General features: G+C 40.8%; 2 protein-coding genes and 1 pseudogene across 4 annotated transcripts in view; 1 reads left to right on the top strand and 2 right to left on the bottom strand.

Annotated features, from left to right (window-relative positions):
* The window catches only part of LOC139463544 (thialysine N-epsilon-acetyltransferase-like), a 5,855-nt gene extending 5,543 nt beyond the window's left edge, over positions 1-312 (bottom strand). The window contains exon 1 of the mRNA XM_071244815.1: positions 229-312. Coding sequence (XP_071100916.1) covers positions 229-312 — 84 coding nt within the window. The remainder of the gene's footprint in view (positions 1-228) is intronic.
* Positions 313-15,217: 14,905 nt separating this feature from the next.
* LOC139463543 (thialysine N-epsilon-acetyltransferase-like) lies at positions 15,218-32,536 on the bottom strand (annotated as a pseudogene).
* A 1,297-nt stretch (positions 32,537-33,833) lies between these two features.
* LOC139463541 (serine-rich adhesin for platelets-like) lies at positions 33,834-57,595 on the top strand. Of its 3 annotated transcripts, none has more exons than XM_071244812.1 (9): positions 33,834-33,931; positions 39,170-39,876; positions 41,020-41,128; positions 45,287-45,404; positions 49,310-49,387; positions 50,776-50,909; positions 53,183-53,229; positions 53,648-53,765; positions 57,060-57,595. In XM_071244812.1, exons 2-9 carry the CDS (start codon positions 39,293-39,295, stop codon positions 57,174-57,176), a joined length of 1,305 nt encoding a protein of 434 aa, XP_071100913.1. In that variant the 5' UTR covers positions 33,834-33,931; positions 39,170-39,292; the 3' UTR covers positions 57,177-57,595. The 3 variants fall into 3 exon arrangements, with proteins under 3 accessions (XP_071100913.1, XP_071100915.1, XP_071100914.1); XM_071244813.1 differs by having other exon boundaries at positions 33,837-33,878; XM_071244814.1 differs by lacking the exon at positions 53,183-53,229 and having other exon boundaries at positions 57,060-57,167.
* Positions 57,596-69,137: the final 11,542 nt, after the last annotated feature.

Raw genomic sequence — 69,137 nt, 5'->3', positions numbered from 1 at the left:
TAGGATAGTCCATATGTCGAGTGAAATATCATGTTTCTCTCATCCCGTGAGATCCCAAGCCGCATTGAGTTACCTTGTGTATGTTGTCAGGTAGGTAGATAACAAGGTGATCCGCACTGACAATTTAATGTCTCGATGCAAACGAGGTACAATCACAGTTGTCACCACTTGTTCTATTCAATTCAATTCCGAAACCCGCCATTCGGTCAATCACCTTAAAAATCTCACCTTTAACATTAGGAATATCTCGCCACAATCTTCAAGTCGGGCATCTCTGATAATATAGTCCGCCATTATACTGACCCGGGACATCTGGGTCATCACAGGGTTATGTGACCTACCAGGTCGCGTGGAGTGACAGTCTATGTACACACAGTTAGACGTCGCAAAAAGAAAACAATTCCGTGGCTTTTGGTGAGCAAGTAGAGTAATGTACAGACCTACAGCTGTGCCAATGTATATCTTACAGTTGTGTCAATGTATATCCTACAGTTCTGTCTATGTATATCCTACAGTTGTGTCCATGTATATCCTACAGCTGTGTCCATGTATATCCTACAGCTGTGTAGTATTCTTATATCATTAATGATAATGACTTCAGCGATATAGCAGGCAAAATGAGTGCGAGGAACTAAGCACACATGGTAAAATCAGCCGCTGTGATCCAGAGTTATCTAAATGCTAGGATGCAAAATGTCCTTTCTTGAACATTCCCTAAACCTGGCAGCTAAAACTGCTTCATTTAACCCCAAATCGAATGACATGGACTAGCCAAACAATCAAAATAACTTCTCGGCATATTGAGCAAAAAGATCGAGGTGATGACGTCACATCCTAAACGAATACCAGACCGGGCTGGAGACATAATACCCCGGATAACCAAGGATGAGGTGAACGTCACATTGGTGCACTTCAAACCCCGCCCCTAGCAACATGCATTTGTCCCCAGTAACCTATATGTGTCTCCATGCAGTAACATACACGTGTTTCAATGCAGTAACAAACACGTGTCCCCACTAACCTACACGTGATCCCAGTAACGTGCACGTGTCCCCAGTAGCCTACTAGTGTCTCCAGTAACTTCCACGTGTCAACTGTAACCTACACGTGTCCCCAGTAACCTACACGGGTCCTTGTACCCTAGACGTGTCCTCTACAACCTACACGTGTCCCCAGTAACCTTTATGTGTCCCCAGTAACCTACATGTGTCTCCATGCAGTAACATACACGTGTCCCCACTAACCTACACCTGCACCTTGTACCCTAGACGTGTCCTCTACAACCTACACGTGACCCTAATAACCTGTATGTGTCCCCTGTAATATTCACCTGTTCCTAGTCACATACACGTGTCCCCAGTAATCTACATCTGTCCCCTTTAACCTACACGTGTCCCCAGTAACCTTTATGTGCCCCCTGTAATATTCACGTGTTTCCAGTAACCTATACTTGTCCCCAGTAACCTACACGTGCCCCTAGTAACCTACACCTGTCCTCTACAACCTACACGTGTCCCCAGTAACCTTTATGTGTCCCCTGTAATATTCACGTGTCCCTAGTAACCTACACGTGCCCCTAGTAAACTACACGTGTCCTCTACAACCTACACGTGTCCCCAGCATTCTTCGCGTGTCCCCAGTAACCTATATGTGCCCCCTGTAATATTCACGTGTCCCCAGTAACCTACAGGTGTCCCCTGTTGTATTCACGTGTCCCAGTTAATCTACACGTGTCCCCTGCAACCTACATGTGCCCCATGTAATATCCACGTGTCCCTAGTAACCTACATGTGTCCCATGTAATATCCACGTGTCCCTAGTAACCTACATCTGTCCCCTGTAGTATTCACGTGTCCCAGTTAATCTACACGTGTCCCCTGCAACCTACATGTGCCCCATGTAATATCCACGTGTCCCTAGTAACCTACACTTGTCAACTGTTCACCTGAAAAACAAGGGTAAATGAAAGTAAATGAAAATGAAAGTAGATACGGTGTTGCAAAAACGTTTCAGTGAACGGTCCTTGACGCATGTCATAATTGGATCTTACATGACGTCCTGTATACATGGGTGTGGATATAAAGCTAAGGTGGAACACGCTTTGTCCGTTAATATATAGAGAATCTCACCCGAGTGTCTTTTGATATCAAATATATGAACACGAGTTGATAAAAGTGGAAAAATCCGAGGCTCGCCGAGGATTTTTGCCACTTTTATCAACGAGTGTTGATATATTTGATATCAAAAGACACGAGGGTGAGATTTTATTTATCATCCAACATCATTCTTTCAACTTTTTCAATTTGTAGACAGTAATTAGCAGTGTCTTCAGTGTAAAAAGTACTGCAAACAGCTTCAGTAGCAGAGCCATTAGTGATGTCATTTGATTGTGACGTCATGGTAACCAGTGATGTCACAATGGTCTGCAAAGCATTGTGATGTAATTTCATTGCAGCGATATCTACAGTGTAGATATCGCTTGATCTCATCCAAGCGATATCTCCTGTGGGAGCCAGTTTTGGATGATAAATGCATCTATTGTATGACCGAGATGCCTTGAAGCAGCACTGCTCAACAACTTCCTCAGATGATATTAGTGAGTTAAAATATATTTTCACATCGGCAGTATTTCAGCCATTTCGTGACTTCAACTTTTTAGTGAGTGACTGAGTTGGGCGTAACGCCGCTTTAAACAGTATTCCAGTTATATCGCGGCGTGTCAGCTTAATGTGAGAGGAAAGCCCGAAGTGATGCAGGTCTAAGACGTTTACCACTTCGGTGAAACCTACGAGCACGGGTATGGTGCTGACAAACCTAGAAACATAATTGGGGCGAACCGGGATTCGAACCCACAATCATAGGTTTCTGGGCCACCCGTGCCTCCTACAACTTTTTAGACATCAATACGACATATGTTTAGACTTTCTAAAGCTGTCAGCAAAGGACAGCAAAATATAACTAGAGTACCACAGATGTATTTAAAACTAGTATGGAATTATAGAACGTCGCACATAATTAGCCTTGCAATTTGTGACAAAAAAATGCTCTAATCAATTTGATCCTGCATATTACTGTTTTTTCACCCTTCGTATGAGGACTTGTACAATTAAAAATAATCCCTTAATCCATCTCTGTCATTAAAACCTACCATTTCTGATGCTTATATTAACCTTACAATTATATCTCCGACTCCGAATTTGTCTTCTCCACCATGGCAGTTCGTAAAGCCAGAGTAAACCTAACATCAAATAAACTAAAAACTAAACTAAAGAAATCAGAAACAAACCAATTAAGTTATCAACAACAACATAATGAATTAAGAAACGCATATGATACTTACAAATCTGTATTTACAAATGGATGCAAGGATGGTGAGTCTGTTGCCAGCGCCACTGTCATTGGGTCAAGGACTATCTCATCCAGATTATCTTAGAACTGTTATATTTTTATACAACAGAATCAAATGCCATTTTGCCAGCACTAATGTATATGAGTAAACAGTCAAAATATATGAAGTCTATAACATTCTCAGATTCACTTTCGTGCCTACATGCTATTCCTAACATGTCATATAAGCATTCACTTTTGATCGGACCCGTGAAGATCCGGAATCGAATAGGTCTTCAGCAACCCATTCTTGCCGTAAAAGGTGACTATGCTTGTCGTAAGAGGCGAGTAACGGGATCGGGTGGTCAGGCTCGCTGACTTTGTTGATGCATGTCATCGATCCCAATTGCATGGATCGATGATCACTGGATTGTCTGGTCCAGACTCGATTATTTACAAACCGCCGTCATATGGCTGGACTATTGCTGAGTGCTTCGTTAAACAACAAACCAACCAACCAAATCATAACATGTCATATGAACATCTACTTTTGATCGACATATTTTGATCAGTTCCACCTGCTTGTGTTGTCAGTCCAGATTTGAAGAGGTCATAATACGACGATATTGGCAGATAAACACATGGATATTTGTTGAAAGGTGAGGATTCTCCATTTTGTATCACTTGTGATCAGAGAATCACAGTCAAGCATGTCCTGCTTGACTGTGTCGACTTTGCGATCACAAGAGATATATATTTCAAATCATCATCTGTCATGGATCTTTTTAATATCATTAGTTCTCATTTAAGTACTGTTTTTAAAGGAGATTGAATTGTTTGAAAAAAATGATTAATATGCATTGTGAGAAATCTAAATGTCGTTTTAAAATTGGTAGATTAAATTTGCAAATGAGATTGTTAGTGGCTGTATTCTTGAAGGGGGTTAAAGTACTGAAATAATATGTAAAAGTACACTTAGGCTTTCCCCCTTTTTAATCGTAGTATATTTATAAGTTTTAATTGATAGTTAATTGACTACAATCACCGGCGGATGATGGGATGGTGTAAATCCTGCTGGGGAACCGTGCTGGAAGCGAAGTATCGTCCCCACGGTCCCTAGTATGGTGGCTTAGCTTTGGGTGCTGGCGATCTCCAACTTGTTTTTATCATGTTTTGTTATGTATAGTGATATCGTTTTATAATTCCATACTAGTTTTAAATACATCTGTGGTACTCTAGTTATATTTTGCTGTCCTTTGCTGACAGCTTTGAAAAGTCTAAACATATGTCGTATTGATGTCTAAAAAGTTGTAGGAGGCACGGGTGGCCCAGAAACCTATGATTGTGGGTTCGAATCCCTGTTCGCCCCAATTATGTTTCTAGGTTTGTCAGCACCATACCCGTGCTCGTAGGTTTCACCGAAGTGGTAAACGTCTTAGACCTGCATCACTTCGGGCTTTCCTCCCACATTAAGCTGACACGCCACGATATAACTGGAATACTGTTGAAAGCGGCCTTACGCCCAACTCAGTCACTCACTAAAAAGTTGAAGTCACGAAATGGCTGAAATACTGCCGATGTGAAAATATATTTTAACTCACTAATATCATCTGAGGAAGTTGTTGAGCAGTGCTGCTTCAAGGCATCTCGGTCATACATTAGATGCATTTATTAAACGGACAAATTAAAGCGTGTTTCACCTTAGCTTTATATCCACACCCATGTATACAGGACGTCATGTAAGATCCAATTATGACATGCGTCAAGGACCGTTCACTGAAACGTTTTTGCAACACCGTATCTACTTTCATTTTCATTTACTTTCATTTACCCTTGTTTTTCAGGTGAACAGTTGACAAGTGTAGGTTACTAGGGACACGTGGATATTACATGGGGCACATGTAGGTTGCAGGGGACACGTGTAGATTAACTGGGACACGTGAATACTACAGGGGACAGATGTAGGCTACTGGGGACACGGGCAGGTTCCTGGGGACAAGTGAAGGTTACTAGGGACACGTGAATATTACAGGGGGCACATGTAGGTTACTGGGGACACATGCATATTACTGGGGACACGTGTAGGTTGCAGAGGACAGGTGTAGGTTACTGTGGACACGTGTATGTTACTAGGAACACGTGAATATTACAGGGGACACATAAAGGTTACTAGGGACACGTGTAGGTTGTAGAGGACACGTGTAGTTTACTAGGGGCACGTGTAGGCTACTGGGGACACGTGTATTTTACTAGGGACACGTGAATATTACAGGGGCCACATGTAGGTTACTGGGGGCATGTGAATATCATAGGCGGCAGATGTAGGTTACAAGGAACACGTGAATATTATGGCGGCACATGTAGGGTACGGGGGACACGTTTTGGTTGCAGGGGACAGATGTAGGTTACAAGGGACACGTGAATATTATGGCGGCAAATGTAGGGTACGGGGGACACGTGTTGGTTTCAGGCGACACGTGTAGATTGCAGGGGACACGTGTAGGTTACTGGGAACACGTGTATGTTACTGGGGACACGTGAATATTATAGCGGGCACATGTAGGTTACTGGGGACACGTGTAGGTTACAGGCGACTCGTGTAGGTTACTAGGGGCACGTGAATATTACAGGGGGCACATGTAGGTAACTAGGGATACGTGTAGGTTACAGGGGATATGTGTAGGTTACTGGGGACACGTGTAGATTACCAGGGATACGTGAATACTACAGGGGGTATATGTAGGTTACTGGGGACACGTGAATATTACAGGGGGCACATGTAGGTTACTGGGGACACGTGTAGGTTGCAGGGGACACGTGTAGATTACTAGGGACACGTGAATATTACAGGGGGCACATGTAGGCTACTGGGGACACATGTAGGTTACTAGGGGCACGTGAATATTACAGGGGACACATGTAGGCTACTGGGGGCACATGTAGGTTACTAGGGACACGTGAATATTACAGGGGTCACATGTAGGCTACTGGGGACACGTGTGGGTTGCAGGGGACAGATGTAGGTTACTGGGGACACGAGTAGGTTGTAGAGGACACGTGTAGGTTACTAACGGCACGTGTAGGTTACTGGGGACAAGTATAGGTTACTGGAAACACGTGAATATTACAGGGGGCACATAAAGGTTACTGGGGACACGTGTAGGTTAAAGGGGACAGATGTAGATTACTGGGGACACGTGTATGTGACTAGGAACAGGTGAATATTACAGGGGACACATAAAGGTTACTAGGGACACGTGTAGGTTGTAGTGGACACGTCTAGGGTAAAAGGTGCACGTGTAGGTTACTGGGGACACGTGTAGGTTACAGTTGACACGTGGAAGTTACTGGAGACACGTGTAGGCTACTGGGGACACGTGCACGTTACTGGGATCACGTGTATGTTACTGCATTGAAACACGTGTATGTTACTGCATGGAGACACATGTAGGTTACCGGGGACACATATAGGTTACTGGGGACAAATGCATGTTGCTAGGGGCGGGGTTTGAAGTGCACCAATGTGACTTTCACCTCATCCTTGGTTATCCGGGGTATTATGTCTCCAGCCCGGTCTGGTATTCGTTTAGGATGTGACGTCATCATCTCGATCTTTTTTCGCTCAATATGCCGAGAAGTTATTTTGATTGTTTGGCTAGTCCATGTCATTCTATTTGGGGTTAAATGAAGCAGTTTTAGCTGCCAGGTTTAGGGAATGTTCAAGACAGGACATTTTGCATCCTAGCATTGAGATAACTCTGGATCACAGAGGCTGATTTTACCATGTGTGTTTAGTTCCTCGCACTCAATTTGCCTGCAATATCGCTGAAGTCACATTAATGATATAAGAACACTACACAACTGTAGGATATACATGGACACAACTGTAGGATATACATGGACACAACTGTAGGATATACATTGACACAACTGTAAGATATACATTGGCACAGCTGCAGGTCTGTACATTACTCTACTTGCTCACCATCTGTGTGTACATAGTCCATCTGTGTGCACATAGACTGTCACTCCACGCGACCTGGTAGGTCACATATCCCTGTGATGACCCAGATGTTTAGACTCAGTATAATGGCGGACTATATTATCAGAGATGCCCGACTTGAAGATTGTGGCGAGATATTCCTAATGTTAAAGGTGAGATTTTTAAGGTGATTGACCGAATGGCGGGTTTCGGAATTGAATTGAATAGAACAAGTGGTGACAACTGTGATTGTACCTCGTTTGCATCGAGACATTAAATTGTCAGTGCGGATCACCTTGTTATCTACCTACCTGACAACGCACACAAGGTAACTCAATGCGGCTTGGGATCTCGCCTGCCATGAATCTCTGCGCTCTGTATCACCTACATCATGGGGTAGACACATATCCACGACAGGTGCACTAAATTCTATTTGCACTCCCCGAAATGTTAATTATTTGTGCGCCTCAAAGGGAGTGAGTGAGTGAGTGAGTGAGTGAGTGAGTGAGTGAGTGAGTTGAGTTTAACGCCGCTTTGAACAGTATTTCAGTTATATCACGGTGTGCCACCTTGCTGTGAGAGGAAAGTGATGCAGGTCGCAGACGTTTACCACTTTGGTGCAACCCACGAGCACGGGTATGGTGCTGACAAACCTATAAACATTATCGGGGCGAACAGGGATTCGAACCCAAGGTCGTAGGTTGCCGGCGTGTCCAAGGGACGCACGGAGAATTGCGGTGCCTTACACGAATGGGCCACCCGTGCCCCTACTCAACGGAAAACACATTACCAGAGGTTGCGCATGGGAAGTTACCACACAATTACAGCACATCGGAACACTTGACGAACGACGGCATCCTAAAAACAGGATAACAGTGGACACGTCCTCAATATGACGATTTTATAATGAATATGGTTTAATGTCAAGGACAAAAAATTCTCCTGTGTCTGCCATTAGCGTCAAGAACTACCCTTGGATGAACTGAGAATCACAAGTGGCCTATATTTAATGTGAAGCTGTTGCAGTGGGTGTGGTTCAGGATGACCCTGTCGCACCAATGATCAAACTCGTTCCACGGGTGCCCTGTCGGTTAAAATAATCCAGCAATACAGAGACGGGGTGAGCTGCTATTGTAACATGCTGTGTGGGGGCTGGCATTGTGTTGAAAGATGACGCTAACATGTTTCATAACTGGAATGTGCACTGCAAACACGAATATGGTCATTGAACGAAAAAACGACGTTTTTGGACGCTTTCTCACTTTCGCTTTCTCGTTTTCCCTACAAATAATGTCGTTATTTGACATCGGAATTTACTGCGAGACAATGATGTTATCAAACTCGTCATCCCCTTTCTTGACATTGTCAATCAAGCAACAGCGTCTACCGGCGTGTCTATTTCTCTGATTTCATTGGTCAGTTCTCGTGCGTTAGACAAGCCTAAGCGCTGAGCGGAAGTGCAGAATTCAACCGCTCTACGCATGCGGATTGTTTAATACCTTGTCCATGCCTTGCTGTGCATGCGCGAGTTCGCGGATCGTTTACTAGACTGAGTGTCATCACCACTAGATAGTGAGTCATAAACACATGCTCATGATCTGGTTGGAATCGTACATTGAATTTGCTTTTGGAATTTTTTTATCACTTTTATTTACAGCACTTACGTGATCTAACCCGTAGCAACTGCTGTAAACTATCACGCGCATTTCTCATTAACTGACAGTTTGATAACAATGAGAATATTTGTCAATATGATTAGGAAAGCCCAATGCCCAGGAACGCCTAAAGTGTAGAAAATAGATTATCACTAATATCAAACTGGAAATGAAAAAATTGCAAGCTTTCACAACTCATCTTTGTAAAAGGTGACCTTGGTATATATTGCCAGATAATATATACAGACATGGGTTTCTCATATTGTTTGGAATTGAGGTATGTCTAATCATAATTTTCAGGTTCTTTCACCCTCTAATTGTCATGTCACCTGAGTACATTCATCCAGGATTCCCCTTTTTTCATTGGAACATGACACTTACCGTCAACTCTATGTTGCGATCTGCGTAATATTATAATATAGTAGACAATGTTTTGGTATTGGAAACACATTACTTGTCACATTCCGAACTGATGGCGTCTACTCCATGGATATCTAGGCTGCCACCTAAACCCATACAGACATGGAGCCCAAGGATTATTCTATGCTAGATAGTCATCTGGTAGTCTACCAGAATTCTACATTGTATTCCGAACAACTGTATTTTTTTTATTTACTTTCAATGAAAAAAGACTTAAAAGCAGAACAGTTGGATTTATTTATTAAATGTTTCCCTTACATATTAACAACTGATATGTACTGCTAAGTCCTATTTATGTCACGTAATAAGTGTCAGATATACATTAACACCTGTTACCGTTCTAAAGCCATCCTCTCATATTACCTGCATATTTTCTGTTGTATCAAATTTTAATCAACAATATCAAGAGCAGCAATTTAAACTGATGAAACACAAGGCTGTTGTCATGCAACTTGTGACGGATCGTAAAAACAAATACATATACAAAATACAAGTATGTGTATATCGTCTCTGGTAAAATCGATGACTTCAGAAACACGTTTTCATGCAGATATATTTAGTATAAATATAGAGAATATTTCATCTGTTGAGTGAAATATCATGTTTCTCTCATCGAGTGACGTCACGGGATTATATTATTTCATTAAAACTGTAAAACCTTGAAACGTAGGTTCTAACTACCTAACACACAGGGACGGTTCACCACCCTTGTGTTTGCGACTTAAAAAGTAGTTTCGTGTCTGCAAAATTTTACACAATATAAACAAAAGTATAAAACGAAAATACGAAAATTCTTTATCATACCTTTAGATATGATTATATACAAAATCAACTTTAACAAAAAAAATTCTTGAAACGAGGACACCGGTGTTGAAAGCGAAAGAATACACACTGCTTAAATAACAGAAATGGCGAAACGAACAGTCTCGATTGACGAGTTAAATGAGAAATTTACAAATTTATGTTTTATAAAGAGACATTTTCTAGAAAATAACAAATAGCAAGAAGTGATATTAACTCCGTAAATGACCATTATTTTGCTTTGTCAATGTGGAACAAAGGAGGGCAACAGTTTGGTGTACGGGCTTGACACTTACGATAAAGGGAGACAGTTTAAGGGGGGTAACTTTTGTGTGACGATTATATTATATTCACTGCAGTTAAATATCACTGTTCTCAACTTCAGAAAACTCCGTCTTTCACACTGAAGTATATAAAATAACGTATAGTCTGTGGTAGATAATATCAATCATACAAATGTCATGCATTTGATTGTTTATACTGAGGACAAGAACATATGTTCAATATCAATTTACTTTTGCTTTTAAGAAATAACATTTATGCACAATTATTAGTAACATTCATCAGTTATGCTCTTATTTTTATAACCTCGTTTTCACATATACATATAGCATGGGTTAAGTCGAGTAGACCTCCAGACGGTTGAGGAAACGGCGTACATACAACTTTGTTGGAACGGTTCGCCAGAAAGGAGGCAGAAGAGATAGCGTTCATAAGATACACACTCATTATATGAATTGTTCTGAGTTCTGTCAGAAGCTGTTCGTAAGATTTGTTGTATATGTACTACATTTTATCAATAGATTTAGTAGATACGTTAACTTTCAACACATCTACAATCTATCTGTTTTTAACTGGATTAATCAGAAAGAATAAGCATGAGTATATTAAAAATAATATTTTCATCATACCATGATAGCTACGACTCATAAAGGCTTAGTTATTACGTGTTCACCAATAACAATCACGATGAACATTCAATTCCCCATACAAGTAAATGAATGAGTGTGTTCTAAGCTATAATCAGTCAAAGACCAATGCTTTGATCACACACAATCTACCAAGTCGCCCATTGAGAACACCCGATCCTCATTGAATCTCCTCTGTGGATATTCCTGGTGACCAAAAGGCCCCATGCGTTATATATTTGCTAGCTTAAGAGAATCACAGTTGATATGCTTATTCACCTCCAATTACCGTCCCGCTCGACTAATTGATGTTTCTTTATGATATATCCATCAATCTCACCCTCTCTGGCTGTCTCTCTCTGTGTCTCTCGCTCTCTCTCTCTCTCTCTCTCTCTCTCTCTCTCTCGCTCTCTTACTCTCTCTCTCTGTCACACACACACACACACACACACACACACACACACACACACACACACACACACACACACACATCTCAGCAGGAGATTATCATTAACGATCACTGCCCATGAGTGTAATTAATACATTAGAACGCCCTGCTGCTTTTCTCCCGGTAGCGGTGAAAGTGCCCCACACATGTTTGAATGCTGAATTCCCTTCACTCCCCCCAAGCGCATATGCTGACATTACACTGATGTATTTTGGGTATTAGTCAGTGGAACGAATAGAAGTTCTTCTACACTGACATTATCAAGGACATTATTCAATTGATCTAATACTCTTTGAATATTTACAGGAACTCCAAGAACATCTCAAGGACATGGACCACATGACGCTGGAGGAGGAGGGTGAGTTTCAATAGCAACTCTTAAGTGCAACTCTTATTGGGCTTGCTTGCTAAAACACCTGTCACCCATATTGTCCAGCATTTTGCATACACACTCTTAGCAACTCACCCTAGTCAGATTTAACAAAGACATGTTTGTTGTGGGTGTTGCAGGGAACACAAACGTGGGGCATTGACCATCACTCACACTTTATAACAAAAACAGTTACAAGCAGCCATACACACACAAACACACACACACACACACACACACACACACACACACACACACACACACACTCTCACAATCCTTCAAAAATAGATTCACTCACACAGATTCCACTCCCTAAAAATGTCCATGACGGGGGTCATTTCTTAGATATGGCCTCGTATTATCGCAAATTTGTAGCAAATTTTTATTTTTTCTGGCATCTGGCAACCTTCTGAAAAAAGACAAGCCTTTCAAATGGTCCAATAATTGTCAACAGGCATTCAAAAAGGCAAAGCAAGCCCTTGCAACAGCTCCCACCCTTGTATATACCACAAGAAACCCTTTATCCGAACAACTGATGCATCTCAAACTACAACAGGGTAAATGTTGTGCCAACTTGATTCTCATGCCATAACTTCTAATGATGTTGAAAACACATGTAAATTCAAATTCCTTGATATTGGATCTGGTTGATCTTGGTTGGCGAATTTTCTTTTCCTCGGCAGTGAAGGTATATATACCTATGTAGTATTCGAAACATTTTTCAGTGTGTGTGTGTGAGGTGGTGGGGGGGGGGAGTCCTGTCGTCTGAGGCGCCGCGATTCGCTGTGCACAGTTGCCTCCCTTGGGCACGCCAGAAACCTATGATTGTCGGTTCGAACCCCGGTTCGCCGCGATTATGTTTCTAGGTTTGTCAGCACCATACCCGTGCTCCTGGGTTTCACCGAAGTGGTAAACGGCTGAGGCCTGTATCACTTCGGACTTCCTCCCGATATAACTGAAATACTGTTAAATGCGGCGTTAAACCCAACTCACTCACTCACTCACTATATTTCAGTGTTTACAAGGTCATCGTTTGAAAAGGTGTAATGTTGGATTACACCCTTTCCATGTAATGATCGGAATCTAGCCTCAGTATTCCTAGGTTAGTATTCTTCTACTCAAGTTTGTTCTTAAAATACTTCGTCCCATGGGCACGCCAGAAACCTATGATTGTGGGTTCGAGTCCCGGCTCGCCCCAATTATGTTTCTAGGTTTGTCAGCACCATATCCGTGCTCGTGGGTTTCATCGAAGTGGTAAACGTCTGAGACCTGCATCACTTCGGGCTTTCCTCCCACATTAAGCTGACACGCCGTGATATAACTGGAATATTGTTAAAAGCGGCGTTAAACCCAACTCACTCACTCACTCAGTCACTCTATAAATACTTCGGGATTTTCGTCAGAGCCTACTTATAGATATTGCCGCAAGCCAGGGCATACCATTTCTGAGTGGTGAAAGCTCATTCCTCCCTGAATGCTTTTGTGAATGTCAGGTCACAGTCTTTCTGTGGTTCTGATAATGAGGAGTTAGTTGCTGTAGACCAGTCATCAAAGTTGTTGTTATGAGAACATTTGTGTGAAGAGATTTTGTGTCCGCTAAAGGCAGCAGTTCGAATGTGGTTGATCAAGGCTTTGTTAAAGTTTTTCACCATGGTTTGTTGGCCTAGGACTATTCAGTCAGATAAGGGCTCTAATTGCATGTCAGCTGTGTTCCAACAGGCTGCACCAGTTCGGTATAACACAAATTGGTCTGAGAGATCCAAGCAGGAATAAAAGTAGCCATTTAAATATTGAAAGTCCCCATGAATTTACCCTATCAGTAACCTTGTTTTTAAAGAGGAATTTCATTTTATGTTGATGTTTATCTGCCCTGTCATGTTCATGTTTATCTGCTTTATTTGTATGTCTGTTGTCAAACAAAATGTACAACGTTCAATTGCAAGTATCTTTATACAGTCATCATACGTTCATGTTACGTCAGTTGTTGTATTGATACTCTGTATACTACAATATTTGTTAATCAAATTATGCCCATGTAGATCATGTGTAAATGGGCCAGTGGACTTTCATGCAATAAACCATTGAATTGAATTGAATTGAATTGAATTGAATTGAAGTTTGCTATCCTCAGTATGAAGGTAGGTTAGTCGTATAATGAACTCTGCGTCTAAGTATAAAGGCTGGATATTTTGCCCCAGTTCCCTGCCCAGAGTAACTGGACCATCCCGCACCTTTACTACTTTAATGCTCTCATAGGTTCCATAGCAACAGCTTTTAGCCAATAGCATGGGGCTATATGGTCACATGACAGGGGCCATGGCCACCATCGAACCTCTAAATGTTTCAGCAGCCACTTTCTGTATGCACTGCCTGGGCATTACATCTCCATCTTTATCTGTGCATTTTGTTTTAGGTAAGACCACCAGTCCCCCCAGACTGCAACTAGGCCTATTGTATGCAATTGTAGTTAATTCCAATGCATAGTTATTTCGTTAGCATGAGTAGAACTTGTGATTTCATTAACAAGTGTTTGGTCACTGTGGTCAGCCATTCTTGCTGTGCCAAACTGACAAATGTCCCTCTTCTGCGTCTGTCCAAAAGTGCACTCAATGGCAAGAATAAATGGGATTTATCTATTGTCTTGTTTTAGATCAACTTCAGTAAAGTAAACTTTGTGTTTGGAAGAAAATTTGCTGAATTCAAAGTTCCAATTATTCCAAATTGTTGTTGCTGTTTACAACAGAATTCTGTTGCCATTTCACTTCAAACGTGGCTGTATCATTGTCTTTGTTTCTAAACCGTGCGCTCAATCAAAGCTGGTAAAATCTGAAAGTATTTAATGGCAAACCCGCCCACTGGCGAGTCTTGACCTCTGCACATCTTATCTTTTGGTTATTTTCGGCTATCCTCAGCACACTTCATCATTCTTCCGGTTGCATTACTAAATGGCTGCACCGGATGTAAACATGTCCTTGTCATGTGACCACATGGCTCAAGGTGATTGGCTAAAAGCTGTTGCTGTGGAATCCATAGAACCCGTACCTTGAGCCCCCTATTTTACAATTTGTAAAAAGCCGGGTGTTCAGAACTGGGGCAAAATATCAAGCCTCTACATATATTTACAAATCATTGTTGCATTTACTCTTACTGATGTACTGTCTAATGTGCTCCCCCAACACGTCTATACGAAGAGTAACACCACATATGAACCTGTTCAACACACTGTGAATGATGTGTGTAAGGAACATTCGTCACTTCACACATGACTGAACACGGAATTCCTGAAGGGGGTGTCATGTCTGCATGTTACTGTTTGTTTACTGTGTGAGTTGCTACTACAGATCTCATGGCATTAATATCAAGCCTGAACACCAGCCAACCTTTGCCCTTAGACATATCCACAGCTCCCAACTTCTTGTAGAACTTTATTGCCTGTACGTTCCAATCGTGGGCTATGCACTCTATTTCCCTGCATCCCTTCGCTAGGGCAACCTGAAGGATGAAGAAGACATTATGATGTTAACAAGTTAAGCACGATGCCCAGTGATCCTATGTCCCCGCTTCCCTGCGACCTTAATAACCCGAATCAAATAAATACCAAGGGGGAAATAGACATATATAACTCACTGAAACAGACTGCTGTATTTCCTGGAATTATTCGTATTCACGTCCGTGGGTTTCACTAATCATAGAAAGTGTTAAACATTTGTACATCATGTGCACATTTTGTGCTTTCCTCTACAATAAGCTGGCACAATGTGATATCACTGAAGTGATAAACACAATGCAGAGATAGTGGGGGCATAGTTCATGAAGCACACTGAGATAACACACATATATCATTCATCAGTATGTCTACAGTGCGTAAGTGAGTATTGTTTTACTACAGTCGTTTACACTACGTAGGCGATTTTTGAGCTGATACATGAATTCATCCCAGATATCTACTTGAGCCTAACGTGATTATGTTGTCGACGCTTATCTGTTTGTTGAAGTCTGCGTCCTTGATCGTTTATAATAAAGGTGAATCTGGGACAGATTCACTCACTCACTCACTCACTCGTAGGGTGATGGACAAAAGAACGCAACTCTGCAAATCGCAGTACATAGAATACTGAGCCATGGACACCTCACTATTTGATGGGTCAGTATCTGCGGCTGGGATAATTTCATAGCAATTTGTACCTGCGTGTGCGTACATTCCAGTCACCGTTGAATATTTACTCGCAATAACTGTGTAACACGTCACGGATGCAGTACGGTGTTGAAGTTGAAGGTGTCTGCCATTACTGTTACCTTGGTTGCATGGGCCCAAAGTGCCGAGCCCGTCCCTTGCGTCCTGCAGGTTTGACGAACATAAATTTCCTGTACAGTCATCATTCGGCCTGCGGAGGTGCTGTACGCCCAGAAGTACAACAAGAACCCTACCAGTGCTGGCTTATCTGAAAGCAGGCAGAGTATAACAATTATGCAGTGATATGAAAGTGAAATGGACTTAGAACCCAGGTCTTAAACCTGACGGGTTAACTCTTTAAGCACTAGGCTACCCTAGCGCCCCACAACGACTTGAAATACCACGGATACCAAGTGTTTATCAAGGAAGAAATAGTCAACACTCAAGTTGCACAATACCAAAGCTGGGCTCACGTGAACGTCGGTGAGAAAACAAATAACGCCGCTTTAAACATGTTTTGAATAAGATGTCGATTTCGGACAAGGAGGCAATGTTCCGAGTAATAACATAACATCTAAAGATATATTTCTCGTTGAAAGATCCAAAATGAGAATTTCATTTGAACACAGTTGATGAGTCAAGTGTGGAAAATGTCACAACACACGTCTCAAAGTCACGTTAGTACCGGGTATGTCCACCGTGAGCGTCAATACACGCTAGTACACGTCTACGGGATGATGACGTCAGACGTCTGATGACGTTGAGGGGATGCGTTGCCATTCATGGAGGAGGCATTGTTCCAATTCCTGGAGGTTAACTGGAGGCACAAGGCGATTCCTGACTTTGCGGCCGAGCATGTTCCAGGTGTGTTCGATTGGGTTCATGTCCCGTGAACATGCCGGCCATGGTAAAACGTGAATGTTGGCGTTTGCTAGGAAGTTCTGGGTCAGCCTTGCCGTGTGAGGCCTCGCATTATCGTGCTGGATAAAATGTTACCATTAGGCTGTTGTTGGATGAATTGCACCACAACTGGTTGTAAGATGTCATCACGATAACGCTGCGCATTCAGGTTTCCTCCAATAACGACGAGTGTCGTTTTGACGTCACCGCAGATTCCAACCCAAACCATGAAACCTCCGCCTCCATATGGCCTGACTTGATGGATGCAGTTCGGTGCCAAACGTTCACCTACTCTTCGGTACACACGCTGCCGGCCGTCGTTTCTGAAGATGCAAAATCTGCTTTCGTCAGAAAACATGACACGTGCCCAGTTCCACCGTTGCCACCGCCGAAGTCGCCTGGCCCATATCCGTCTGTTGAGTCGATGTTGAGGTGTCAGGAACGCTCCACGGTAGGGGCGACGTGCTCGGATACCATGTGCCCGCAGTCTCCTGTACACGGTTTGTCGACTTATCACGTGTCCTAGTGCCGTCTGTGCCGTTAACATCGCCGTTACGAAGCGGTACCCGGATGTGGCGGTCTTCAATAGGCGTGGTCACCTGTGGTCTCCCAGTTCTCGGCCTGTCTGCTCTCCGACCTGTTGGCGCAACCTCTGCATTAACCTGGTGACGGTTATGCTCGCGCATCCCAACCTTCTGGCCAGGTCGCGGTGCGTAGCTCCCTGTTGGAGCATTCCTACGGCTCTCTCTCTCTCTCAATCGCTGTCAAACGTGGCATTTCTTTTGTGTGTTTTTTGTTGCTGTGATCCCAACGTGTCGCGTCAGCAGTTTTATACAGAAGATATGCACGTGCATTTCGTGTTACGGGACGGAGCGTCATTTGGGCAAAATGCATGCTTTTTTCTCAATTGATCAAATGTTCCCGGTTTTATCGACCGATTACGTTTGGTTTGGAACGTAGGGTACGCAAAAGTACCTTTTCAGACGAAAATTAACTCTTCATAATAAAATATTTAGAAAATTGTGTGGTATCGTTTCTTTTGGACATTAGTTGTTTTTTTTTCATTCCTCTGGACATTGTCTCCATCATAGTATAGTCACATTAACCTTAAAACAATTGACACCATAAGATGGTAAGTTCCAGTCAAATGTGTGTGTGTAAACAGACACATCGGAAATCTAAGAATACTAACCTAGGAATACTGAGGCTAGATTCAGATCATTACATGGAAAGGGTGTAATCCAACATTACACCTTTTCAAACGATGACCTTGTAAACACTGAAATATAGTGAGTGAGTGAGTTGGGTTTAACGCTGCATTTAACAGTATTTCAGTTATATCATGGTGGGAGGAAGCCCGAAGTGATGCAGGCCTCAGCCGGTTACCACTTCGGTGAAACCCACGAGCATGGGTATGGCGCTGACAAACCTAAAAAAATGATCGCGGTTTCATCATACAATCATAGGTTTCTGGCGTACCCAAGAGAGGCAACTGTGCGGCGCCTCAGACGACTGGATCCTACGACTGGGTAGGCCCATGGGCAGGCCCATGGGCGAGAATATGTTCCTTTACTTAAAACTCATGGTTTTGTTTCGCAAATACATTTAATGTATTCATTCAAGTACCATGACACAAAATTTAACTCATTTTAACTTAATTCAACGATTTTATAGCGATATTGAAATATTTCGCCCATGGGCGAGAAAAAGGTTTGGCCCATGGGCGAGAATATGTTCCTGTACTTAAAACTCATGATTTTGTTTCGCAAATACATTAAATGTATTTATTGAAGTATCATGACACAAAATTTAACTCATTTTAACTTAATTCAACGATTTTATAGCGATATTGAAATATTTCGCCCATGGGCGAGAAAAAGGTTTGGCCCATGGGCGAGAATATGTTCCTTTACTTAAAACTCATGTTTTTGTTTCGCAAATACATTTAATGTATTCATTCAAGTACCATGACACAAAGTTTAACTCATTTTAACTTAATTCAACGATTTTATAGCGATATTGAAATATTTCGCCCATGGGCGAGAAAAAGGTTTGGCCCATGGGCAGGCCCATTGGCGAGAACATGTTCCTTTACTCAAAACTCATGTTTTTGTTTCGCAAATACATTAAATGTATTTATTCAAGTATCATGACATTGTCACTTTTGGTATGAAAATGGTAACAGTTCAGAAAAAACAACAGCCTTCTTATGATAATTCTCATTAGTACGTTGTATCTAATTACAGTGTCGGCCTTATTTACAGGTGATTCTACAATACCTGCTCTCGGTCAATTACGATCTACCACACCACGCGTGAATAAACAGTTATGCAGGTGTTGCTGTGGGCAAATACCTAGCCTGAAAATGTTTATTTTTTTTAGGATACATGTTTTACAAATGTTCGTTGATATGTTGATATATTAAGCACAAAGACAAAAAAATGTTTATGAAAGATGAATTAGTGCCTTGATATATTCATCGAGATGTGTATAATCGTTTAATGGGGTCATTCAATAAACGTATGTTTGGAGGAGATATCAAAGGAGCCGCCCAATATACACAGTGTCGTCCGGTGAACTACCACCCCACCCTGTCCATTAGAGTTATGTAATCGGTACACAAATATATTTGATGCGGTGTCAGTGCGGAAGGAGTTTGAATTACGTCCGCCACTTGCCACAGAAATCCTCAAAGTATAGAAACAATAAACAAGGTCAATCCGTACTAATTACCTAGTGACGCACGTAACAACGACTGTCAATAGGGAAAATGGTGAAAACAAATTGAAATAGATTTTAATAAAACATTATTGTACTAAATAACTCGCAAAAGCGGTGCCTAAAATTGTTTGGCCGTGTTATGTGTGTTGTAAACTGACGAATAGCAAGTAATTGTCATGCTGTACGCATGGTTCCATATACAAATTCAGTTATACAACCGGTATGCAACTGAGAACTGAGATACCAAGTACAACCTGCATTCACACACGGAAGCAATATACTTGTGTGTATGCCCTCTCCTCTAAAAAATGTATCACTAAAGTATTTGCATTGTAATAAATATAGTAATGATAAAACTTGGTAATTTGGTAAACTCCGACAGATATGATTTTTTTACACCTTTGATTGATACGGATTACGTACCTGTAGTCTCGTCACTGTCTCTAATGTATCTGCTTGTAAGAAATTTCAAATGTCTTGTTATAGCACTGTTCCTAAAATACGACGTTTCTGCCGGTCGTAAGTTCATTGTTTGACTGAGCACACTCTTGTCGGGGTTGCGATATTTTCTTCTCTTTGTTGGCAGCCTGCCACCGGTCTGAATTTTGAGAAAGGTCTCAGCATGGGACTGTTAATTACTTCTTAATGATGTCTACAAGCTTACAAACTTGTAGATGTTGGGTGCGGTTAGGACCAAACTTTTTCAGCTCAGAGTGTTAGTGGTCCTGGAACCCATAGTGTCAAACAGGTTCTGCACAAAACGTCCATCAGATTCTACTGTTCAGCAACATTGTCACTGAATTTCAGAACTCTGGCATGATATAATAATCAAGGATTTCGAAGGTGAACAAGGGGAAAGGCAGACGCACGTGGATTTACCCTCAGGTTATTATTGTCTGGAGTTCACATTTTGGGGCATTTCATATACTAATTGAAAAGAGTTCACCTGCACATGTCCACTTTAGTGATACAGACTGTAACCAAAAATGCAATGAGCCGTAGCTCTTAATCCCTTATAACAACGGTAACAACAACCAGGGTGGGGACACAGTAAGGTTAAACCGTGTCCAACAGACAATCTGAGGTGGCTATCTCCCATCAAGTCAGCTCTGTTTTTAAGCGCATAGTTATGTTTTTACATATTGAAATAAAAGGAATTTAAAAAATTATATTTAACAAACCTACACATTACCAAATACAAAACTTTATAACCCTTTCTAGACTTCGTTCCAATTAACCTGGATCATTCAACTCGCTCGCGAAGGTCGTATGCGACTTTAAAGTGAATACGTCTACAGTGTACAAGTAACTTTTAACTGTATCATATATACTCATGATAAGCAATTATTTTCGTTCCTAATTCGAATGAGCACATTCTGAGGCTAAATCTGCAAAAGGACAGATAAAATATTTCTTTGTACAATGCAAACGATACAAACGTAGCGGCTGAGACAATGATTTAATAATCTGCAATATATCAAGTGTTCTCGTTCAATCTATTGTACATATTGAAGTGATTGTAAAGTTTCAAGGAGTACTAAAATGTTGTGGTATTATGAATGTATTTAGAATATGAATAGCGAAAAACAGTCACCATATCGGATGTACATGTATAACTTGTCTTCCAACACCACGCTTGTGCCGAGGCCTATGGTCATAAAACTAATCGGTCCCATAAAAGGAGCAAATAGTTTCGCAGATACTTCTTGCTATGGTTCACTCCCAATTGTCAGACGACCTAAACCTCAGTCAGACCAGTCAAGTGTGACCAGCGTACCTGCCTGGTTTTGGCTCCTAATTACTGAACTGCCCAATACTGTCATACTGTGGGCAGAGTAAGCGGCCTCGTTGAGTGATACAGACTAACCAGATTATGATTGTGTTTGTAAGTTGCGTTTAATCTGTGTCGGGTTGCAGTTGTTTTATTAGTCAAGACTAGGGGTAGTTTTTTCAATGAAACCTTTTAGCCGTTGAGTTTGTTTAGCATTCATTTCATTAAATACATTGTTAGGTAGAATAATAACACGTTATATGGATTAAACATCTCCCTAATCTGAGTATAATCTCGCATGTACTCTAAGTTCCGTATTATATTACTTTCCGGAGACACTGAGTATAATTTTTTAGTTGGCATTGTATGCTGTCTGATGACTTTACACAAATCCCTGTATTCAATAGACCCGTGAAGATCTTCAACAAACCATTCTTGGCGTAAAAGGGCGACAGCGCTTGTCGTAAGAAGCGACTACCGGGATCGGGTGGTCAGGCTCGCTGACTTGGTTGATGCATGTCATCGTATCCAAATTGCGTGGATCGATGCACATGATGTCAATCACTGGATTGTCTGGTCCAGACTCGATTATTTACAGACCGCCGCCATACAGCTGAAATATTGCTAAGTGTGGCGTTATACAACTAACAAACAAACAAAACACAAAAAGAGAAAGTGTATGAGTACTAAAACTTGCAATAGATATGCGTACCCTACGTACACCCATGAGTCCCATTCGACAGTCTACAACACACGAATAACTGTCAAACAAGTTTGGGTACCCCTTCTGTTCAGGCAAGTTATTTAGTTCGATAATTTTGTATTAAAATCCTTTTCAATTTGTTTTCATCCTTTTTCCCTATTCCATGCATGTTTATGTTGCTACATCTTATTGCTCATGTTTCCAAGTATTGTAAAACACTTTAATGTTTCTCCTTCTTAATCTAACGTTATAACATTTCCGGTCATTGCCATCATCTAATACACAAGAGATGATACCAAGACATATTTTATTCGTTTTTATGGTCTATGCGGTCTTACAATTGATTTTATTAGTCTTTAAATCTTATGTCTAGTAAATATTTTCACAAACAGGGCTGTTAACTGATATAAGGAATGTGACATCCAGTTGAAGACTGAATACGACGTACGTTAGTCTGGTAACGACATTTCTACAATATTTTTTTGAATAAACCGTTAATACGCCAGTTGTGACAGGGATGATGGTATGGTAGATGTAGCAGACATATTGACAGCCGTTGTTACGCGAGTCACTAGGTTATTAGTACGGCATTGGCCTTGTTGATTGGCACTATACTTTCTGTGGCCACTGGCGGACGTAATTCAAACTCCTTCCACACTGACATCGCACCAAATATATTTGTGTACCGATTACATAACTCTTACTGACAGGGCGGGGTGGTAGTTCACGCGAAACGGACGACACTGTGTATATTGAGCGGCTCCTTTGATATCGCCTCACAACATACTTTTAATGAATGACCAATTAAACGATGATACACATCAGGATCGCGGAGAAAATACAAGCTTCGTTCGCGTTGAATATATATATCAAGGCACAAATTCATCTTTCATAAACATTTTGTGTCTTGGTGCTTAATATATCCACATATCAACGAAAATATGTAATACATGTATCCACAAAAATATACATGTACAGGCTAGGTATTTGCCCACAGCAACACCTGCATAACTGTTTATTCACGTGTGGTGTGGCATATTGTAATTGACCGACAACAAGTATTGTAGAATCACCTGTAAATAAGGCCGACACTGTAATTAGACACAACGTACTAATAAGAATATGAAAATTATCATAAGAAGGCTGTTACGTTTTTCTGAACTATTACCATTTTCATACCAAAAGTGACAATGCAATTTTAAAGTTGCTTTAGTGTCACAATATTCACTCACGTTTTCCTCAATCGCATTGAAACATAATTCCTACTGGTCAGTTCGACACTGCTTGTAATTAAATAATTATTTCGAGATTTCGTTAGAATGTAAGATATTCAGCCAAACGTTATGCAATAAAAGACGAATAGTTTCTTTCCATTAAAATACGCGCACGCGTACCTGTCACGTAATTGCACAGTGGGATGTATCAACGGGTCATTAAATGGGAAATGAAATAGAAACTAACTAAAATTTAATGTTGTACACGCACATGAATTCGTATGATAAACTGCCAAAACGTTTTGAGAGATAAGGCCGGGTTCATTAAAGATGTTGGGTGCAGTCAGGACCAAACTTTTTCAGCTCAGAGTGTTAGTGGTCCTGGAACCCATAGTGTCAAACAGGTTCTGCACAATACGTCCATCAGATTCTACTGTTCAGCAACATTGTCACTGTATTTCAGAACTCTGGCATGACATAATAATCAAGGATTTCGAAGGCAAAACCTTTTCTCGCCCATGGGCGAAATATTTCAATAAATCTGTAAAATAGCTGAATTGAGTAAAATTGAGTAACATTATGTGCCATGAAAATAGTAAGAACACCTGCATGTATTTGCGAAACAAAAACATAAGTTTTAAGTAAAGGAAAATATGCTCGCCCATGAGCCAAACCCTTTTCTCGCCCATGGGCGAAATATTTCAATATCGCTATAAAATCGTTGAATTAAGTTAAAATGAGTTAAATTTTGTGTCATGATACTTAAATAAATACATTTAATGTATTTGCGAAACAAAAACATGAGTTTTGAGTAAAGGAACATATTCTTGCCCATGGGCCTACCCATGGGCCAGACCATGGGCGACATAGTCTAAATATTGAGTTTTTGAACATTTTTTTTTCATTTTTTCATTAAATTTTGTGTCATGATACTTCAATGAATACATTTAATGTATTTGCGAAACAAAATCATGAGTTTTAAGTAAAGGAACATATTCTCGCCCATGGGCCTGCCCATGGGCCAAACCCTTTTCTCACCCATGGGCGAAATATTTCAATATCGCTATAAAATCGTTGAATTAAGTTAAAATGAGTTAAATTTTGTGTCATGATACTTAAATAAATACATTTAATGTATTTGCGAAACAAAATCATGAGTTTTAAGTAAAGGAACATATTCTCGCCCATGGGCCAAACCTTTTTCTCGCCCATGGGCGAAATATTTCAATATCGCTATAAAAACGTTTTGAGAGATAAGGCCGGGTTCATTAAAGATGTTGGGTGCAGTTAGGACCAAACTTTTTCAGCTCAGAGTGTTAGTGGTCCTGGAACCCATAGTGTCAAACAGGTTCTGCACAATACGTCCATCAGATTCTACTGTTCAGCAACATTGTCACTGTATTTCAGAACTCTGGCATGATATAATAATCAAGGATTTCGAAGGCAAAACCTTTTCTCGCCCATGGGCGAAATATTTCAATAAATCTGTAAAATAGCTGAATTGAGTAAAATTGAGTAACATTATGTGCCATGAAAATAGTAAGAACACCTGCATGTATTTCCGAAGCAAAAACATAAGTTTTAAGTAAAGGAAAATATGCTCGCCCATGGGCCAAACCCTTTTCTCGCCCATGGGCGAAATATTTCAATATCGCTATAAAATCGTTGAATTAAGTTAAAATGAGTTAAATTTTGTGTCATGATACTTAAATAAATAAATTTAATGTATTTGCGAAACAAAAACATGAGTTTTGAGTAAAGGAACATATTCTCGCCCATGGGCCTACCCATGGGCCAGACCATGGGCGACATAGTCTAAATATTGAGTTTTTGAACATTTTTTTTTCATTTTTTCATTAAATTTTGTGTCATGTTACTTCAATGAATACATTTAATGTATTTGCGAAACACAATCATGAGTTTTAAGTAAAGGAACATATTCTCGCCCATGGGCCTGCCCATGGGCCAAACCTTTTTCTCGCCCATGGGCGAAATATTTCAATATCGCTATAAAATCGTTGAATTAAGTTAAAATGAGTTAAATTTTGTGTCATGATACTTCAATAAATACATTTAATGTATTTGCGAAACAAAATCATGAGTTTTAAGTACAGGAACATATTCTCGCCCATGGGCCAAACCTTTTTCTCGCCCATGGGCGAAATATTTCAATATCGCTATAAAATCGTTGAATTAAGTTAAAATGAGTTAAATTTTGTGTCATGATACTTGAATAAATACATTAAATGTATTTGCGAAACAAAAACATGAGTTTTAAGTAAAGGAACATATTCTCGCCCATGGGCCAGACATAGTCTAAATATTGAGATTTTAAACAATTTTTTTTTCATTTTTTCTTCCTTGGTATGTTCCCATGAAAACGGCATGTTTAATTTTGTAAATACCTTTAACCGAGACTGGGCAAAGAGCGTAGAGTTTCTGGACTTTTGGGTTTCCAGAATTAAAATGGGACGTGTTTGTGGCTTTTAAAAGTCTGTCTTTTATAGCCCTATTCTGCATGTTTCCCGTGAAACAAAACACGTTTTCCATGATACGCAAGCGATTTCTTGCGTTTTGGCGTTGTCGCTCACAAAAAATTTAGGAATGTGTTTTGACGAGCTGTTCTTCTTCATGCTTCGTCCAGAACGTCGTATATTACTCATTCAATTATATATTTTCATATGACATAAGCCCGGATACAAATACATCCATTTTCATGGTGGTGCGTTTTCAATACTGTTCAGTATATATAAAAACCTAAACTGCCGAGGAAAAGAAAACTCCCCAACCAAGATTGTTTGTTCCTAAGATCAAAACAGGTCTAATATCCAGGAATTTGAATGTACATATATTTTCAACATCATTAGAAGATGGGCATGAGAATAAAGTTGGCATAACATTTACCCTGTTGTAGTTTGAGATGCATCAGTTGTTCGGATAAAGGGTTTGTTGTGGTATATGCAAGGGTGGGGGCTGTTGCAAGGGCTTGTTTTGCCTTTTTGAATGCCTGTTGACAATTATTGGACCATTCAAAAGGCTTGTCTTTTTTTCAGAAGGTTGCCAGATGCCAGAAAAAAAATTGCTACAAATTTGCGATAATACGAGGCCACTCCTAAGAAATGACCCCCGTCATGGACATTTTTAGGGAGAGGAATCTGTGTGAGTAAATCTATTTTTGAAGGATTGACATATAGATTGCTGAAGATGTGCCGAAGATATGCCCTAAGTAGGTAACCTTTGTTTTAACACAAATATACATTTGCTTGGTTTTAGAGTAAGTCCCTCTTCTTTGGCCATTTAGGATACTGTCTTGTTGTGATTCAAATGTTTTGTTCAAAACGTTTTAGAAACTTTTATAATGGCATCTACATACACTCTTAAAAAAAGAAACGCAAAGGTAGATCATTAGTAAATTTATTGTAACTAATAAAGTCGATACATTTAATTTGATATCATAGACACAAATATGAAATTGTGGAGCTCGATAGTCACATGTAGTCGTTGTACAAAGGCATTGACAACTGTTCATTGTCATGTCAAATAAGGCCAAAAGGTTACGCTGAACTCAGTATCTCGTGTGACCACCACAGGTGTACTGTATACTTGTACGTTCAACATTGTCATTATTTTAAAAATGTTTTTGAGGACAAAAGCTCCACAACGTTCTGGGATATTGTTGTTGTGCAAACCACTTAAATAGGTCTTATAAACTTCATTTATCCAAACTATCTAATTCCAAAGTGTACAGACATTTTATCTCCTTTGTCTGTTAAATGTATACATTCAGCGTATACCCTCTAATCACAAACCCCCTCCGGGCGGGATCTTTAATTCCCAACGCTCTCTATAAATGTAAATAAAATGTTCCTGATGTTGTCGGATCTTATGTATGTACATGTACGTGGGACTGACACGGATTGTACGGCTAGTCGTGGCCTATAGCTATCGGCCAAGGCAACCGCCCCACCAAGTTCGTACGTACGTTTACATCTCAAGTTATGTATGTACCTTCATTCAGAATCTTAGTAATTGAAAAGAATATTCCTCCAGTAGTTTTGAGTACAAACGTGTGACGACGACTAGTTTTCTGTCAATTTTAAAGAAACTTCACATTGGGGTTTTGCTTCACATGGTTTTGTTAAAAATTGTCTTTTATTTAAAAAAATGCTTTATTATACTCCTATTTTAATTGTTCTGTTTTACAATCACCCATAGTTGTAAAGTTATGTTTTAGTGAAGAGTGAGAACCTGTTAACATGCTTACCATAGTTTGAAATGTGCAATAAAGAAAGATCTCAGCTAAATATGAAAATAAACTCCTTCTCACCATCTCCCGACGGTTTCTCTTCTGCCACGATACATTGAAAGAACTTGTCTTCACCGAAGCCATCGTTCTTCAGAGCTGAAAAGGAACCTCTAGACATAAGTGATATCAAAACAATAAAAATGTTCTAAATATCATAAAATATATACAAAAAAACTTTCGGCGTTCGTCCATATCATCATTTTTAAACTTGACGTAAACATCAACCTCGAAAAGTTCCTTATTTGTAAAGTTTACAGTATCGGTTGAGTTTGCTAAATTTCAATTAGCTATGTCTATATATAGAATCTCACCCGAGTGTGTCTTTTGATATCAAATTTATCATCACGAGAGAGAGAGAGAGAGAGAGAGAGAGAGAGAGAGAGAGAGAGAGAGAGAGAGAGAGAGAGAGAGAGAGTGTGTGTGTGTGTGTGTGTATGGCTGCTTGAAAGCGTTTTTGTTATAAAGTGTGAATGATGGTCAATGCCCCACGTTTGTGTTCCCTGCAACACCCACAACAAACATGTCTCATGTTAAATCTGACTAGGGTGAGTTGCTAAGAGTGTATTTGCAAAATGCTGGACAATATGGGTGACAGATGTTTTAGCAAGCAAGCCCAATAGGAGTTGCACTTAGGAGTTGCTATAGAAACTCACCCTCCTCCTCCAGCGTCATGTGGTCCAGGACCTTGAGATGTTCTTGGAGTTCCTGTAAATATTTAAAGAGTATTAGATCAATTGAATAATGTCCTTGATAATGTCAGTGTAGAAGAACTTCTGTTCGTTCCACTGACTAATACCCAAAATACATCAGTGTAATGTCAGCATTTGCGCTTGGGGGGAAGTGAAGGGAATTCAGCATTCAAACATGTGTGGGGCACTTTCACCGCTACCGGGAGAAAAGCAGCAGGGCGTTCCAATGTATTAATTACATTCATGGGCAGTGATCGTTAATGATAATCTCCTGCTGAGATGTTTGTGTGTGTGTGTGTGTGTGTGTGTGTGTGTGTGTGTGTGTGTGTGTGTGTGTGTGTTTGTGTGTCTATGTGTGTGTCTGTGTGTGTGTGACAGAGAGAGAGAGTAAGAGAGCGAGAGGGAGAGCGAGAGAGAGAGAGACACACACTGAGAGACAGAGACAGAGATTAAATGAGGATCGGGTGTTCTCAATGGGCGACTTGGTAGATTGTATGTCATCAAAGCGTTGGTCTTTGACTGACTGTAGCGTAGAACACACTCATTCATTTACTTGTATGGGGAATTGAATGTTCATCGTGATTGTTATTGGTGAACACGTAATAACTAAGGCTTTATGAGCCGTAGCTCTAATAGTATGATGAAAATATTTTTTTTAATATACTTATTCTTTCTGATTAATCCAGTTGGAAACAGATAGATTGTAGATGTGTTGAAATGTAACGTATCTACTAAATCGATTGATAAAATGTAGTACATGTACAACACATCTTACGAACAGCTCTTGACAGAACTCAGAACAATTTATATTATGAGTGTGTATCTTATGAACGCTATCTCTTCTGCCTCCTTTCTGGCGAACCGTTCCAACAAATATAGCTGTATGTACGCCGTTTCCTCAACCGTCTGGGGGTCTACTCGACTTAACCCATGCTATATGCATATGTGAAAACAAGGTTATAAAGATAAGAGCATAACTGATGAATGTTACTAATTAATTGTGCATAAATGTTATTTCTTAAAAGCAAAAGAAAATTGATATTGAACATATGTTCTTGTCCTCAGTATAAACAATCAAATGCATGACATTTGTATCAGTGATATTATCTACTGGAGACTAAACGTTTTTCTATATACTTCAGTGTTCAGTGTGATATATTATCTGGCAATATATACCAAGGTCACCTTTTACACAGATGAGTTGTGAAAGCTTGCATTTTTTTCATTTCCAGTTTGATATTAGTGATAATCTCTTTTCTACACTTTAGGCGTTCCTGGGCATTGCGCTTTCCTAATCATATTGACAAATATTCTCATTGTTATCAAACTGTCAGTTAATGACAAATGCGCGTAATAGTTTACAGCAGTTGCTACGGGTTAGATCATGTAAGTGCTGTAAATAAAAGTGACAAAAGAAATTCCAAAAGCAGATTCAATGTACGATTCCAACCAGATCATGAGCATGTGTTTATGACTCACTATCTAGTGGTGATGACACTTAGATTAGTAAACGATTCGCGAACTCGAGCATGCACAGCAAGGCATGGACAAGGTATTAAACAATCCGCATGCGTAGTGAGGGCGGTTGAATTCATGACTTCCGCTAAGTCTTGTAATCTAACGCACGAGAACTGACCAATGAAATCAGAGAAATAGACACGCCGGTAGACGCTGTTGCTTGATTGACAGTGTCAAGAAAGGGGATGATGAACTTGATAACATCATTGTCTCGCAGTAAATTCCGTTGTCAAATAACGACGTTATTTGTAGGGAAAACGAGAAAGCGAAAGTGAGAAAGCGTCCAAAAACGTCGTTTTTTCGTCCAATGACCATATTCGTGTTTGCAGTGCACATTCCAGTTATGAACTATGCTAGCGTCATCTTTCAACACAATGCCAACCCCCACACAGCATGTTACAATAGCAGCTCACCCCGTCTCTGTATTGCTGGATTATTTTAACCGACAGGGCACCCATGGAACGAGTTTGATCACTGATACGACAGGGTCATCCTGAACCACACCTACTGCAACAGCTTCACATAAACTACAGGCCACTTGTGATTCTCAGTTCATCCAAGGGTAGTACCTGACGCTAATGGCAGACACGCGAGAAATTTGTGTCCTTGACATTAAACCATATTCATTATAAAATCGTCATATTGAGGACGTGTCCACTGTTATCCTGTTATCAGTATGCCGTCGTTCATGAAGTGTTCCGATGTGCTGTAATTGTGGGGTTACATTCTTCCCATGAGGAACCTCTGGTAATGTGTTTTCCGTTGAGTAGGGGTACGGGTGGCCCAGTCGTGTAAGGCACTGCAATTCTCTGTGCGTCCCTTGGACACGCCAGCAACCTATGACCCTTGGTTCGAATCCCTGTTCGCCCCGATGTTTCTAGGTTTGTCAGCACCATACCCGTGCTCGTGGGTTGCACTAAAGTGGTAAACGCCTGAGACCTGCATCACTTTCCTCTCGCAGCAAGGTGGCACACCGTGATATAACTGAAATACTGTTCAAAGCGGCGTTAAACTCAACTCACTCACTCACTCACTCACTCCCTTTAAGGCGCACATATAATTAACATATCGGGGAGTGCAAATAGAATTTAGTGCACCCCATGAGGTAGGTGATACAGAGCACAGAGATTCATGGCAGGCGAGATCCCAAGCCGCATTGAGTTACCTTGTGTGCGTTGTCAGGTAGGTACGAGGGGTGTTCATTAAAGATATCCCCTGACCCACTTCTGATGAACCCAGTGGAATGAAACTTGGCATAGGTATTAGTCTTTCTCCACATAGGAACCACCAAGAGTTACACTTCTCCCATCGTTTTATGCGACTATGGAGACCTCGCATGTAAAAGCCCTCATTTTGCGTCTCAAACCAGGACTTGACTTCAGAAATCAGTGTTTCATCATCTGTGAAACGTTTTCCCTTCAAAAATGACTTCATGGTTGGAAAGAGGTGGAAGTCAGATGGTGCAAGGTCAGGAGAGTAAGGAGGATGTGGAAGGACCGCACTTGTGTCTGAACAACATGAGAGTTGTGTACTGGAGCATTGTCTTGCAGGAGACGGAAACCCTTGGTCAGCGTCCCGCAATTTCCGCAGCAGTGAAGCATAATAAGCTCCTGTAATTGTGGTAACCTTTGCCAAGAAATCCATCATCACTACTCCGTGCTGGTCCCAAAACACCGTGAGCATGACCTTGCCTGCAGAGGGTTGGACACCTGACTTCTTTGGGGGTGGTGACTCCACATGCTTCCATTGCATCGACTGAACTTTAGTCTCAGGATCATAGTGATGGACCCATGTTTCATCCTGTGTGATAAGTCTGTCAAAAAAGCTTGCCTGGTTTTTTTTGGCACATGTCCAAAAGATCCTTTGAGCAATTGACTCGTTCCTGCTTTTGGAAAGGTGTGAGCAACCTGGGAATCCATTGGGCAGACACCTTATGCATGTTCAAATTGTCATGGATGATTTTTTCCACAGACCCTACACTGATCTTGACATCTTGTGCTAACTGGCGAACAGTTATACGTCGGTCTGCCATAATGGCGGTCTCCACTTGGGTAGTGTCCTCATCAATGGCTGTATGGGGGCGACCAGGAATAGCAGCTGTTTCCACAGATGTCCGACCACACTTGGATTGGCGATGCCAGTGTTTAACAACGTCATATGATGGGGCATCTTCCACATAAAATGCTTTCAATTCATTGAAAGTTTCTTTTGGTGTGCGACCTTTCATATATAAAAACCTTATCACTGCTCGGTATTCTACTGGCTCCATTGTCACACCCTACTAGATCATAACACCTGTAAAAGTGGTAAGATTAATAGTTCGGTACTGCAAATTCAGACATAACCCACAGATACATGTATCATTACACATGTGAAATTTCGACCAAATATGAGAATCCTAAGTGGTTTAGGGGAAATCTTTAATGAACACCCCTCGTAGATAAGAAAGTGGTCCGCACTGACAATCTAATGTCTCGATGCAAACACGAGGAACAATCACAGTTGTCACCATTTGTTCTATTCAATTCAATTCCGAAACCCGCCATCACTTTAAAAATCTCACCTTTAACATTAGGAATATCTCGCCACTATCTTCAACTCAGGCATCTCTGATAATATAGTCCGACATTATACTGAGTCTTGAAATCCAACTGAGTCAACACAGAGATATGTGACCTACCAGGTCGCGTGGAGTGGCAGTCTATGTACACCCAGTAAGACGCCGCGGCTCACCGTTGCTTTTTTTTAGCAAGTAGGGTCATGTACAGACCTACAGTTGTGCCCATGCACATATCGGGGGAAAAAGCTTGGAATTAACTCACTCACTCATCACATACTGGCTGCGATCGGTCTTAACACAGACACATTGGCTACGTGCATATTTGGTGGGGCACACACAAAACGACGCTACTTGTCAATTCACATGACAGCCATCTTTATTCAGAGTGAATATAATAATAATAATAATAATAATAATAATAATATTACCCTAAAAATATAATACAAACATCATGAATATTTTTTGTAAAAACCATAATATAGCTTTCGTAGAGATTACACACAATTACATGACTTCATCTTATCATCTAGCACATTAGCACTAGCATGAATAAATCCTTAAACATAAATAGCAGGTTGTAAACTTTTTCTGAATAACTATATAAAATTGCCATTTGTTTATACTATGTGATTACATTTCATTCGCACAAAAACATTGATATGGCTCGAAGTGCTTTTCTTTTTCAATGCTGAAGCTCTTGATGCCACGGCTCCTAACCCATCAATGCCAAGATAATTAAATAAACTGATGGGTAAAAGACCTTTTAGCAGAGTTTCCAGGCATTACACTGGGACATTTGTTTGTGGATTATCAATATCCCGAAGAGTACACATGAAAGGCAAGCAACTTCTGTCTCCACTGCCTTAAAGCCATCATGTTTTAACACATGGAAAATTGCCATGGTAATTTTAACTAAAACGGCGCCGGCTAGACGACTAGCGACGTTAAAAAAACATTATATATTTCATCTAACGTGCCTCACCTCGTACAGGTTTCACTATTTAGGATCAAAATTTATACTGCGTTCGCTCTTACATTTCAAATAAATTAGGAAAGGGCTCCAAACAAAGTACAGCAGCCCCTCCCATTAACCATGGTGGGTCTAGCGGGTCGAGACCTCACGAAACCAAATTGAATGACCTGCTGGGAAAGCAGACTAAAATAAGTTTGGAGGAGTTGTCTTTCCTTGATGCCACTTACAACAATGAAATCCTATGTATCTTTTCACAGTGTCTCCTTTGCTTTGAGCACAACACTTGATAATAATTTTGTCTATTTCCTAATCTTATCTGACATTAAATAAACATTTCTTGTTATTTTAAGTCTGCCTTTTTATATTGATTATGTTGTAAGCGGGCAAGTTGGTACAACAAAACTTGGACGACCGCTATATGGAAGTAAGCAAGTCATGGTATGAGCGGGTTTAATCATATGCCGGATGAATTAGTTCCGCTGAAGTTATTGGTATGTCGAAACTTGGGATAGATCTGCTTGTAAAACATACAATTCACTGATAACAACTCTGTAGCGTAACAATAACAGGCTCGGATCCACTCTCTCGTATGCTTTGACAATGTCCGATTTCGAGATTCACTTTGTACAGCCAGCACAATGTAGACTGTTAACAATGCACTCCCCGACCCGGGCGTAAAACTGTCTTGTTAGATTATTTCTTTTGACTGCATGTCCTGAGAAAATAAACAAATCTAAAACACAGGGGTAGAAACGAACTGTTTTAGTACACTAGTCCTTATAATGATAACACATAGCAAAACCCTAAAAAATGTCAAATTTCTACTAGTCCTTGTGATACCTTAACTATTGGGCCACTTGGCAAGGACTGCTGCTAATCAAAGATCTGAGGACATCCCATTACGGGTCACATCAGAACGACCTTTCATCCCACCAATCAAAGCGTTGCTTACCAGATCATAAAAGTGACAGTCGGAATGTGTTTTCTAATCATGCAGTCTCGAAAACTTTAAAACGGGGTATTCCGTATGATAGTTACTGATTCCGTCAAAATTATCGTCTATCTCTCCCTCCCGTGGGATAAACATTTGAACGGAGGAGGCAATGCACAGTTCGTGGGAAGCACTGCCGTACAATCGCAACCATATTTTAGACGTTCCAGAATGTTCATTTGTTCAGTTTTCATAATTTTCATCATAAAATGTGTAACATATATTATAAGCGTAGTCAAAATGGAAGTCAACAGGTTGAAACGAGTACTGTAAAGCTCGAGAAAGCTTCTTTCTAATTGGCTTATGTCGACTTCTTGTTAGTCGTTTCAGTGGTTGGGCAAAGTGCGCTAAAGGTCGTTCTTACGGGACCCGTAATGGGATGTCCTCAGATCTTTGTTTAGCAGCAGTGTGAACTTAGATCTGATTTAAATGAGATTGAGCTCCGCACAGTAAAGCAGACAACGCAAGCACTGCAAAGTAAACTGGCTTTAGTCAAGTGTTTTGTTAGGGGAAAATTGAAGAGAAAGCTTGTGTGTTTTGTTTTTTTATGGATGAGTTACAAAATATTGATTGACAGCTTGGTTAGATTAGAAACCAGTGTTTATCAAAGCCTAGATTATATGCAATGGCTGTATGAAGCCAATCACTCTCCCACCCAGAGGTCCTTGTGGCCAGCCAAGTTCTTCAAAACTTATACAGTCTATTGATGTGTTTTTCATCTTTTTCATTTTTATGCACTTTGTTAAACACAACTTTCACTGAGAAAATATCCTTAAACATAATAAACATGTTCATTTACATATTTATCCTCCTCGTGCTGTCATCGAACCCTGGTGAGAGCTAGCAACAAAGTCCCTTAGATATGTAAAGTTATATTGTAATACATCTCACTGTTGCAGTTGTAGTAGTATATTTATGTATAACATAGCTACACAATAAATTGCAAAGAACAATTAAGAACGAAGCATGGTATATTTCATGATTAAACATTGGTCTATCATGACTTCCTTTCTTGAGATTCGAACATGCTCTCGCAACTTGATGACATCATAGTGGTAAGTAACAATAGTCTTGACAGGAGCCATAAGATGGAGAAAGATGTACCAAGAGAAGACGATCAATCTGATGTGGCCACGAAAGACTAGGGAACACAATGTAATGTTAAACTTTGTCCTGAGATTTCTAAATAAAATTAATGTTTATCAATAAAAACATTATTGCGAGACAGTTATTCCTGTGCAAAATGTACCTGTTGTAGATTGACACCATTGTCAAAACATTGTGGACTGTGCTGTCTTTATGCCAAACAACAAGCATAGGGCTAAAGCTAAATTTGTTTTCTTAACAGATACATGCAAGTGTTATGTATGAATTGTGTTAATTGTATTGTCAAGTGATGGTTGATTCAGTTGGTTTAAACAGATGTAATAATACTGTAAACAGGGAATATTTGCGACCGTTTTATTATTGCGAGTTTTGCGAACGAGACTCAATCACAAAAATTAAAAACGCAAAAATAAGTATAAATAATACATACATACTTTATTCATTGCAACACGTCATCAAATGTTGAAATCATCAACCAAAACCACAAGTTACTCAATAAGTTTAAAAAAAAAAGGATGCAGAATGCTCACACAATACATCACAAATGACATTGTCTTCTTATATAGTTTGCATTCAAACTCACAGTCATGACACTGAGTTGAGTCAATTATCGTATTTGATAATTGGTCGCAATCGCTTCCGGTCAACTTTCCGGCCAACTCAGATTAACTAGCTTTGGAGAGAAGCTGTCTATTGTTTGGTAATCGAGGGGTCATCTGAACACGGCAACTCACAAAAATATCTCGTCGCTGTATTGTCTTTGGTCTGGTATTCGCAATATTTTAACGACGCAGAAATAAAGCTGTTTACAGTATATACCACATTGATCAATGGAGGGATATTAGTGGCTGACATTTATCTCATTACATGCACAGTGCCGCTGCTCATCTGGTACAAAGACACCCATCATTATAACATGGACTACTATGTACAGTGACAAACAGAGAACAAAATAAACACAGACAATTTATTTAACAACATATAATGGAACTAAAACTGACACTATCACACTAAATATACCTGTCACATTAATATTTCTCTAAAAAGGTACACAAAAACAGTTTTTTGGTTTAAACATATTTTTATTTGAAATGAAATCTGGATCAGTAAACAAGCAAAACTTGCTTATGTAAATACCTCTCCAGGTAATAACTTTACAACAACTGGTTATATATCAGATTATGTGTAAGATAGTGCTAAACATAAACATACTAAATGTACAAATGAAATATATGAACTATGAAGCCAGTACAAGTGGTGTCTGTGAAATAAAATATAGCAGTTTTCCATTACTACATGCATATTATTAAGCTACTCGAATCTTTTGCTTTTGACATTGAAATCGTGAACTGATTTAAGAATAGTCATGTTTGTAGAACTGCTAACTGAACTATTGCCGTGTAATATCGTTTTTAAATCATACCCATGTGTGTAGAAGTACATAGTGTTTCTGATATTATGGTATTTTTGACAGGTATAGAAAAAGTGAATTGTGTCTTCAAAGTGATACCCACAAGTGCAGTCTGATATGTCTGATGCATGTCTAAACTTATCAGTGTTTAGGTCACTGCAGCCGAGCCTCAGGCGACAGTGGACAATTTGGCATGATCTATGACCGTATTTTAGGTCAAAATTATTAATAATTGTATCAGAACGATTAAATAAAGATTTGAATTCTTTTAATGAGCAAGAGTTAGTAACTTCATTGGGTAGAGCATTCCACAGATTAATCGTATTCGGAAGAAATGATTCAGCATAGGTCTGGGTTCTACATTTGATTGTTTGTATGTTGGATTTATTTCTAAGGTTATAATTGCTATTATCAGAGACTGGACTGGGAATGAGATCGTTGAGATATACAGGTGAAATACTGTTTTTCATTTTGTAAAATGTAATCAGTTTGAAGCGGTGTTGTCATTCTTTTAAGGACTGAAAGTTTGTTTTGTTATAAATTTTAACATGACTGGTACACCGAACCGCCCCACAAATAGTTCTCAATGCGTCCAAATGTAAATTCTCGAGTAACAATGATTGTTCGTTTGTACAGTTGTCCCAAATATGACAGCAGTAGTCGAAGTTTGGTAGAATAAAAGATGTGTACATAGTTTCAAGCGTATTTCTTGTTAGTCTGTATTTAAAGCTGTTGATCATTGGACTGATTTTTTGAATAATTTCGTTAATGTGTATTTTCCATGAACAATCAGATTGAAGTGAAATTCCTAAATGTTTATGACTTTGTACTTCTTCATTAACCATAACACTACTCTCCATGTATAAGTTTGGTCTAAAACCAGAATTGACTTTGCGACTGAATGTTATAGTTTTGGTCTTATCGGGATTGAAACCTAATTGCCATTTTTGGGCCCAGTTTGAGATTTTTGCCAAAACAGTTTTTTGTCACACAATAACATATCCTCGATTTAGACACAGAATATGACTGCAATCATCCTCGGTGTTGGCTCCAGAGGCGGGAATAAGAGGGTTGATGCCATATTCTTTGGTGTGAATATGTACTTTGCATGACTATTTAACATGATTAAAAAAATGTTTTCAATAGATCTCTTTAAACCCCACCCTGACTATAAAAAGCCGTCAAGGTGGCGGTGTTTCAGTTCCTCACATGGCACGGAAGGTTTGTATCAGCTAGGGTACAAGTTGTACAAAGTGGAAAACCTTCCCAAATTAAGTCGTCTCTAAATATTAAATGGAAACCTTACTTATTGATTTGGGTTCCGCCTATAATCTAGTATAGCAGTCTGTGGCTTATGCCACTGATCCGAAGCCAGCATCTAATACAATTCTCTTTGCTCATGTAATCTCAGCTAGTTCTAGTCCATATAATAATACTTACTCCACTGAAAATGATGTAAAGAGTCATGTAGGCTTAAAAGTTTTTGGCACAGACTGGTACAGGACTTGTGCCAGTTTCAATGTCTGACTGTTTCCTCTCGATTATTATTTCACTGACCTACAAGGGCAGGGTTATATAGTTATACCAAGGTATACCATCCGTCATTCCGTCTGTCCTTCTGAGGACAACTTTTTGTGCAACCTATAACTTGAAAACTACGTCATAGATTCTTTTCAAACTTGGTGAACACTTTCTATACCTATTGCGGAGGTGCAGTGCAAAGGTTGATTTTATCATTTGGATTTTCTAAAGAACTACAGTTTTTTTCAGTTTTTCACTTAGAACTTTTTTAGTTACACGTTTTCGCGACCTATTACTTGAAAACTACTTCATAGACTTTTTTCACTTTCATGGAAAAGTTTCCATATTAATAGAAGAGGTGCAGTGCAAAAAATAATTTTGATATGTGTATTTTCTGAAAAATTAGGATTTATTTCATGTTGTGAACTTTTACTGCAACTTTCACTGCAACATTTGCACAAAAAAATGGATTCTTTTCCAATAAGGGGTACAATTTCTCTACCAATGAGACAGGTGCAGTGCAAAGTTTGATTTTGATGAGTGGATTTTCTGAGAAAATATTGCATTTTTTAAATATGTGTGGGTAGAAGTTGGGGTATTAGTGAGCCCTTCTCAATTTTTTGTCTTATTTCGCCAATGTATTTGCAATTTCTATTATCAAGGAGTTTCCACTGAATGTTTTTCCCTCTCTTGTTTCAGAAGTGTTTGCATGAAGGAAATACTGAAATGTTAACAAATATGATCGTTGACATGTTACCATGGCTACAAGTGTAAGAAACTAATCACACTTTCAACAACATATTGAGCTTGAAATCTCCCACGATGGCTTCCAGTGTGTCAAACAAGTACTCCTATTCTGACACATTTGAAGGAACATCGATTCCCTCCGAGACGTCTTCGCCAGAGATAGTTTATACAATCCCATTTGATGAGGACAAATATATCAGCAGAACAAGCCAGTACTCCAGTGGAAGTCTCAGTGATGACAGCACACACACACAGACACTCACTCATAGGAAGAAGTGTAATACCAGTAAGACAAGTCAGAACTCCAGCACGAGCCCGAGCCATCAGACATCACACAGTCGTACACCTACGTTCGCTAGTCGTGAGAAGCAGACTACCAATGAGCATTCTAGTGGAGGTGTTAGCTATGACAGAACATCCTACACACATGCCTATACAAGTGATGTGTCGGATACTCTAACCTACCAGGAAGACTTCACTGATGTAGAAGAAGGAACAGATGTTGAGGATGCTTTCTCATACTCAGATACGTTTGAGGACAGCGCGTTTCCTACAGACACTGTGAGGTCCTCAGTACAAGAGGGGCAGGACTCCCGCAGCTATCTGGAGACCGTCGCCTCAGAGGACACTAGTAACCAGGAGAGGAAGTACCTGGAGGAGTATGTACAAAGCCTGCTGTGCACATTGTTAAACTGATACCCAGTAGTTATTGGACATAGGGTAATCGACTCAAAGCAGTCTCTGTTTGTAAAATTGTTTTCAATTATGATACTGAGAAGCCGATGTACATGTATATACCGAAAGAAAGTAAGGGGACTAATGATCTGATTGGAGCTATTGTTGAGGTGTACCTTTACAATACTGTGACGCTGCATCTGAAAACCAGAGTTAGAAATTGGCACTAGTCCCGTAATCCTTGCCAAACTGCCCAATTGTTAAGGTATCTAAAGGACTAGTATAAATTTGCCATTTTTAAGGGCTTTGCTATATGTTATTGTTATAAGGACTAGTGGAAAAAGAATGTTAGTTTCTACCACTGGAAGAGAACATTTAATCACAATTAAGTTTCACATACATCAGGCATGAACAGCACGTGATACACACTGTGTGCCAAGGTGTGCGCGCTTTACTATCACTAATGCAGAAGAGCTAAGCACGTGCTTAAATATGCCTATGAGACAGTATCTCAATGAACAGACAACATGGCCAATCGGGGGTACGATAGAGGGGGGCAATATCCCAAGTTGAATATTTGGCAAATCATAAAGTGTTATTCCTCAATTGTGAGACAAGTACCTTCAAACAGATGAGGTTGCAATGAGACCTGGGTGTGGCAGGCCCACAAAAACAACACCTATACAAGATAATCTCATCACTTTAATTGCACTGTGCAATAGATTCAGATCTGCTCCTGTTATCTATAGAGAATTCCGTACAATAAACAGGAAGTCAAATTTCAACATCTACCATTAAAAACTGCCTCAATGTAGCCCTTGTGGAAGCATGATGGCAGCTTACCAAAGACTCGGGTGGGCCAGGCAACACCTTGGAAGTTTGGTGCATCAATGGCGTCATGCAGAAGAATCAAGATTTTGATATACATGCACAAATTTAATTTTACAGACATTTATCATCACTATACATTGTCACTATCATTTCATTAGTTCCCACATTTTTGTCGGTGGTATTAATTCCTCATCACTTGTGTTCCAAATGCCCTATGATCATAAGTTGATGAAGATGCTGAACTACTGTGTGATGATCCACTGATGTTGTAGTGTATAAATGTGTGCATGTTGCAGTTCCTTTGAGAGTCCGAGTCTGACAGCAACAAGTCGTGATGGGCACACGCTTGACTTCACAGAGAGCCACATCTTTGGTCCTGCTACTGAAGAGATCCGGGAGCTGTCTGTATGTCACCTGTTTTCTCACTCACTCACACACACCCATCCTCTCACTCACTCACTCACACACTCACTGACTAACACACACACACCCATCCTCTCACTCATTCACTCACTCACTCACCCACCCACCCACTCACTCACTCACTCACTCACACACACCCATCCTCCCACTCACTCACTCACTCACTCACACACATCCATCCTCCCACTCACTCACTCACTCACTCACTCACTCACTCACTCACATTCATTCACACACACCCATCCTCCCACTCACTCACTCACTCACTCACACACCCATCCTCCCACTCACTCACTCACTCACACCCATCCTCCCACTCACTCACTCACTCACACCCATCCTCCCACTCACTCACTCACTCCCATCCTCCCTCTCACTCACTCACTCACTCACACCCATCCTTCCACTCACTCACTCACTCCCATCCTCCCTCTCACTCACTCACTCACTCACTCACACCCATCCTCCCACTCACTCACTCACTCCAATCCTACCTCTCACTCACTCACTCACTCACACCCATCCTCCCACTCACTCACTCACTCACACCCATCCTCCCACTCACTCACTCACTCACGCTCACTCACTCACCCATCCTTCCACTCACTCACTCCCATCCTCCCACTCACTCACTCACTCACTCACACCCATCCTCCCACTCACTCATTCACACACACCCATCCTCCCACTCACTCACTCACTCCCATCCTCCCTCTCACTCACTCACTCACTCACACCCATCCTTCCACTCACTCACTCACTCCCATCCTCCCTCTCACTGACTCACTCACACCCATCCTCCCACTAACTCACTCACTCCCATCCTCCCTCTCACTCACTCACTCACTCACACCCATCCTCCCACTCACTCACTCACTCACTCACTCACACACCCATCCTTCCACTCACTCACTCACTCCCATCCTCCCTCTCACTCACTCACACCCATCCTCCCACTCACTCACTCACTCCCATCCTCCCTCTCACTCACTCACTCACTCACACCCATCCTCCCACTCATTCACACACACCCATCCTCCCACTCACTCACTCACTCACTCACACTCACTCACACACTCACTCACTCACACCCATCCTCCCACTCACTCACTCACTCACTCACTCACTCACAATCACTCACACACTCATTCACACACACCCATCCTCCCACTCACTCACTCACTCCCCTCCTCCCTCCCACTCACTCACTCACTCACACCCATCCTCCCACTCACTCATTCACACACACCCATCCTCCCACTCACTCACTCACTCCCATCCTCCCTCTCACTCACTCACTCACTCACACCCATCCCCCCACTCACTCACTCACTCACTCACTCACTCACTCACACACCCATCCTTCCACTCACTCACTCACTCCCATCCTCCCTCTCACTCACTCACACCCATCCTCCCACTCACTCACTCACTCCCATCCTCCCTCTCATTCACTCACTCACACCCATCCCCCCACTCACTCACTCACTCACTCACTCACTCACTCACTCACACACCCATCCTTCCACTCACTCACTCACTCCCATCCTCCCTCTCACTCACTCACACCCATCCTCCCACTCACTCACTCACTCCCATCCTCCCTCTCACTCACTCACTCACTCACACCCATCCTCCCACTCATTCACACACACCCATCCTCCCACTCACTCACTCACTCACTCCCATCCTCCCACTCACTCACTCACTCACTCACACATCCATCCTTCCACTCATTCACACACACCCATCCTCCCACTCACTCACTCACTCCCATCCTCCCTCCCACTCACTCACTCACTCACACCCATCCTCCCACTCACTCATTCACACACACCCTTCCTCCCACTCACTCACTCACTCCCATCCTCCCTCTCACTCACTCACTCACTCACACCCATCCTCCCACTCACTCACTCACTCACACCCATCCTCCCACTCACTCACTCACTCACACCCATCCTCCCACTCACTCACTCACTCACTCACACCCATCCTCCCACTCACTCACTCACTCACACCCATCCTCCCACTCACTCATTCACACACACCCATCCTCCCACTCACTCACTCACTCCCATCCTCCCTCTCACTCACTCACACCCATCCTTCCACTCACTCACTCACTCCCATCCTCCCTCTCACTCACTCACTCACTCACTCACAACCATCCTCCCACTCACTCACTCACTCCAATCCTACCTCTCACTCACTCACTCACTCACACCCATCCTCCCACTCACTCACTCACTCACACCCATCCTCCCACTCACTCACTCACTCACTCACTCACACTCACTCACACACTCATTCACACACACCCATCCTCCCACTCACTCACTCACTCACACTCACTCACACACTCACTCACTCACACCCATCCTCCCACTCACTCACTCACTCACTCACACTCACTCACACACTCATTCACACACACCCATCCTCCCACTCACTCACTCACTCCCATCCTCCCTCCCACTCATTCACTCACTCACACCCATCCTCCCACTCACTCATTCACACACACCCATCCTCCCACTCACTCACTCACTCCCATCCTCCCTCTCACTCACTCACTCACTCACACCCATCCTTCCACTCACTCACTCACTCCCATCCTCCCTCTCACTCACTCACTCACTCACACCCATCCTCCAACTCACTCACTCACTCACTCACTCACTCACACACCCATCCTTCCACTCACTCACTCACTCCCATCCTCCCTCTCACTCACTCACACCCATCCTCCCACTCACTCACTCACTCCCATCCTCCCTCTCACTCACTCACTCACTCACACCCATCCTCCCACTCATTCACACGCACCCATCCTCCCACTCACTCACTCACTCCCATCCTCCCTCTCACTCACTCACTCACTCACACCCATCCTCCCACTCACTCATTCACACACACCCATCCTCCCACTCACTCACTCACTCCCATCCTCCCACTCACTCACTCACTCACTCACACCCATCCTCCCACTCACTCACTCACTCACACCCATCCTCCCACTCACTCACTCACTCACACCCATCCTCCCATTCACTCACTCACTCACTCACTCACACCCATCCTCCCACTCACTCATTCACACACACCCATCCTCCCACTCACTCACTCACTCCCATCCTCCCACTCACTCACTCACTCACTCACACCCATCCTCCCACTCACTCACTCACTCACACCCATCCTCCCACTCACTCACTCACTCACACCCATCCTCCCACTCACTCACTCACTCACACCCATCCTCCCACTCACTCACTCACTCACACCCATCCTCCCACTCACTCATTCACACACACCCATCCTCCCACTCACTCACTCACTCCCATCCTCCCTCTCACTCACTCACTCACTCACACCCATCCTCCCACTCACTCACTCACACCCATCCTCCCACTCACTCACTCACACACACCCATCCTCCCACTCACTCACTCATTCACACACACCCATCCTCCCACTCACTCACTCACTCACACCGATCCTCCCACTCACTCACTCATTCACACACACCCATCCTCCCTCTCACTCACTCACTCACTCACACCCATCGTCCCACTCACTCACTCACACCCATCCTCCCACTCACTCACTCACTCACACACACCCATCCTCCCACTCACTCACTCATTCACACTCACCCATCCTTCCACTCACTCACTCACTCCCATCCTCCCACTCACTCACTCACTCACACCCATCCTCCCACTCACTTACTCACTCACACACACCCATCCTCCCACTCACTCACTCACACCCATCCTCCCACTCACTCACTCACTCACACCCATCCTCCCACTCACTCACTCACTCACACACACCCATCCTCCCACTCACTCACTCATTCACACTCACCCATCCTTCCACTCACTCACTCCCATCCTCCCTCTCACTCACTCACTCACTCACTCCCATCCTCCCTCTCACTCACTCACTCACTCATCCATCCACTCATTTACACACACCCATCCTTCCACTCACTCACTCAGTGATTGTCTACATGGTAGTTCTTCAGGACTCAATTTTGTCTCTTGGTATTGTCGGTGGCAACAAGATTGCCCACACGGTAGTACTTCATGGTTGATGGGGTCTAGACTTACAGGTTTTAGTTCTGCTCTTCAGGCTGAAGATTTAGCTAAGGCCGAGGCTTTTGAAGCAAGGGAAAACTTCCTTAACAACTTGCTGGGACGTCTGAAGGCATCAAAGACAGTTTCTAATCACAGTACAAGGCCTCAGCAGGGTAAGTGCACATTTTGCAACAGCGGGCCAAAAGTGGATATCAGCAAAATTGATATCTGTCATGTCTAGACCATGCCATTGCACTCGTCATCTCCTAGTTTCAAATCATGGTCATTAGTCAGTTGGGAAGAGACCATCTATGGTGATTCTTAAAGTATAGTTCTTTGAATAAAACAAATACGCATCATATAACTCCAAGGAACCTTGTCAACCTCCTTAACTGAGATCTTAGTGCTGGCAACTGCTACACAATGATATGAGGACATGCCATCACAGGTCAAGTTAGAACTAGGGCTGGGGCGAGTCCAAATTTACTACCTGGGTACCCACCCCCTATTACCAGACCCTACCCGGGTACCCACTGTAGGTCTCAAGAGACAGGAACAAAATGTCCAATTGGGAATAGTTTGACCGTAGCCCTGTCAATATGTATTTAGATACACGTATGACTCGATCTGGTCGTGCATACACTGAAGTTGAATTAAGTTTTATTTTTATTCAAACATGTAAAGGTCAGAAGGAATTGGTGTATAGTCAGAAAGAAATGTGGACATTGGTGACTTGTAGTGTAACCGTGCAGTCCTGTGGGTACTCGGGTCCTGCTCAGTACCAACCCGACCCGAGTACCCAAGGTACCCGTCCTAGCACCAGTCGGAGCAACCTATCACGAAGTTTGACTAACCAAGGAAATTACTAACAGGAAGTCGACATAAGCCTTTCATAAAGCTTTCTCAAGCTTTATGACACTAATTTCAAACTGGCAACTTCTATTCCAGATTAGATTTGATTCAGAATTTGAAAATTTGAAAATTCTGGAATGTCTATGTGATGGCCAAGATTGTATGGAAGTACTTCCCATGGACTATGGGGAGTCTCTTTGGTTTCAAATGTTTATCCCACTGATGCGAGAGGTAGACGAGACTTTCACAGAACCAGTCATATGTCCCGTAACTCTTGTTTGGAATGCCTCATGTTAACCTTTTCACAGTTGCATGATTAGAAAACCTATTCAGACTTTCACTTTCTGAATATGGTAAGCACGGCAGTTTGAGATGAGAGGTTGTTCTGATATGACCTGCAATGTAATCACCCACTGCTTATTGTAAGAGCTGACTTATCTGAGGATCAGGTAGTCACAGCGTGGGACTTGCTGAATGTGCATCAGTGATGGGTGTTAAATATGACACATTTGATGTCCATGGACTTTAAAAGGGTCAATCTAGAAAACCACGAACCTAAAACATTCAAAACATCATGTGATTGGAGGGTACAATGAAAACAACACCTTTCTTTCTTTTTTTTCTTTTTTTTTTTATTCAGTCATATACACAGGATACAGATGCAGTGGAATAACAGTACAATTTCATGTTTAAAGGTAATTCATGAAAGGATGTGGTACAGAGGAGGCCTAAGGCATAATCCACAGCATGGTACAGATGAAGGCATATTTATGTATACAATTAAGTAGGTGCGGTATTTATGGTACATCAAATTATGTTGCAAGCATCAAATGAATAAGTTATTTTACAGTTTGAGTAAACAAAGCCCATTTTCTGTTAAAGTAATTGTTTCTACATGCAATATGATATTTAACGTCATAGATACTTCTTATTGTGTTCTTAAAAGCAACTAAGTCAACATTTTTATTCTTAATACACTGGACAAAGATAAATCTTTTAGCAGCTACAATTAAATGGTTAATTAATACATCAGAGGTACCAAAAAGGAGCTCGTTGTCAGTTATATGAATTTTTCTATGCAAAATAAGAGTCAAGTGAATACAGAAATCTGACCAAAAATTCTAAACAACATGACATTCGATATACACATGAAAAACATTTTCTTTGTGAGTATGACACATAGAACACTCATGGTTATCAATAAGTTTCATTCTTAATAACTCATGTTTAGTAAATATTACTTTATGAATAAATCTAAACTGGAAGTCCCTGAATTTTGTGTCCCTTAACCCATGGCAATGTACACTGAATATTTGTTTCCATGGAAAAGAACATCCTAGCTGATTTTCCCATTTCAAACAAGATTTAGGGAGAGTGAGGGAATTCCCTATCACTTTATTATAAAAAAACTTTTGTTCCTTTAATAGAACGTGTAAGATCATAAATCCAAGGAGATACTGTGAGGTTAGAGGAGGAATGTAGATTTTTATCAATATTTTGTCTCCAACTTACTGGAATATAAAAAAAACATACGGTTATAGTGAAGAAAAGTTCCTTTAAGATCATAAAATTGTTGTAAACATGGGAAAGGGATCCATCTGTTTTCATCATACAAGTCTTATATTGTAACTATACCTTTTTTAAACCAGTCATTAAAAATTAATACTGGATCTGTTAAATAATGGTTAAACCATAAGGGTTGGGAAGCAACACCTTTCTTAGCCTTTCTTAGCAGAGAGAATAACTTTGACAGGACTGGCCGTGGTGCGAAGGATAAATGACTGACATTGATGCACTTAACATACAGTACAATATAGTACAGTACAACTTGAGATGTGCGTATTACAGAATAATGGTATAAATACAAACAGCTCCAGTTGAGTAGGAAATTATGTAAAGTGCTGTTAATTCAGAATTTGCCGTATTGCGCATTTTCCAGGACTGGCCGTGGTGCGAAGGATAAATGACTGACATTGATGCACTTAACATACAGTACAATATAGTACAGTACAACTTGAGATGTGCGTATTACAGAATAATGGTATAAATACAAACAGCTCCAGTTGAGTAGGAAATTATATTAAGTGCTGTTAATTCAGAATTTGCCGTATTGCGCATTTTCCAGGACTGGCCGTGGTGCGAAGGATAAATGACTGACATTGATGCACTTAACATACAGTACAATATAGTACAGTACAACTTGAGATGTGCGTATTACAGAATAATGGTATAAATACAAACAGCTCCAGTTGAGTAGGAAATTATATAAAGTGCTGTTAATTCAGAATTTGCCGTATTGCGCATTTTCCAGGACTGGCCGTGGTGCGAAGGATAAATGACTGACATTGATGCACTTAACATACAGTACAATATAGTACAGTACAACTTGAGATGTGCGTATTACAGAATAATGGTATAAATACAAACAGCTCCAGTTGAGTAGGAAATTATATAAAGTGCTGTTAATTCAGAATTTGCCGTATTGCCCAAATGTACTTCAGCCTTTGAAAAAACAAGCATTGTGAATACAGAGGCTATTTTCGTCTCATAATCAAAGACAAATGCATCAATACATTATTTCCTATGGTCAATACTCTCATAGATCAGCTCAGAGGCGTGCTTACGTTTACTGATTACTGAAGAAGAGGAAATGCACTAGAGTGAAAGGTTTCTGCAGCCAGCTTTAATAGATGTCTGCTCCATGTTACGTATTTTGTGACTTATTCCATGACGTAATTTTGCAGAAAGAGGATTTGGTATGAGGTGGAATTATTACATGAAAATGGTTTTTGTATGTGAAATATAATCAGGGAATTAATAATTTAAAAGTTCCAAACTTCCGGAATTCTCAGGACTTTAGCGAAGTTTACTGTGCCATTTTGGGCATTTGAAATTCTCTTCACACTGATAGCATGGATCGTTGCTTTCAGTCACTGATTTGTCCTACATTTTGTTTTAGTCCATGAGATCCCCCTCTCATTATCCTTAACTAACACAGAGAAGTTGGACTAATTTGTCTGCTTCTGTCAAAGGGCCACACTTTCCATGAGATGCAGATAGTAGATGTCAGTGTTACAGAAATCACTGATAGAAGGTCCTGGCTTTTGTTTATGAAAATGGTAGATACTGAGAATTTGGTGAAGTTGTCAGCATTGCAAGATAAGGGAATTCTTATGAAGCATACTTAGAACATGTTCTGTAGAACATTGTTGTTTTCTGATTTTAGTCAAGAAAGCGTCAAAAAGTCGTGATGAGAAGAAGTTCTGCCAGCGGACAATCAATCAGCTGAGGTCACGCAAGATGGGTAGGTATCTGTCATGTCAGCCATGTTGGAGGTCACCCAAGATGGGTAGGTATCTGTCATGTTGGAGGTCACACAAGATGGGAGGGTATCTGTCATGTTGGAGGTCACCCAAGATGGGTAGGTATCTGTCATGTTGGAGGTCACACAAGATGGGAGGGTATCTGTCATGTTGGAGGTCACCCAAGATGGGTAGGTATCTGTCATGTTGGAGGTCACACAAGATGGGAGGGTATCTGTCATGTCGGAGGTCACACAAGATGGGAGGGTATCTGTCATGTTGGAGGTCACACAAGATGGGAGGGTATCTGTCATGTTGGAGGTCACACAAGATGGGAGGGTATCTGTCATGTCGGATGTCACACAAGATGGGAGGGTATCTGTCATGTTTGAGGTCGTGCAAGATGAGAGGGTATCTGGCATGTCAGCCAAAATCTCAGATCTCTGATGACTGTGTCATATTTTTGTGTCATGAATTACACACAACACAGTGATGTATGGTACATAAAGCTTAGATGTGAAGGGTTTGTTCACAGATCGTTGCTGTGTGGACAAGTAAGGGATAGTAAGGGTTACATGCACTTGTTGCAAGTATAGTAGACATAAATATCAGGATCCGTGTTTCAAGAACAGAGTACACTGGTGCATGTTTTATGTAGCTAAATTGATTCCTTAGTGACATAGCTTATTTTGTAATGTTTACCTGAACACTGACAATAAATAAAGCAGCACTATGTTATTGTCATATGCTGATTGTTGTGGAACAAGGAGTCCCTGTCATTGATGTAAGTGTAACTTAGAAAGCTTTAGTTGTCACCAACTTCCCTTTACATTATCTTTCTACATCATGTACATGTAACCGACAATCTGTGAGACAGACATGATGTGGAATTCTCCTGATACAATGGATGATATCATCTGCTAAACCTGCTTTGATAGCAGAATGCTGAGAATATTTGAAAAAAGGAGAGGGTTGATGAACTATCAACTGCATCAATGGCTGGAATGTTGCTAAAAACCAGGCTCACTCACTTCAGCTCTTGGAATCCCATTCAACATTGAGTCAAATTACACTTAGTGCCTTTCAGTCCCATGAAGATCCAGGGTAGAATAGGTCTTCAGCGACCCATGCTTGCTGTAAAAGTCAATTGTGTTTGTAGTATGAGGTGACTAACATGATCGGATGGTCAGGCTCGGCAACTTGATTGATTCATGTCATTGTATCCCAATATGGGTGGATCGATGCTCATAATGTCAACCACTGGATTTTCTTGTCCAGACTCTATCTTCTACAGACTGACGTCATATAGCTGGAATATTGCTGAGTCCGGCATTAAACAACAAACAAACAAAACAGTGTATTTTGAACTGCCCTGCCCTGTGTTTGCCAGGTGAGGCTGACATACGAGATGCTGGAGCACACCAGTTGGAGACACTCAGCAGTCAGCCGCTGGAAGCATATGGGCTGGCCCCTGCGCTGATGGACAGACTGAAGCTTGATAACCTCACCCACAAGATGAAGAAGGTGAGACTTGTGTGTGTCTGTCTTGAATACCCCAGAGCACCTATCATTGATGCTGGCGCATATATACTGTTTATATTTACTCCTACCATTTTTACAGAGTGATGGTCCTTGCTCTGTGCTTTTCAACATAATGCATACTGTGTGACATAGGGGAAAAGTTTTCTCAAAAACTCAAGAAGTTACAAGAATGAAAGCAATGATGTTTATCTAAGAGATACTTGTCAAGTCTGAGTACAAAAATTGGTGCCGTAAATTATGTTTTTCCAGAGTTACATCCCTTGCTCAATGTGTTTAGATTTTTTGCACACACAGGTCAGCCCTTGATCTCCATGTTTGTTTCGTGCATAGTATCTCCAATGGAAAATGATTGTTTAGAAACTTCTCAAGTTACATGAATGAAACTTAAAAGTTTATCAAAGAGATACTCATGACATGTCATACATCCACCCTATCTCTTCTTAAAGATATATAGGACTTTTATAATAACATTAACATGTGATTGAGTGAGTGTGTATGCTGCTTTTAGCAATATTCCAGCAATATAACGCATGGGACACCAGAAATAAGCTTCCCACATTATACCCATGTCAGGAATCGAACCCAGGTCTTCTGTGTGATGAGCAAATGCTTAAACCACTAGGCTAACCGATCTCCCCACACTATCATGTGGGGCAGCCTAATGTTAAAACAGATGAAGCATATCTGGTCTGGTTTGTACTGTGGGGAGTGGGGCAGTCTCATGTTAAAACAGATGAAGCGTGTTAGGTCTGGTTTGTACTGTGGGGAGTGGGGCAGTCTCATGTTAAAACAGATGAAGCATGTTAGGTCTGCTTTGTACGCTGGGGAGTTGGACAGTGTTGGTGTGGTATTGATGAAGTCTCACTAAAAGTTCAATAAAAGTGACCTTCACTGAATGTAGCTCACAGAGCACCTATGCACAGTGAATGCTGCGCTATACAAATATATTTATTATTATCATTATGTACAAATGAAAATAGAAAAATTCAGCAAAGAGGGTCTGGGTTATCCCGGCACAGTCAGGCTGGTTAGGTTCATCATCAGCTCAGGGCCCTTGCTTCCTCTACACGTAACCCAGACAGCGAATGGGACTTCTCCGAGGAAGCGCTGCCTAGTCAAACCCACCGAGAACCTTTCGGAGAATGTGAAGACTAACCAACACTGCAGCCTTCTGCATTTCCCAGATTGTCAGAAGGGCTGTATTCCTGGCAGCAAACCTGGGTACTCTCCTAATGTCAGTCAACAGATTGGTAGGTACCAAACCTAAAGCACCGAGAACAATGGGGCTTCAGACAACTTTGTACTTGGGATGCAAACATGACATTTCGAAAGCGAGGTGCGCATATTTGCCATGTTTTTCCTGAATTTTGTCAATCACATTAGTGTCAAAGGGGACAGAAAATTCAGTAACATAAATGATTTCATTGGATTTATCAAAAAAGGACATGATCAGGTTTGTTGTCCTGGATACGTCTGAGGCTGTATACGGGCCTATTCCAAAGAATTTTGTATTCATCATTTTCCATGACGCCCTCTACATATTCTGGGTCGTACCATGGATGGACCTCTGTGTGAAAACCACCAGCATGGCGAAGACGGTAATAAAATGACGAGCTACACCATCATGTCGTTTAAGATACTGTGTCTTTGCCAAAGCTTGGCATCCACTCACAATGTGTTGGACAGTCTCATAAAATTCATTGCATAATCTACATTTCATATTTATACTTTTTGATGCAAAATCACACAATGACGGTTTTGAGTGTTAAGTGACTGGTCCTGAGCAGCAAACAGGAAGTCTTCTGTTTCACTTTTCACGCCAGCCGACTTCATCCAAGCTGCCGGATTGCTGATCTTCTCAACACACTGAGATTGAGATTATGCCCCAAATCCATGGCACGTTTCAGAAATGGAATGCATTATTTTCATCATGAGTCTTGACATGCTTCACAAGAGGATCATCAGACCAATAAGTGTGCACAAAACAATTCTATCATGAAGAGCCTCCACATTAATCAAACCTTGACCTCCCATCATAATTGGTAAATATAAGCAATTGAGGGAAGAGCGAGGGTGGTGGGATCTATTGTCTACCATGATTCTTCGTGTGAGGGTGTCAATACCCTGAATTTCTTGTTTCGTCCAAACAACAACACCAAAAGAATACGAAAGGATGGGCTCAGCATTATTGTTGTTATTATTATTATTATTATTATTATTATTATTATTATTACAGTGCATGTGTTGGGTTTCAGTTGTCCTCGCAGGAAGTGCATGATGTCCACAAGTGCAAGCCGTGCAGGTACCACGGCTCATCCAGCTCTGTTACAGTCTCAGTATTGTGGTCTGCACCATGGACTCTTTGTCAAAAACAGTTTTGTGTAATGTGTAATTTTTTAATTTGAAATTTACACGGCATACGGCTTTTCCACTGGACAAGAGGTCAGTCACATGACCGTGAAATTGTCGTTAATACGTGTATGAACAACACTATTTGACCTCCCTTAACCTCAGCATAAGGTAGTGTACAGGGTGGGATGTAGGACATACGAGGATCAGGTTGGTTTGCCCAATTTGATGTGAGCTTTTCAAGTAAAGACCTTTGTGTCACCTCTTTCTAACTGCACTTATTTGTTCTGGTGGTGGTATAACGGTCACAGGAACCAAGATTTGTTTCTGTAGGTATTGTGTCTTTTACCTCTGGGCTGATCTTGTCACAGGAAACAACAACGGAAGCTGGAAGAAGCAGAAGCGAGACAACATTTCCTCAACTATCACCACCATCGACTTCAGGCCAGAGATGTGGATGCCAGGGTAGATTCTCATCTTACCAGGATGGTACGTTAACTGTCTGTCTGACCACCTTAGCAACAGCATATCTTACCAGGATGGTACATTAACTGTCTGTGTGACCACCTTAGCAACAGTGTATCTTACCAGGATGGTACGTTAACTGTCTGTCTGACCACCTTAGCAACAGTGCATCTTACCAGGATGGTATATTGACTGTCTGTCTGACCACCTTAGCAACAGTGCATCTTACCAGGATGGTACATTAAATGTCTGTCTGACCACCTTAGCAACAGTATATCTTACCAGGATGGTAAGTTAACTGTCTGTCTGACCACCTTAGCAACAGTGCATCTTACCAGGATGGTACATTAACTGTCTGTGTGACCACCTTAGCAACAGTGTATCTTACCAGGATGGTACGTTAACTGTCTGTCTGACCACCTTAGCAACAGTGCATCTTACCAGGATGGTATATTGACTGTCTGTCTGACCACCTTAGCAACAGTGCATCTTACCAGGATGGTACGTTAACTGTCTGTCTGACCACCTTAGCAACAGTGCATCTTACCAGGATGGTACGTTAACTGTCTGTCTGACCACCTTAGCAACAGTGCATCTTACCAGGATGGTACGTTAACTGTCTGTCTGACCACCTTAGGCAACTCTTTTTTTATTTCTTGGTTTACAGATGAGCCGCTCTTTCAAAGTCCAAATGTTAAAAAAATAGCCAGCCCAGCTTTTGACAATAAAACTTTGCATTTTGTCCTAAATAACTGTTCCAATAACTATTTCCATACATAAACATGATTTGAATCTGTTTTCCTTGAGTAAAGTTTAATAATTTCTGCAAATAAAGTTGAAATAACCCTCCCCTCGGTGCAGATTTGTCAAACCAGCTGACACGGTAAAACAATCAACATCCGTGAGTAGAGAGCCGGAAGTACTGGTAAGCATTCGCATATTGCACATGTGACCTAACATGTGATAACTGGTGAAGCTGAAATCAATTCCCGCTGTTTTTACAGTTGTATTAACAACTGTTGGAGATGGTGTGTACAAGTGATTGTAGAATAAACACGCTGAATGTGAAGCAAACATAAGCCTAGTTAGTTACAACATAGTTAATTGGCGATTAAATTACCATGCAGACGAACGCATTTATACAGCTAACATGCAAGTGCAGTTTATGCCATAGGCAGGAAACCTGTTGCACTATTTTTTCGTCACCGCAAGAGCGCAATCAAAGGTAGCGCATTCGGGTGAGGTGTTTTTTGGTACATGTTCCTGGGCAGTCATATTCCCAATACCCACTTTCCACTAGTTATCGCTGTTTTTAGGAAAATTACAAATTACCAACCTATACTTTCTTTTTGCTGCTTAGTTTAAGTTTATTAGTGTATACTGGCATGGCAGCCTTCGACGTATGTGTTATTAGTACGAAGCTTTGAAAATGGAGGTATTTCCTCATGTTAGTGAGCGGACAGCCTCTGTCATTGGGAAATGGGTGATAACAGATATTATTTGTAATTCTTTATAAAATAATGTTCCAACTAGATCTACGTAAACAAATGAAAAAAAAAAGAAATAGGTAAATGGATTTCATGAAATCTTATAATTGCCAAAAATGAATGTTATGAATGTTTTAGCTTACATTATTTTTGTTTAAAACAAACTTTTTTAAGTTGTTAATGAATTATCTAAATAATGTAATACATATAACTTTCATATTGATAAACAATAGGATTAATTAGACCTTTCAAATAGTGTATGGCCAAACATGTAATAGCAAAAATGTTTTACAAGCTGAAAATTCCCTTGATAAATGTTGGCTTCATCTATCACACAAGAGTCTCTGGGAACTCGGTGTCACAGCAGTAATCCTCTGGTTGGCTGGTGTTGAAAGCGTTAAACTTTGCACATGCTGCCAAAATAGCAGCATCTTTCATGCATTTCCACCCATGACATGAATATTATTATATTGCCATTTGTGCACAAGCTAAGTGCCAAGGATATGATAAAGTGTTCTTGAAAAATTGAGTTGTTTTAATTTTGTTACTCCAGAATATTTTTTTTATGCATAACTTTTTAGGACTAAAGTCAAGTAAAAAAAATCTCTGAGGCTTTTTTTTTTAAACTGGCCTACCTCACTTTTGAAATGAGTTTGAAATAAGTAAACCAAGAAATAAAGTAAAATGTTGCCTTCGCAATAAACAGTGTATCCTTATGGTATGTTGAGTGTCTGTCTGACCACCTTAGTAACAGTGTATTACACCAAGATTGTAGGTCAAGTGTCTGCCTGACCAGATTAGCAATTAACAGTGTATCATACCAGGATGGTACGTAAGTGTCTGTGACCAGATAAACAAAAGTGTATCATACCAGGATGGTACGTAAGTGTCTGTAACTAGATTAGCAATTACCAGTGTATCATACCAGGATGGTACGTAAGTGTCTGTGACCAGATCAGCAACTAACAGTGTATCATACCAGGATGGTACGTAAGTGTCTATGATCAGATTAGCAACTAGCAGTGTATCATACCAGGATGGTACGTAAGTGTCTGTGACCAGATTAGCAACTAGCAGTGTATCACACCAGGATGGTACGTAAGTGTCTGTGACCAGATTAGCAACTAGCAGTGTATCATACCAGGATGGTACGTAAGTGTCTATGACCAGATAAACAAAAGTGTATCATACGAAGATGGTACGTAAGTGTCTGTGACCAGATAAACAAAAGTGTATCATACCAGGATGGTACGTAAGTGTCTGTGACTAGATTAGCAATTACCAGTGTATCATACCAGGATGGTACGTAAGTGTCTGTGACCAGATCAGCAACTAACAGTGTATCATACCAGGATGGTACGTAAGTGTCTGTGACCAGATTAGCAACTAACAGTGTATCATACCAGGATGGTACATAAGTGTCTGTGACCAGATTAGCAACTAACAGTGTATCATACCAGGATGGTACATAAGTGTCTGTGACCAGATTAGCAACTAAGAGTGTATAATACCAGGATGGTATGTAAGTGTCTATGACCAGATAAACAAAAGTGTATCATACGAAGATGGTACGTAAGTGTCTGTGACCAGATTAGCAACTAACAGTGTATCATACCAGGATGGTACGTAAGTGTCTGTGACCAGATAAACAAAAATGTATCATACGAAGATGGTACATTAAGTGTCAGTCTCACCAGATTAGCAGTTAACAGTTCACACCAAGATGGCATGTTTACTGTCAATCTGGCCATCTGAGTAAGTTAGAATACTGGTGGTTGTGTGCCACGGAGACTGCCATGTAGGAATAAAGATGTTGGCTTTGGTGTTCCAGACTTCCATCAACCTTATCGGTGAGCTGGTCCAGACGTTCCCCCGACCCGACACATCCTCCGGGGACCTGCTGTACCTGTACAAGCAACGGCTTCACAGGAGGAGGATGGATGCCTAGGCCAACAGAGTGTCTCACAGGCATCAGAAGTCAGCTGTGGACAAGGAGTAGGCCATCTGACAGACACTAGAATAACTGCCGATCAGCACTTCTTAATCACTGCCTGGCGTCACTGGGATGACATCGGACACTGTGTGTTTGCTCTGTGCTGTATCAGACATCATGTGAGTGCTCTGAAATGTCATCAGACACTGTGAGTGCTCTGTGATATCATCAGACACTTTGTGAGTGCTTTGTGATGTCATCAGACACTGTGTGAGTGCTGTGTGCTGTCATCAGACACTGTGTGAGTGCTCTGTAATGTCATCAGACACTTTGTGATTGCTCTGTGATGTCATCAGACACTTTGTGAGTGCTTTGTGATGTCATCAGACACTGTGTGAGGGCTCTGTGGTGTCTGTTTTACCATACATGAGGACTTCAGCATATGATTCTTCCTTCTCACATGCATGTATGAAATAAACAAAAGTGTTGATGATCTGAGTTGAAATATTTTGTGTATATTCTCTGTAAATCAAGTCAGATGCGGCAAGGTAAATGTAAGGTTGTACCAACTGATTTCTACACTTCTTAGAAAGTGAACCTATTTTATGAATGACTTACTTATACAAAGCAGGTTGTTACTCCCAAAAGTGGGCAAAGTGTTGCTGGAATATTGCTACAAGTGGCGTAAAATCCACGCTGACCACCTTAGCAACAGTGTACCATACAAGGATGGAATGTTAAGTGTCAGTCTCACTAGCTTAGCAACAGCTTACCACACCAGGATGGTCCATTAAGTGTCTGTCTGACAAGCTTTGCAGCAGTGTATCTTACCAGGATGGTACATCAGTGTCTGTTTGACAAGCTTAGCAACAGGGTATCTTACCAGGATGGTACCTTAACCGTCTGTTTGACCACCTTAGCAACAGTGTATCTTACCAGGATGGTACGTTAACTGTCTGTTTGACCAGCTATGCCACAGTGTATCATACTAGGATGGTACCTTAAGTGTTTGTTTGACCAGCTTAGCAGCAGCGTATCATACCAGGATGGAACGTTAACTGTCTGTTTGACCAGCTTAGCCACAGTGTATCATACCAGGATGGTACGTTAACTGTCTGTTTGACCAGCTTAGCCACAGTGTGTCATACCAGGATGGAACGTTAACTGTCTGTTTGACCAGCTTAGCCACAGTGTATCTTACCATGATGGAACGTTAACTGTCTGTTTGACCAGCTTAGCCACAGTGTATCATACCAGGATGGTACGTTAACTGTCTGTTTGACCACCTTAGCCACAGTGTATCATACCAGGATGGTACGTTAACTGTCTGTTTGACCAGCTTAGCCACAGTGTGTCATACCAGGATGGAACGTTAACTGTCTGTTTGACCAGCTTAGCAACAGTGTATCTTACCAGGATGGAACGTTAACTGTCTGTTTGACCAGCTTAGCCACAGTGTATCATACCAGGATGGTACGTTAACTGTCTGTTTGAGCAGCTTAGCCACAGTGTGTCATACCAGGATGGAACGTTAACTGTCTGTTTGACCAGCTTAGCAGCAGCGTATCATACCAGGATGGAACGTTAACTGTCTGTTTGACCAGCTTAGCCACAGTGTGGCATACCAGGATGGTACGTTAACTGTCTGTTTGACCAGCTTAGCAACAGTGTATCTTACCAGGATGGAACGTTAACTGTCTGTTTGACGAGCTTAGCCACAGTGTATCATACCAGGATGGAACGTTAACTGCCTTTTTGACCAGCTTAGCCACAGTGTGTCATACCAGGATGGAACGTTAACTGTCTGTTTGAGCAGCTTAGCCACAGTGTGTCATACCAGGATGGTACGTTAACTGTGTTTTTTACCAGCTTAGCAACATTAAAGTAGCAAAAGAAGTCACCAATTTGGAGTCATATTATCATATACCTGTGTTGCCACTTACAATACCAGGGGCAGTGGTGTAACCAGGAGTTTAAAGCATTCGCATACGCCGAAGACATGGGTACAATGTGTGTAGTCCATTACTGATGTCCACTGCCGTGATATTGCTGGTATATTGTTAAAAGCAGCGTTAAACCATACTTTCTCACTCACTCACTCACTCACTCACTCAACCCGTGAAGATTCCGGGGTAGAATAGGTCTTCAGCAACCCATGCTTGTCGTAAAAGGCGACTAACGGGATCGGGTGGTCAGGCTTGCCTTCTTGGTTGATGCATGTCATCGATCCCAATTGCGTGGATCGATGCTCATGATATTAATCACTGGATTATTTACAGACCGCCGTCATATAGCTGGAATATTGCAGAGTGTGGCGTTAAACAACCAACCAGCCAACCAACCACTCACTCACTCTTACAATACCATCTCTCATACCATGTAGCCGCGACCCAGGAAGGCTGACATAGCGCCTATAACAAGGCCAATATGGAAACAACCTATCAGACGGAATCTTGTAACAGAGAGAGATAGAATCCGATTTTGTATAGAGATGGAATCAGTTTTGTATAGAAATATAATTAGTTTTGTATGGAGATGGAATCAGTTTTGTATAGGGGTGGAATCAGTTTTGTATAGAGATATAATCAGTTTTGTATAGAGATATAATCAGTTTTGTATAGGGGTGGAATCAGTTGTGTATAGGGGTGGAATCAGTTGTGTATAGAGATATAACTAGTTTTGTATAGAGATTGAATCAGTTTTGTATAGGGATGGAATCAGTTTTGTATTGAGATAGAATCAGTTTTGTATAGGGATGGAATCAGTTTTGTATAGAGATGGAATCAGTTTTGTATAGGGATGGAATCAGTTTTGTATAGAGATTGAATCAGTTTTGTTTGGAGATGGAATCAGTTGTGTTTGGAGATGGAATCCTGTTATCTAAAGAGATTGAATCCTGTTATCTAAAGAGATGGATAAGTTTTGTATAGAGATATAATCGGTTTTGTATAGGGATGGAATCAGTTGTGTATTGAGATGGAATCATGTTATCTAAAGAGATGGATAAGTGTTGTATAGAGATATAATCAGTTTTGTATAGGGATGGAATCAGTTGTGTATAGAGATGGAATCATGTTATCTAAAGAGATGGATAAGTGTTGTATAGAGATATAATCAGTTTTGTACAGAGATATAATCAGTTTTGTATAGGGATGGAATCAGTTTTGTTTGGAGATGTAATCCTGTTATCTAAAGAGATAGAATCCGGTTTTGTATAGAGATGGAATCAGTTTTGTATGGAGATGGAATCAGTGTTGTGTAGAGATGTAATCCAGTTTTGTAGGTAGGGCTCCAAAATATCAAAACCTGTGTAGTTGGTGGTAAGCTGGTCATCAAATAATCAACTCAAACCATGTGCGTGGTGAGTGTGCGAGATACCGTGCTTCTTAAACCATGAAGATGTTCACAGTGAGTGAGTGAGTTGGATTTAACGCCGCTTTTAACAGTATTCCAGCTATATCGCGGCCTGTCAGCTTAATGTGGGAGGAAGCCCTGAGTGATACAGGTCACAGACGTTTACCACTTCGGTGAAACCCACGAGCACGGGTATGGTGCTGACAAACCTAGAAACATATTCCGGGCGAACTGGGATTCGGACCCACAATCATAGGTTTCTGGCGTGCCCAAGGAACGCAACTGTGCTCAGCCAATCGCGGCGCCTTAGACGACTGGGCCACCCGTGCCCCCAATGTTCACAGCTAACTTCAAACTCGTGCATCATTTGTTGCGGGGACGCTGACCCGCGCGTATCGACAGACATACATTGACTGTACACAATATCATTTCTCTGTATACAGTGACGATTCTCCCAACCAACGGTATCGATTCACGATCAGCAAGGGCCACGTTGGAAATGATGAATCACACAATAAACCGTAAATGCTGGACTGTTTGGTAATATAAAAGGAGGGAAAGAGTGTCAGCTCCAAATTCGGGGTATACATGGCGTTGACAGTAGTCAATTAATCATTGTTTGTTGAAACCATGTTATCAAATAATTTAACTATCATGTTTGTAGCGTTTTTGATATTTCACATGATTTGTAGGCTCCAAATAGGGGCGAACGGATGGAGTTGTGGCGGGTGAGAGCGCGCCCTTGCCCCACCCAACCCGTCTGGATCCGCCCATGGACCGCCCACTTCGTGTACTGGGCATCATGAAATAATTAATTATTACCGCCAGTAAATATACCACTGTCATTATAAATATTATTTATTTATTTTCGGAAGGGTGAAAAGTCATAAGATTGAATTGGAGATGTATGGTTGGTGAATAAAGAGTATATATGAAAATATATAATTTTAAAAAAAGAAAACGTACCAAAAGCAAGCCCTGTCCAAATACATTTACTGACTGAAATCAATAAATACTCAGTTTTAGACACAGTACAATGATATGCTTTCATGGGTTTCCCAGCATTTTCTACCTAATGCACGTTGGAAACAATGCACACAAACACATCTCAACATTTGATTCTGACATGTGTTGAATTTGAATGGGCGCTGTTTCATGTTTCAAATGTTCTGACAGTGAAGCTTATTTCCCGATATTTTTCATTGTTTCCTTATTCGTTTCCCTAAGAGGCGACTAACGGGATCGGTTGGTCAGGCACTCTGACTTGATTGATGCTTGTCATCGTATCTCAATTACGTGGATCGATGCTCATGATTTCAATCACTGGATTGTCTGGTCCAGACTCGATATTCATCCGTATATTATCTGGCGTTGCAAATTAGAAACTATTCGATTGGTAAGAATTAACAAAAACACAACTAATGAGGCATTTTAATGTTTCCACAAGACACACTGATCCTGTACAACGCAACGCGTGACACGGCAATTAAACACTACTTTTGTTTCTTCCACAAGTATTATGAAATCAAAGGATTGGAAACAAATATATTTCATTGCGCATGAGCAAAGGAGAACACGATGTACAAAACGTGCCGCTCGGAAATATCGTGCACACGGAGAGAGAGTGGACCAGGCGTGTCGCCAGAAGCCAGAAGCCAGACGCCGGACTGCTCAAGTCGCCTGTGGACACATTCTGCAATGTCGGGGATGCAATGGAGTTTTGGTTTTTCTTGTCTGTTTTTCCTGAAAACAGTTTGGATTTGCCAGTCTTTTGATGTAGGTATATTTTATATTATTCATATTGATGTTAAAAGTTGTCTGTTAGAGACACAGCGGTCCGCGGCCGCCCTGTTGCTATCAGCATATTGAGCCTTGACACGCGTCTTCGTGACGCCACTGGCACCCATGACTATTTTGTTTCGTCAGTTGACTTCAGCCGTTAGTGTGTTATAGGAAATATGAGAAATAACTGACATGATTATGAGTTCCGCCTATTTGTGTTTGATAATTTCTCACCAGCAGACATGCAATTTGACATGTATTGGTGAGGCTTTGAGGCTGGGAGAGAGTTGATACTAAAGAACGCAAGGGCGTTTGTTCCTTCAATATATAGGGGTGTATGGTAGTAGACAACACACTGGCGTATGTTCCATCAATATATAGGTGTATGGTAGTAGACGACACACAAACGCTTGTTCCATAAATATAAAGGGGTGTATGATAGTAGACAACACAGCCGCTTTCTCCATTAATAGAAATAATAATTTTCTAATTCTATATATTTGGAAGATTTAGACCCATGTGGAATTCCAAAACATTCAGACCAATAGTTCTCCCTTCACAATGCATGTTTATAGTCTGAGTTCAGAATACAGTGCAAATCATTCATTGTGATCCGATTAAACCAATTTTCAAGCCCGTTGGGTTCTCACAGAACCAAAACATGCTGCAAAAGGTCAGCACCATAGCACAGTTCCCTTTCACAGACCCGCGTTCCCTTTCACAGACCCGCGTTCCCTTTCACAGACCCGCGTTCCCTTTCACAGACCCGCGTTCCCTTTCACAGACCCGCGAAGACCCCGGTTAGAATAGGTCTTCAGCAACCCATGCTTGCCTTAAAAGGCGACTGTGCTTGTCATAAGATTCGACTAACGGGATCGGGTGGTCAGGCTCGCTGACTTGGTTGATACATGTCATCGATCCCAATTGTTGTGGATCGATGCTCATGTTGTCAATAACTGGATTGTCTGGTCCAGACTCGATTATTTACAGGAATGTTGCTGAGCGCGGCGTTAAACAACCGGCTAACCTTCCACATACCAACAATATCATATGTTAGTAATTGTGTAAGAAAGGTAAGGGCCTTAACGTTGCTAATATTCCGATGATATCATTCCACCGCCCAGCACCGCCTGATTACAGCTTTTTCCGGGTACAGAATAAGCCTTCAGCAACCCATGCTTATCGCACAGACGACTGGGCTTGTTGAAGGCGATCAACGGGATCGGGTGGTCCATTTCATGACTTGGTTGATGCTTGTCATTGATCCCATATGCGTAGATCGATGCTTGTGATGTCAATCAACGGCTTGTCTCGCCCACTCAATTATGTCCAGACCGCCGTCACATGACCGCAATATTGCAACGTTGAACAACAAACAAATAAATTATGATGGTGATAATATGGTCCCAAAGGATGTGCGATGATGACCTTGTCTAACCTGTTCAGAGTTGCGTGTAAAATCTCCTACGACACCACCGATGGGCCAATCAAAGCTAAATCTTTGCACGCTTGTTCCCAACAGTAGTATAAGTAATGACAGTTCTGGTTCACTTCCACTGGAGCCAGATTTATACCCAATACTGCTACTACAGAGGCATTTTCTTATGCAAAAATGATGATGCAATTCAACGATCGTCATGATATGAAACTAAATTGTAATGAAAATAAATATCTATTATTTTTACTCATATGCATATCATTATTTTGAACAAAGTGATATTCAAGATTTTTACTAAGTTCTTCATTCATTTTACTAGGTGACCAGACTATATACCCTTTTTCGAAATTGGAAAGAAACAATTGATGACCATAATTGGTTGGTTTGACATCACTGATATAATGTATATACCCTGTGGTAATTCATACCATTTTATAATTTTGTCCCAGAGCATAAATGTTTTTGTTGACATAATTATAGACTTATGTAAGCATTCATTTAAATGTGATCAAACAATCTATTTTTAATCTCCAACCAGTTATTTGGTTTTGCCACGGAATAATTGATGCGCTTGTTGTCTCCCCTGTTCTATGAACTTATTTTTTCTCGTCTTCGCTAATACCACTGGTCTTACGAGAATTGGATCGAATCTCCTGCTTTATTGCATTGTATTTGGTTAGTTCTGACAACACTAAACGAAACTCATCCTCGGATATCTTACAATCAACCAGTGCTGTTGATTCTCAATGATATTCAACTATAGACGAGTATCCGAATAATATCATGTTTTAATGCTTTCTTTTGCAACATACGAGAAATAAATTTTATCGCTATTCCTGCCAGTCCTGAGACTCTGGCTGCTATTTCTACACCAAGTACGATAGGCATAGGCGTGGCGATTATAGTTGCTTCATGGAGTGCCGGATATATACCCATAATGTATATTATCATATCATATAATAGTCTTTAATTGATCTTCCTTAAATGTTTTGAGAGTATACATCAACCTTATTAAATGTATATGATGTGGCATAAATATCTTAGAGAGTGAAATGCTTTCACCTTATTAACTTGGATCCCCTCAAAGGTTGCAACAGGTGATACTCCTCCCATACAAATAATACTGCAACGTTGACGCTCTAGTTTCTTAAGCCATTTAATTGATAGACCTGGTAATATCTCGAAGGCATCTTCTGGTGCATCTCCAAACAAGACTTCAAAATTAATTTTTGAAAGATCAGGTATAGCATTCAAGTTCTGTTTTATATCATTGAATTCAGTAACCAAATTTAAACTAACATATTTATAATGCTGGACGACTCAATAACATATGACATGGGTTTTCTTGCAGGGAGCGACAAACACACTTTCGTTTTGAGGGCATATAAGCACTGAGTATGATCCCACTATCATTATCTTAGTTAAATGATGTCCCTTACCAATCATCACATTGTGGAGCAATGAAGATATTCAGTAGCCACTCGATCTTGCTTCGACCATAGGCCATTTATTATCATCATTGCGAGTAAGATTGTATGAAGTGTTTTTATTGAGTCTACTAACTCCTTTCCACTTGTGTACATTATCTTGTAAGTGTAAAGCGTATAACTTGCCATCGTTACCTGGTTTATCGAATCCTTCTGTGTCTCCAAGATCGGAAAGCGGAATTGTATTACATTGTCTAAGGTTATGCGTTCCACAGCCTGATAAATCAACCATTATTTATAATATGGAGCGTTACACTCAAGTATCCTATATGTACAGCTTGATGTTTTACATCTAATATAGAAATTGTCCAGCGTGTTATCGATAGTATGAAGCAGTTGAATAGACTGACCATTTGTTATTCCTGGGAGTGTAACATACATATGAAATATACAAAGATACTATATCATAACTTATATATGAAATCAACTTACATTACGAATCAGTCGATTTTAGTAAGTGCGTCTAGTGTTAATATTTTTGTTAAATTCCCTGATATCTTTGAAAAATACAGGGTCATGGCAACTAGCGATAAAATGGTGTATGATTGGTTCCACAATCCAATGCAGTATTGGCAAAACCAGTTAGACTTTGCCATATGGTGTGCCACAACAGCATGTATCTCTTTATGCCCCCAGATTTGAACTAAATACGTCTGTTTTATCATTTCACGTGTACTATCAGATTAGACATATACTTAAAGAAATTAGTGCCCCATTACCACAGGATGGAGCATGGTATTCCACAAATAATCCATACAATAGGTTCCCGTATGAGGTATTTGTCAGGAATTTAATTTTTCTACGAGTAAAGATTGGCGTATTAAAGGACTATGAAACCACCGTCTAGGTGTTCCGTACAATGGACAAATAACTGTTAAAGAAGAAAGTGATTTAGTTAAACAAATTCACCAAAAAACATTCAATCCATTTAGGTTGTTACAGACAAACTTTATGTAAGAATACATGATCTTTATTTAAAAATGCATAATGGGTATCACGGCTGGGAACTTTTGAGGTAACGATTGGAAATGAGATATGAGTTTTGAGAGTGGTTTAATTTATATTGTTACAAAATTTGTGCAACTAAACAATACCGCAAATGCTTGGAATGCATTTCTTAATGATAAAACAGAAGATAATTTTACTAACCCAGGAGTTGCAAGAATTAATGAATCAATAAGAACTTATGTATGGGCAATTCTTTGTTCACAAACATGAACGGGAATAATTGGTTCTGAAATGGTGTTTGATGCACAAAAACAGTTTGCCGCAAACCTAGAGGATGCTATTAATTCACCAGTTGACATACCATCTTCTATAAAGTGTTATCAAGATGTATAACAGTATGCTCAATCCAAATTTGACTACGTTTATGGGGCAGGACTATACATGCCTCCAAGTGATATGGAACTTAAGGTCGGTGAAGTGATCGGTTATAATAATAAAATTGTGATTGCTTCCGATCAACAAAAACCAGATGGCGGTCTTAGTAAATGAATTCAAGAACCAGGAAACAATACTCCCTATTAAACCAGGAAGTGCAAATGCAGCTTTCCCAGTGCTTCTCCTAATGCTTTTAAATGCTTTTTTATCCACTCTTTTACACCATTTTGCCTTAGTGGTGTGGGTGGTCCACCCCCACCGGTTAACACGAGAGTCAAAGTCAATATAAAGAATCCCAATGCGGTTAAAATACTGGCAATGGTTAACCCCTGTTCTCTGAACAATGCTTTAATTTTATCGGTCAGTGTGGTATCATTGTTGAGGACTTGATCGATAGTTTCTCAAATGCGACTGATTTGTGAATGAAGTGCCTCTCTATTAGTGGATGCCTTTTCGAGGCGGGCCGATCTTTCGTCTTCTAAGTTACACAATCTTTCAACAATCCGGCATCTACTGAATCCACCTGTTCAAGTTTTGTTTTCTAATAAGCTATATGCTTGTCGAGTTCAGATATCTTGGCTGTATTATTGATGAGTTCTCCCCGCATTGTTTGCATTGTCTTGTCAAGGCTCGTAATTCCCTAATACTGAGCTCTGATGATGGTGGTACCTGTAGTGTGGAATTATCGAAGTAGGTATCCAAGATTTCTCCGAGTCCGTCCAAGACCACCTTCGAGCTTTCTTCCAAATTATCTTTATCTATGGCACCGAGTTCATCACGCAGTCTTAATGTTATAAGTCTGAGCCGAAAGTTTTTCTCGTGAGTATTCTACTAAACCTAATTCATTACGAACAATGTTGATGCCATGTTTACTGGCTATCCTAGACAAGGCTAGGGGCTTAAGAGTATGAAAATTCATAAGATCAATATCCGGAGAGCCACGCAGGTACAATATTCCTTTACTATCTATCGTAAACTTGAATAGTCAAGACCAATAGGAGTTTCTTTTAAGGCATTGTAATAATCATTAACAGATGGTTTCAAAAGTTCATCGTAAAGATTCATAAAGCTGGTTTCATCAGTACCCGCTTTGATTGAACTAGTATAAGTTATGTTATCTAGATTAAAATCATCCATTTTTATATTAAAAATAAGGTTACATAATTTCAATATAAATGTCTTTGCAATACATACGCAAGTTAAACCCACAACGTAGACCTCGGGATCCATTAGGGGTCAAAGCAATTCGCCAGTCTGTAACTATAACTAATAACCCAAGTACCGTTGATCAGAACCAAACACTTCTGGTTCGCTTTCCTAATCTAGGCGCTTACGATGTGTTAGTTCTAGGAACTGCACGACTATCATTTACATTTAATTTGACTTCTGCCGACGCTAACAGAGAGGATATTCAGAACATAGGTCGTGTGATTGTTAAACAAATCACGATTGAAATTAGCGGTAATGAAGTTTTGAGTATAGATGATAGCGATGTATACTTATGTTACATGTATCTCTGGAGAACGGCTAAAGAACGGGAAAACTTACAGTACCAAGGTATTTGTAATCAAAACACATTGAGACAGCATGTAGGTACTGATAGTGGCGATAATACCATCGTAGAAGATAAGGCTGTTGCTGATGCATTAGGTAACGATTCTATATTCTGCTCGACTTTGAATTACTAGTTATAGTCACATGCCCTTTCATCAAGCATCCCTAGGCGATAAGTTAGAATACGAACTCACTTTTAATGACAACAGCAGAGTAATCAAAGCTACTGAGGATGCTAGCTAGTCTGTTGATAATATCTCACTGGAGTATGATATGATAACAGATCCTGAATTAGCCAGACAAATTTGTAACCAGTATACCGAAAGTTTAGCCATTTTGTACGATCGCTTGCTTCGACACCGAAAGATCACCAGGAACAAAAGAGATACGACATGGAATATCAAACGTCCCTGCTAGATCATTGAAGGGTATTTTAATGTTGTTTGAGGACCCTTCTGAAGCATTTCAAAGAGATACCGAGAAGTTCTACAATCCCAAGATTACAAAAGTAGAATTGACTATCGGGGGCGTGCCTAATCAACTATATAGTTAAGGCATGCGAGCATATCAACAGTGGGATGAGATTAAAAAACTCCCTTCTATAAAATGAAGCCCAGAAGTTAACGCGGTCGTGAAAGATTAGTCTCTCCAGTATGTATCGCTGGCTGAATTCCTTACCATGAAGTATGCGCTATAGCTCGACATGCGAACTACAGATGATCAACTACACGGTAGTGGGCGCAGAATAGGAAATGCCAGTGAGGGTGTTACTATACAGATAACAAAGCTCTTCGAAACGTCTGGTAAATTAAAATTTATATTTGAATGTGATTATGGACGCGCAACTTAATATACAGAATGGAAGATTCGTTCAAGCGATCTATTAATAATCTTTTACCTAAAGAACAACACTGTGCTGTCATCTGCGAGCAAACAGGTTTTATTCTAGATATTTTACAAAGTCATTATCAGGATGTT

This window comes from Haliotis cracherodii, unplaced genomic scaffold, assembly GCF_022045235.1.
Source record: "Haliotis cracherodii isolate W230 unplaced genomic scaffold, xgHalCrac1.p SCAF_16, whole genome shotgun sequence".
Classification (NCBI taxonomy): domain Eukaryota; kingdom Metazoa; phylum Mollusca; class Gastropoda; order Lepetellida; family Haliotidae; genus Haliotis; species Haliotis cracherodii.
This window is presented reverse-complemented; position numbering and strand designations above follow the sequence as displayed.

Bases quoted from the DNA above. Each gene is read 5' to 3' on its own strand.
- LOC139463541 (XM_071244812.1), top strand. From the start codon at position 39,293: ATGGCTTCCAGTGTGTCAAACAAGTACTCCTATTCTGACACATTTGAA. The intron at 39,877-41,019 runs GTATGTACAAAG...TGCATGTTGCAG, and splicing joins GAGAGGAAGTACCTGGAGGA to TTCCTTTGAGAGTCCGAGTC. The intron at 49,388-50,775 runs GTAGGTATCTGT...TGTGTTTGCCAG, and splicing joins GCTGAGGTCACGCAAGATGG to GTGAGGCTGACATACGAGAT.